Here is a 59,526-nt window from a genome sequence, read left to right on the forward strand (position 1 = left end):
TAGGCAAAGTCGTCTTTGTTGTCAGTTTGGTCGCCGAGATCTCTTTGTTTAGTGCGGCACTCGGCAAACCTTATGCCGAGTGGAAAAGGGGCTTTCTGAGTGTTCATGACACTCGGCAAGTCCGGTATGCTCAGCTCCCAATCCACAGCTATTGTTCATCCTACTCCGCCTTCAATGTCTCGTACTCTTGTGTTTCTTTCTGTTGTTAGTTAAATTTGTGTTAATTCTGAACACGTGCACATGGTATATTTCACTCACAATAGTAATAGAACAATATATTTAATTTTGGAATTAAAATGTGTCCAAAATTATCTAATTATTTAACAGAGTTCCCTATCCACATCTATTGTTCATCCAACTCCACTAGCCATTTCTCGTACTCTCATGTGACATGGTCGAATCATGCTAGTGCTGCAACCTGAAGTGGTCGAGCGGGCGGCCCTCGAGGCCCTTGGTGTAGAAGTGCGCGATGAACTCTCGAGCCGTGACGCTCCTGTAGAGCGGCGGGTCGTCGCTGCCCTCCGTGATGGGGCCGTACAGCCTCGTCGATCTCTTCATGTCCGTGTTGAAGAAGCACGCCACCGAGACCCTCGCCGCGTCCCGGTTCGCCAGCACCCGGTGCTCCACGCTCCTGAACCGGTTGTTGCTGACGAGCTGCATGCGCGGCCCACGGGCATGGCGCAACAGCAAATCAACGATGTATTATTTGTGCATAAAATTCACAGCCAAATCGACTGGTAAAGAAGGCAGCTGAGCTGATGCATGCGTGCCTGGAGAAGGTCGCCGATGTTGACGATGAGGGCGCCGGGCAGGGGAGGGACGTCCACCCAGCCCCGGCCGGCGGCGCCGCCGCGATCGAGGAGCACCTGCAGGCCGCCCATGCCGTCCTGCAGGAGCACGGTGAGGAACTTCGGGTCTGTGTGCCTGCTGGTGCCGAGGGTGAGGTGCGGCTCCGGGCACGGCGGGTAGTAGTGTCCCACCACGGTGTAGCCCTGCGCGCAGCCCATCTCGCGCAGGTGGCCGCCGCCCAGCCCGAGCGACTCCGACAGCAGCTCCAGCACCCGCAGCGCCAGCTCCGCCGCCGCGGCGCCATACTCCAGCAGCACGCCCCTGACGGCCTCGGGCAGCTCCTCCGGCCGCGGCGGGTCCGGCGCCAGGTCGCAGGAGAGGGTGTCGCGCCAGCCGGCCGCCGCGGACTGGAAGAGGTCGAAGTTGGAGCTGAACCTCACCTTGCGGGCGGCGTCCCTGGTGTACACCCGCCGCTTCGCCTCGGGGGAGCCCTCGTGGAACCGCCGCACCGCCGCGAGCACGCCGGCCGTGAGCTCGCCCGGCACGCCGTGGTTGATCACCTGAAAGAACCCCGCCGTCCCGGCCGCGCGCCGCACCCGCGCGACCACCTCCTCCCTCGGCGCGCCCCCCGAGAGGTCCACGACCGGGATGGCGGCGCGCGCGTCGGCCGGGGGCGGGGACGGCGTGGGCGGCAGCTCGCGCAGGGCGTCCGGCGGGTGGCGGAAGATGGCCGGGACCGCCGTGACGCCGGCGTCGACGAGGCCCTTGACGCCCGCCTTGGTGTCGTCGAACGCCTGCAGCTCCTCGCGCCGGCGGTCGTAGCCGTCGCCGCCCGTGGCCGCGCCGGCCTCCGTGGTGGCGGACATCGTTGGCGTGCGCTCCGACCCACGCGCGACAGGCGGGATAAGGTTAGACGGATCAATCAGCTTGCTGCCTGGTGGCCGGCGGTGGTGGCTCGTCCGGCGGATGTAGTAGTGAGATATTTCGGGGCTTGGATGGGCGAAGGGGCGGCGGAAGCGACAATCACCGGTTGTTGCTAGTCTTCAACACGATGGCAACCGGCGCGACGACGACGTCGTCCGAGTAATCATGCACGGCCTCTGGCACTGCAACCGCAATCCATTTCAATCAAACAGATGGGCCTCCTCTTCGTCCTGCACCGCACCTGGGCGCGCCGTGGCACCGTGCCAGTGCCACTGATGTCACGCTCGGAGCGCAGGCTCTGGAAGGCGGCCGATCGGGCGCGTTCAGTGCCGGATCCTCTGGAGGCCGGAGCCGCGGCGCGACAGCGCGTCGCGCGTGCGCCGCGGTGGACACGGCGACGCGTCGCGAGACGCACGAGGAAAAAACAGCGGCCCTTGTCAGTCTCAGCAGCCTCCGCAGCTCGGCACGCCCGGCACGCCGCGCCGCGCTGCGCTCCGCTGCCTCCCCGACTCCCGAGCGAAAGCCTGCGCTGCGCCGCTGCCCGCTCCCCTTCCCCTTCCGCCTCGGTTCTTCCCCCCAATTCCCTCTTCACTTCAGTCCCCTGATCCCCCCCCCCCCCCCCCCCCCCGAAATTCGAATCGCCCGCCTCCCGAGCCCTCGCCCCGCGCCGCCGATGCCCTCCAAGCAGCCGTCCCCGCACGCCATGGACGAGGCCGCCGCCGCCGCCTCCGCCGGGCGCCTCCGCCCCTCCACCCCGCGCTCCAAGAAGCGCTCCTCCCGCTCCAAGTCCCGCGCGCGCTCCCGCGACCGCCGCCGCTCCCCGAACCCTAACCCTAGCTCCCGCCGCGAGCGCGCGGCGGAGCCCGGCTCCGCCGCGCCCGCGCCCTCCCGCAAGAGCGACCGCAGGCCCAAGCCGCGCTACATCCCGGACTCCGCCACGCTCGCGACGGCCATGGCCTCGTCCGCCGCCGCCGGCGGCGGCGGCGGCGCCGGCCGCGGCAGCGCGGGCGCCATCTCCAAGCTCTGGAGCGAGGCCGACGAGGTCGCGCTGCTCACGGGCGCGGCCGCCTTCAAGGACCGCAACGGCATCGCGCCGCGGCTCCCGGACATGCCCCACCTGTTCGAGGTCATCAGGGGCTCCCTCGCCCCGCACCTCGACCATGCCAAGATGTACTACAAGCTCAAGCGCCTCAAGAGCAAGTACCAGCACTCCGTGCCGGGCGACTCCAGCACCGCGCACGAGCACAGGGTGCGCGACCTGTGCGCGGCCCTCTGGGGCTCCGAGCTCGCGCGCCCTGTACAGAACGACGTCGTGGAGGCTGAGGAGGCCGACGAGGAGGACGCCGGCGGGGATGGGGAGGGCGCCGGGAGGCTGCCTATGGTCAGGGAGGTGCTTGGAGAGTACTGGAAGTCGAACGGGCAGGGCCTGTCAAAGGTGTCGCTGGAGAAGGGGTTGGCGTTGCTTGGGTCACAGGAGGCTAGTGTGGCTGAGGGAAAGTGGAGGCGACAGCTCGAGGCCGATATGCGCATGCAGATGCGCCGGCATGATCTGGGAAAAGAGGTCTATGGCCTGCTCATCGATGCCATCAAAGGCCTTGGGCCTTAGCTTGGGTACAGATTTTACCATTCTCTGTCATTTCTGGGAGCGAGCGATTTCCTTCTTGTTTGAATTCCCTGGACTATTAGGTTTCATTTTCTGCTCGTCAACAGTTTACCATTGGACTAAGGTGCAAATTCTGTTAAACTTACACCGTAAGTTGGCATGCTTCTTTAATTAGTGGGATTAAATTTTCCAAATCACCATATTTGTTTGATTCAATGTTCTTACGGCGTTAAGGCGAATTGTGGCGAGTCACCACCGCCTAGCCGCCTAGGCGGGCTAAGGCGACGCCTAGGCGGGCTAAAACGCCTAGGCGGGCCAAAATAGGGGAGCGCCTTGTCGCCTAGGCGACGCCATAAGAACATTGGTTTGATTTACTGAAGTCGTAAAGTATGATTGCATTGACAATTAGTTTCTTTATGTCTAGGTTCAATAGTAGCCCATTTTTCTTTCTGAAGGACACTGAATTTGGCGTGTTCATAATAAGATAGGCTATGCCATTGGATTCATATCGTTTTCCCTGCATTGTTTGTTGATGGATACATGTCTCAAGAAAAATGAATAGTTTACTTACAAAATTTTTCTTGCTTTTGGGTTTGTAGGTTTATTGGCTATATTTTCAATTTTCCATAGGGATAAAGTGCTTATCTTGTCTTTTTCTTTGTGAGGATTATCAATATATATTTTTTGCTTACAAAGTAGAACTGATTGGCTGCCGTCTTCATGCCATTGTAAAAAGGCCATTGATGCGATCATACATATGCCTGATGCTCTAGGGTGGGTGTGTGTTTGTGGAACTAATGAGCTCAAGTTTCTGCATCGCATTTTTGGTGTGTACAATAGGCGTGATTCCTGAGTACAGCTTGCCTTGGATTCAATGGGTTACTTTTTTTTGTTCATTGTAAGTTTAACATTGGTTTAAGTTAGAATGTTATGCTTAAATATAGTCGGTTTGGATGTTCTCTTATACCTTTTGGATTCTTTCTAAAAGATTGATTACTTGCCCGTCTGATTTACTCTTCTTATCAAGTAGAATAATGTTTGTAGTTTGCTTTTTTCACCCTAGTTGTAGCCTCTACTCTAAACTTGCTCACTTTTTTTTCCTGAGTGCCCGCAAGATTGGCACATTCTTACATAGCATTTACGTGATTGCTTTTATGTTTGGATTAGCTACAACATTTATATGTTCCAGTGCAAATTAGTATATTCTTTCATTATTTTTTTGGTTACATGTTGTGATTATTCTACTTGACAAATGACAAGTAGAATTGTCTTTGTAGTATGGTTTATTTCCCATCCTAGCTTTACCCTCAATGGCAAAATAATCCTTATCTGGAAAAGATCATTAACTAGCTATTTTGGCATTGTCTTCGTAGACAGTGTTTCTGGCAGAATATATGATTCTTTTTTACTAATAAAGGTGATGATTCTAGCATGATAAGTGTTTAAAAAATTGCTAGGTGATATGAGGGTAGTTGGGTGGTGCTGCCTAGCCCCCCCTAGGTGTGGGGCTAGGCGGCTGATTTTCTTAGAACATTGAGCATGATATTGTGTTTACAATTGGAGGTTCAACAAGGTAGTCTCCAATCTGCATGAATAACAAAGAATACCATGAGCTAAATTGGCTTAAGTGGCGTAAATAGTTTCAAGTCAAAGAGTGTTTGAAACTTATGTTTTGTGTTTTTCTGTTCAAGCATGAACACAGCCGAAATCAATTGGACTGATGCTGAAAGTTGATTGTTCAATTTGTGCATATGTGGATTGTTCATTTTGTGCATATGTGGTTTTGGTCCAGGCCCATTGGTAAGCATGGTTGTTTTGGTACTCCTTTTTAAAAAATTGAATCACATATTGTTTTTATGTTTGAAACATGCCATATCATTTACAGTTCGGCAAAATAAATCCGCTTCTGATATAGAATATAGATACCTGAAGATACTACCACTATTTGATTTGGATGCAGTGTGTAGGAAGATGTGGTCAAGTATGCATACTTCTTTGGATATTGAATATGTGGTATATATGTTATGTGTGCATATTGGTGAATTTGTCATTGAAAGAAGAGCCACTATAGGTTGAGATTTTGGCATAGGGGTCATACTAATTCACATTCATGCTGTTTGTGTTCTGTGCTGCATATTGTAAGAAGGGGAAGCCACTTAGTTTGGAGTTGGAGTTGCTTTGGATTCTCCCTGATAGACAATCTTGGCTTAGGCAATCGATTTTGAAAGAGTCGTTCTTGTTTGGTAGGATAGGAAAGCTCAACTTGCAGCATTTTCAAGAGATGCAAGTTATTATTGTTTACATATCTTCTTTTATATGGGCACATACAGTGTGATCTCTATCGTATGGCGGTCGACCAGCTAGTCTGTTTCCCGAGAAGAGTCACGACAGACTCATCTCCATTTTTTTGGCTAACCGCTAAACTGCATCTTGCCTGTGTTACCTTATGTTCATCATATGGTCCATCATCTTATTGTCCGAGTTGTCGTGGTGGGAGTTTCATCCTCCATAATATTGAGATAAGCCACATGGCTGCGATTTCTCCCTCTTGGTTGTGTTGCCTTTGATATTGACTCTTAATGTTCTGTTTGTTTGACATGGTGTCAGCCTATGGTGGAGAATGAGATTAGTGCCCAAACTGCCCATTATCCGACAGAGCTCATTTCATTTAATGGGATAATTGTTCATTTATATAGTTTTGTTTTTGTTCTTTGTTTCCAATACATCCAGGCAACTAGTAATATCCACTAATGCTTGCTTTCATCTTGCGTACCAAATTTGCAAAGTACCTATCAATGCACGGTTGCCAAAACATTTTTTTAATCATAATATTGAACCGTAACCCATAAGGGTACATGTTGACATAACAGCTAGGAACCGTCATTCCAAATCCATCTTTCTTTTGTTTTGAAGTGGCAAAACTTTATGGATGTACTCTTTCTTTCCTTTTGTGATGTGTCACCGCATTGTCATGACCTATTCAGCAAATTGTAATTCTGCGGCATTGACAAGGTCTGCACCTTGTAAGTTCCTCTCTATTGCATGGGATATCTATTGATATTTCGACACTTCCCTCTTTATTTAGGATCGATCATATATGACTAAGTCATATGTCCATTTTTGGGGCCAGCATAGTGTACTAGTGTAGATGCAACTCAATCAGCCTAGTAGACTTCCGAGCATCATATCCAAGCTTAGTGTTGTCGTTAAACCAATTTTCATGTCTAGACATCCCATCTGCCCTTCGGACCCTCAATCTCTTTCTTGTACCTGTCAATCACAAATACCTTTTTAGAATTGTATTTGTCTACTCTTCGGTCCATAATAGTGTCTTAGTCCCTGTTTCATGCATCAGCCTGAAACTAGTTGAGGATTAACCGTTTAAGTTACCCACATGAGTTGCTCTCTCTCCTAAAAGAGGCACATGCCATCCATCTGCTGAAAAGATAAAAGCTTTTTTGCACCAGCATCTCTGAGTACCCGAGTTCTTGTGGAACGTAAGCTTTCCCTAACATGCATTTATAACTCTTAGGGCCTAATAGTTTAATTTCCATTCAGGATGGCTTAAGCTTCAAGGTGACTCCAGTCGGTATTCTAATGTGAAATCATACCTTCGAAAAATAGTGCATACACATGCAATGGACCATTCATTCAAAGATTTAGGCTTGATGAAAGGTCGATAATGCATGGAATGCTATAAGGGGTCTATAACGTAAAATCAGCATGCACCCTGCAATGCTTACGCCTATGGTTCTTAAGGTGATAAGGCGTCCTGTAGCACTTCGGATAAGCCTTATCGCCTAGGCAGCACCTAAGGCGACAAGGTTTTTTTTTTTCCATCGAACACATAGGAGAGCTGTGCATCAATATATTAAGTATTAAGAAGGAATAAGGCAACAATGTGTAGTTAGGCCCATGTGGTGCCTTGGGTTACCTCGTTGCTTAGGCCACGCCTTAAGAACACTGCTCACGCCCTTGTTTGTTTAATGTTAATGCACTGCACTACAAATGCCTAGAAAAAAATACGTAATACACACAATGCCATATATACGTACAATACCAAAGTCAAGTGTGTTCATACCATATAGGAACACAAAAATGCAGTAATGGATCATGCACCTGGTTCAATACCTACTTGTTTAGGGTATTTGTCTTGTTCCAGTCTTAGTATTAGGGGAAGATTTGATATTGAAATGTTGTAAGTGTATATCCAATTATATGTACTACATCCATGACTTTTATGATTATTTTTGAAATGTGAATTGTGCCCTTGTGTATTTGAATCGCAACCCCCAAAAGTTATTCATATTAGTTATTGAAGAAAAGCCATGTTGATATTGTGGTTTATGAATTGTATCAAGCTTCCATATGCTACTCCTAGGATTAACTGAATGCTGAAAAGGAAACTAAAGATATTACTTACAGGCTGAGTAACCAAGTAGATCTAAATAATTAATGATATGAGTCATGCATATTGTGCTCGTCCATCATTTGGCCACTTGAACAAAATCAGGTAGAATCTTAGGAGATATCAAGCAATTCGGGAAAATGAGGTATAATTAAATACCCCACATGGTTAGTGACAGGAGATTTAGTGCCATTGTTAAGGTTATTGCACTAGTTTAGGAAGGTCAAATCATCATTTTCACCTGGGAATATTTTTAATACTTTTGGCGCATGAATATTTATTCTTGGATGGGTGACCCTGGGGTCCTAAAAATGCATGAATATGTACTTTTCTACCAAACGAACTTTCTCAGTTCTGTACATGAATACTTCTGGGTCTAAAGCAAGATGTGGTTGTACGGCAATTGTTTTTGTGGTGCATGTTACTGGTCATTCTTTTATTTCTTCTCCATAATCTTGAGCTGTTGCATCATTTTTTTCTTGTTGAATTCCTAATTGTTGCTTGATATTGTTACCCCTTTGGTTAGTAAGCATTTTCGAGCTGAAATTTGCGCTGATTTGAATTCTGATATACAATTTATTGTTAGATACCTTCCTTGGCCAAATTTGTTTCTATAGATCCTCAAACACATATCTGTAGTGATTCTGTGTTTGAGAAAAATACTTTGGTGATTGTTGCATGCCTTTGTAACAGAGAATAGGGCAGTTATTTGTTGTATAACCTTTCTTGGAGTAATTTACTTGTATAGATTTCCCAGAGACCATACCATTAATGACAATCACATGTCAAACAAAGCTTAGTTGAAAGCAAAAGCTGTTTCTTGCCCATGCTACATCATTTAGGCATCGCATATTGCTATTAGTGACGAAGCATAATATATGGAAGTATTGTACCTGAAATGCTCTTAGTTGTGACTTTGTTATATTTCAATAGCCTAATTAAGATATATTCGGATCATTTTATTGTTCGTCCTTTTCTCAATAGTGATATTGTATTTGTTACCTACTGTGGTGAAAACTTCTATTCGGATAACCTTGTTACAACATTGGAATATTTGCATAGTTCTGATTGTAATAAAACTGCCTTTCTGCTACTAAAGCTAAATTTCTTTTGCAGGTGCGGTTGGTGGAGTACATAGCTGCATACATAGGTGTGGTGTTATTTTGTAGGCTGATCAACCCGACCTCTTGGTTGCTGACTGAAAAGATCTAACCTGTGTGAGGTGCTGTAGGGGTTTGCACGAATCAGTTGTCAATTTATGTCTAGTTGTCGAACCATTCAATGATTGTCTAAGTCACTTAGGTCTGGACCCTGGAGATGTTTTTATTTGCTAATCTTCAGCAAAGAAAGCTTGGTCGATGATCAGACAGCTTTCAGACTGATGCTGCATTTCTGTAAATCATTCACTAAGTATTATTGCGATGACACCGTGTTTTAAGTGTAGAATCCAGTAGTTCAGTTTCTCTTCTTGATATGTTGCTTTCTTGACTCGATATTTCGCTCTGTAGATTACTTGATTCTGACTGGCCATAGATGTATGATTTGGTCGATGGCACTGAGCGTGATTGGCAGAATTACACGCCCACATCAGTTGGGGCTGGCATGACAGTCTCATTTGCACAGGGCACATGGTATGGTAGCTTGTGATAGCTTCTAAGTAGCATTTGAGCTTGAAGCGATCCTATCCAAATTAACTTGTCAACACTTCTGAAGCAATAGCAAGTTTCTTCTGCAGTCTGTAGCTTTTACTTCAACGAATCAGATGTATGTTTTTCAATGTAGAAGTTTGGTGATTGTCCTATGCTTTGACAGTTCCCTTCGCTGTCGAACAAAATTGCAATCCCTTGTGTACCATTGATGTGCCAGTGACTGTATGAACAATGTAGAAGCAATAGGTTTGCTTTTGACTGCATCAACTCACCCACCACCATATACTCCTATCTAAATTAGAGGAAAATAGAAATGGGGAGAGGACTTTCTCGTCTTTGATTCATTGTTGTTGCTGCCTTCTCTCTTGCTACCTCTCTTTTTCTTAAAATCTGGGCACGATCACTGTCCTCACATAGGTAGCTCTAGCAGCTTCGGCGACATCAAGTCATCACATGTGACCTTTTTCTAATTCAGTTCTTCACATGATAAATTATAAATATAAAAGCTGCCTAAAATTCTAATTTGTTTTACCTATTTATGGAAGCCCTCAAATGTATTTACCTTTCTTTCATGACTGATCTAGTCCTCGTTATACTGGCCATTTAACTCAGGTCTAAAAAATTTTAGTATGAATGCCGATATCAAGACTTCATCTCGAAAACGTAAATTCTCCCTTCGCTGATCACTTGCCATGTGAATGAATCGTTCGATAAAAGGGCCATCTTATGGCTATCGATGGCTTAGCTTTCACATTTCTTACCTTAGCCGTCAATTAGGGTCCAAATAAGAAAGGGATACTTTCCTCATTTCCGATATTTTCTACCATTGTGTCTATTGTAAAGGTCTGCTTCCTTACTACCTCTCCTTTTCTTGGCTTCAATGCAAGTAGATCTAGTGGCGACTTTTTTTCTCTGAGCCTGCACCACATTTTAAACAAAAAATGTAACCCTTACCACGAAGAAGACTACTGTACCATGAATTGTAATACACGTTATGTGATATAAAACTAATTGTAAAAGTCGCCACAAAGATCATTATCGTACTTTTTTTTAAACAGCCAAGTGTTATCTAGCCTTTTTCTTTAGGGACAATTGCAAAACTACCATTGTTTTGAGCTGTAACTGCACGTTTGCCCCTATTTTTTAACTTTGCATGTTTGCCCCTGTTTTTTGAATCTGAAGGTTCCAGTTGCCCCTGTTCCGTGAAGGAGAGCTAACGGTGTTAAATACAAGCTGAAAAGACAGAAATGCCCTACATGTCAATTGCATAACTGCCCTTATTTTGAGCTATAACTGCACGTTTGCCCTTGTTATAAGCTTCTAAGCTGTAACTACACGTTTGCCCTTATTTTTTAACTTTGCAGATAATATATAATCATAATATTTGCAGATAATATATAAGCATAATATTTTTTAACTTTGCAGACAATACATCAAGAGAGGTCCAGATAATATATAAGCATAATATTTGCATCATAATGCAAGAGTTGACAGTAACCACATTAAGTTTCTCATGTCTCGATCACAACTAAGCACACCAAAATAAAGGCAGCACATGCCAAGAACATGTCCAGGGCATACATGCACAACAAATCAGTGACTAGTTATTACATATTCCAAGCAGTGGTCATTTCTACACATTAAGCAAAGCAGCAAGCCTTGAAGCACCTCTACCTCTGCCTCTACCCCTCCCCCTCCCAGTTGGTGGTCTTCGTCCTCTAACATGAGTGGCACCATCACTTCAAAAAAAATGGAGTGAAAATGCATTAGTAAATATCCAATGTGGAATGTGGGCATGAACCTGTTCAAAGTATACTGAAAAAGTGACCTACTTGGTTGTTTCAGTAGGTGATGAACTTGTACCTCTACCTCTCCCAGTTCGTGATCCTCCTCCAATATTACTTGAATCATCACTTGTTTTGAGATAGAAAAAAATGCATCATCAGGTATGTTCAAAGCATAAGAAATAGAAAAAAAAAGTACACATGGATAACATACTTGGATGACCCAGTAGTTGATGATCGGCTACTTGTACCCCTTCCCCTTGTGGAAGATGTAGGAGGGTCATTGCTCTCCACCTCAGATGCATTCTCATGAGATGCTTTCATCTTTTTCTCCTTAGCAGTCAGCCCCCTTAGAATTTTTTTGCTGTATGGCCTAGTTCATGGCATTCGGAGCACCTCTTTCTTTTTCTAGCACCAGGTTCATCTGATGGCTTAATCCTAGTTTTCCTTGGCCTGCCAGGCTTTTTTCTCAACATAGGCTTCTTTATTTTATATCCAAGATCAACACGTGGCCAGAAATGCTTTGATGTCATTAGATTAAACACACCTGAATATGTCTTTCTCAGCTTCTCAACAGAGAAATAATCATGGATGAAGTCATCCATTTGCACCTCTCTACTAAGCTTTGCTATGAATGCTAAAGCATGTTTACATGGCTTTCCACTCACTTGCCACAACCTACAACTACATGTCTTGAGCTCCAAATTAACCGCATACCTGTAAGATGATCCAGATGATGTAGGTGCAGTAACTTCAGCTGTTTTATTGCCACATCTTAAAACCTCATGGTCCTTGATATCTTTGCTTTGAGCAATTAGAAACTTTGTTATATTAGGGATTATGCTGCCCTCCATTGACATATCAATTTTCCTCCTCTATTCAAATGTAGTTATGATCATCTGTCTTATAACATCATGCATCTCTAGAATCTGCAAGTCTTTACATTTTCTCACCCAGTTGTTGAAAGTCTCAGAGAGGTTATTATTGATATAGTCTACCTTGCATTGCTCAGAGAATTTGCTTCTACTCCACAAGTATGGATGGTTCTCATCCAAGTAAGCAATTGCTTGAAGGAACCTTTCCTGTATTTTCCTCATGTGCCAATTGAACTTCTGAATAGTGCAAGTCTTGGCAGCCAGCCACATGTTATAATTGAACAAATCACCAGAGTAATGCTTCTTGAAATTCTTCAACAAATGCCTCATACATTCTCTATGTTCGACACCAGGATACACATCCTTCACAGCCTCACCTAGTCCTTTGCATGCATCTGTGCTGATAGCCAAACCTGTTGGTGTACCAATAGCTGCCTTTAAGTTCTGGATAAACCATGTCCAGCTCTCTATGGACTCAGTTTCAATTACACCATAGGCAACCGGAAAAAGGCAATTATTTCCATCTACAGAAACAGCAGCTGCCAACTGACCCCTTGATCTTTCTGTCAGGTGGGTAGCATCTATAGCAATGTAGGGCCTGCATCCTTGCAGAAAACCATCAATGCATGGTTTGAGGGCCACAAAGAATCTCCTAAAACAGACATCCCCTTGATGATTTTCAGTATCCAGCTCAACAATACTTCCTGGAGCTGATTTGAGTAGCTCAGCTCTATATGTGGGCAGCAAGTCATAACTGTCATCACATTTACCAAATATCATCTCTAGAGCCTTTTCCTTACCCCTGAAAACCTTGCTGTAAAGAACTTTTAGTGCGTACTTGTTCTTCAGCTTACGTTGTAAGTCTGTAGGTCCCAAAGTTGAGTCCTCCTTCAAGAATTCAACCACCCTTTCAGCAACCCAATTATTTGATGCCATTGTGTCACCACACTGATTCACTGAACTGCATGTGTGCTTCGGACCGTTCGTCTTAACCTGCAAGGGAAATAAGCATCTAATTAAGATGGCAGTGTAACAAAATATCACAATTTATGAAAAACCAGCCCAACAAAAGAAAGGAACTGCTATACCTTTCATCCAACAGATTTCTTGCTAGTAGAGGCAAAAAAGGTCCACTTGCAGCCTTGATCAGCTCTCATACACTTAGCTCGATATTGCTCATTATCTTTCTTCACAGTACGGAAAGCATAATCATTCAAGATTGCATGTTGGGTCAACGCCGATTTGCACAGATTCGCATCACGAAACACACAACCAATATCAACACATGGAGCATTAACATCATAAGAACAATCAGGAACATCATCATTGTCATCTTCATCAACTATCTCAAGATCAGGCTCATACTCAGGGTCAGAGTACTCAGAGTCAGAAAAATCATCTAATTCAGAGTTAGAAGATGCAGCCAATTCAGAGTCATAGCTGCTATCACTCAATACATCATCTGTGACTTTTCTGTGCACCTTGGTAAGCTCATTTGTACACTGAGTAGACTGTGTTGGATCTATGAAAGGATCCAAATCAATAGGTGCAGTACTCGGAAGCTTCCGAACAGTAGGGTGAAGCTTGCGCTTGGTCGGTGAGAATTGCAATGGCCCTTCAAAGTCATTGATTTGACCAACAATATGGACTTCCCCCTTGTCTTTGTTGAGCTCAAACCGCTCGGACAGCTATTCATCAGATGTAATCTCAATACAATCATCCTCCACTGCCCGCCACAAAGAAATGTATTGCTTTGAACCCCATACAAAGTTTTCACCAATGAAATCTATCAACTTTAGCAAGCTATAGTCATGGCGGTCAACAGTTGTAGTCAAGGTTTCCCTCTTTCTATATGTCTTTGGACCCCCATCCGGCAAGCTCCAATGTGCCCGAACCATAACAACAAGTTTTATGTGATTATCATTTGTCCTACAAACCAGAGCTTGTTCTAAGCTGGTTCATCCTAAAGATCTAATTAAACAACCTTATTTGTCTACTGCATAAAGGATGAAGTTGAAGAAACTTACCCAAGTTGTTCCATCGTCGCCGGGTCGCGGCGCCACTCTCCAAGTTGGCTCGCAGCCCCGCAGCCGCCTGCCGCTGAGGCCGCCCCGCGTCGGTCCCCGCTCGCCGCGTCACCGCACCCGCCCGCCCACCCCGTCCCTACAGCCGCACGTCGCTGGGGCCGCCCTGCGCCGGTCCTCGCCCGCCGCGTCCCTGCACCTGCCCGCCCCTGGGGCCGCGGATCCGGGGCCTGCACGCTGCGCCCCCGAACCCGCCAACCGGTCGCCGCCAGCACGTCGCCGCCGCCCCTAACCCTACCGCCGCGTGTGGGAGGGGGAAACAGAGGGGTCACGGGTTCGTGTGGGAGGCAGGGTGTTGTGTGATTTGGATAAGGGGTAGTATAGTCTTTTCCGCTTTTTTCTTTTCTTTGAGAAATTTTTTTGGGACCATTATTGAAGTCCAGCTCACGGTGTTAAGAAACAGGGGCAAACGGCGCCTTCGATTTCGAAAACTAAGGGCAAACATGCAAAGTTAAAAAAATAAAGGCAAATGTACAGTTACAGTTCAAAACAAAGAAAGTTATGCAATTGTTCCTTTTCTTTAAGAACATGTTCTTGATCAATGCAGCTGTTAAACTCACACCAAATATTTAATACAAATACAACCAGACAAATAACCATAAAGTAGCCCCTGTTTCTTTTTGACCGTGTGCAACATCACCGATCCACCTCCCACCCCCACGTCACCTTTTTATTTTATTAAGCCTACCCCCACATTTTAAAGAAAAAACAGTGTAACTCAAAACAAGAACAGTTATGCAATTGTGTTTTTTTTCGAAATACACAAGTGCCATTTATTCTTTTCTTTCGAAACGGGTCCGCCATCAACTAGACTCCACACCAAACCTAAAATTTTGATGTATGATGATGCAAATACAACCGGACAACCGGACAAGTAACGCCAGAGCAGCCCTCTTTTTTGACCGTGTGCGACGTCAGCGATCCCCACCTCCCATAGTCCCATCACGGCGGCACCACCAGCATGAGCCGTCCGATGAAGGGTCACCTGGACCTGGTCGCCATCGGTGGCCTCGCCCGCGCATGTCTCGCTCTCACATCACCCACGCCGCCGCACCGCTCCACCCCCCCCCCCCCCCCCCCCCCCCCATCTCCACCCAGTAGGGATACCCCGGTAGGAAGGGGGGGAAACAGGAGCAGCAGCAGCAGCAACCAGCAAGCGGTGGCAAGGCGGAATGGTGGTCGCCGTCGCGTCGCCCTCGTCGGCGGCGCCCTCTGCCGGCCGCCCCCACCCGACGTACAAGGAGGCAAGCTTCCTTTCCCCCTGCTTCCGTCCTAGCCTCTCCCCCGTCCCCGTTCCTCCGATTGAAAAAAATTCACTTCTTGCTGCTGCATCTCGATCGATGGATTTGGACTGGATGCGCGCGCAGATGGTCGTGCAGGCGCTGACGGAGCTGCGGGACCCGGGCGGCTCGAGCCGCCGCGCCATCGCCAGCTACATCGCCGACCACTTCTCCGGCCTCCACTCTAGCCACGAGGCGCTCCTCTCCGCCCACCTCCGCCGCCTCAGGTCCCAGGGCCAACTTCGCCTCGTCTCCGGCAACTACTTCCTCTCCACCGACGCTCCCCCTCCGCAGCAGCGGCGGGGCCCCGGCCGCCCGCCCAAGCAGAAGCGTGGCCGGGGGCGGCCTCGCAAGAACGCAGATTTAGCTCCTTCCGCTCCGATTCCGAACCTTCAGGGGCCCAAGCGAGGGCCTGGACGCCCGCGGAAGAACGCACTTGTCCCAGTGGCTTCATCATCTGCTTTCTCACTGCTGGGAGCAATTGCTGCGTCATCTCCATCTGGGGTCAAGCGGGGGCGTGGACGCCCACGGAAGAACGCCCTTGGCCCGGTGGCTGAAATCTCTGCTTCGCCGCTGCCGGGAGCGACCGCTTCGCCGCCTCCATCTGGGGTCAAGCGGGGGCGTGGACGCCCACGAAAGAATGCCATTGTCCCGGTGGCTTCCTCTGCTTTGTCGCTACCGGGAGGGGTTGCTCTGCTGCCTCCATCTGGGATCAAGAGGCGGCGTGGACGCCCACGGAAGGAGGCTTTTGTCCTGGTGGCTTCCTCTACTTCGCCGCTGCCAGGAGCAACTGCTGCACCACCCACATCTGGGGTCAAGCGGGGGCGTGGACGCCCACGGAAGAACGCCCTTGCCATGGTAGTTTCCTCTTCTTTGCCGCTGCTGGGAGCGATTGTTCAGCCATCTCCATATGGGGTCAAGCGGGGGCGTGGACGCCCGCGCAAGAATTCCTACCCAGTTGCTTCGCCGCTGCTGGGAGTAGTATCTGTGAGTAGTGACAGTGTAGTTGGTGCAAAGAGGGGACGAGGGCGCCCTCCTAAGGTTGTGGTTGCCGGGAAGAGAAAGCATGGCCGACCTCCTAAGGAGAAGATGCAACCTGAACCTGTGCAATCTGCAGTTGCTCCATTGACTAAGAGGGGGCCTGGAAGACCAAGGAAGGAGAAGACATTGGAAAGTGGGCACTTGAAAGCTGCACAGATGGATGAGGGTCGACATGAAGCACTGCCACTGTTAGCAGAAGCTGCAAGCCAAGCTGAGGCTGTGCCAAATGAAGTTGGAGCTAGGAGTTTGCAACCCTTTGGCAATTCTTTGATGGAGAAGAGAGGTTGCGGGCGACCTAGAAAGAGGCCATTGGAAACTGAAACTGCTGAAACAGGAGTTGCTGCATTGGTGGTCAAGAGGGGGCGGGGGAGGCCAAGAAAGGAGAATCCAACGGCAGGGAGGTCTACAGAAACTGGGCTTACTGCATCGATGGGGATCAAAAGAGGGCCTGGAAGGCCAAGAAAGGAGAATCCATCGGCAGGGAGGTCTACAGAAACCGGGCTTACTGCATCAATGGGGATTAAAAGAGGGCCTGGAAGGCCAAGAAAGGTCAGGCCTTCTGAAACCGTGTCTGTGGAAACTGCAGTTGAGGTATTTACGGACTTGACAGAAGGGAGGCCTGAAAAGGGTGAGGATCTGGCATCAAGGAAGGAAACAGAAACTCAAGGTGTACTTTTGGTTGAGGAGATGGATGCTCAGCCTGCAAATGCTGGAGGTGTGCTAGTGTCTGGAGAAGAGGCAGAAATTGCTCCCATGGATGCTGGAGGTGCAGTGCCTAGGGTAGTGTCAGGAGAGGAGGCAGCAATTGCTCCCAAGGATGCTGGTGGTGCAATGCCAGGAGTTGATCCAATGGACTCTGATGTGGGCACCAAGAGTCATTAGTGGACCGAGGGCAGCAACAGCAAGAATGAGAGAATGATAGTACCTGGAAAACAGAGTAGAACCTGTAGTTGTGGAACTGTGTTCATGTCATAATGGATATAGTTAATCAACATACTGCAAAGATTGCCATATGTTTGCAACCAAGATGATTACTGGTATGATTTGAGTAGTTTAATTGGAGTCTGCACTGGATGAGTTTCTTTGGGGGTTTAGATTTAAATTTGTAATCTACATCTTCTTCCATTGACAAAGACTAGAGCATTTATAGTTTGTTGCTTGTACTGAAACTAGCTCGTTTTCTGGTTTCATCATCTTTTATTGATCTGTTCACATAATGTTTCTGTTTTTGTTTTCTTTAACAAGTCTATGGGGTGTTTGGTTTGAGGAATGGATGTGATGTGGTGCATTACCGCTTCATCCCTCATATTCATGAGCATATAGTACTTAGTATAAAGAATAAGGGTTTGTGTCATGCGAGTAAAATTTATAGGATGAAAAATACCATGATGTACCAAAAAATAATGATTTGTGTCATCTGAGTAAAATTTGTAGGAGGATTATACCATGATGCCAAACCGTCAAGGTTCTCATACCAATAACCCTAATAAATTTCAATTGGTTACCTGGGTTTAGGATATCTAGCATGACATGGCATATTTATTTGACATGACAGTATTGTTGTATCGCATGTTAATATGTGCCCAAATAAAGTTTGATCCAGCATGGTAACAGTTATCAGTTAACCACTAGCACTGGGTTCTCTACTTCTGGCGTTCAATGATGAACTATTCTGACATTGATGTTGGTTCCGTTGGAGTAAATATTTCTGATATCTTCAGCAGCAATATATCTTGCCATGTTTTTCAATGTGCAGCAGCGTCACTTACAAAATGTATTAATCCTACATTATTTCAGGTTATCTCTGTTGTATGTTTGTATTTCTTTTGCTTTGCTTATGAGATGTTTTTTTTAATAAAGCGTGATGAAAATTGTTATCCCCCTCTTTTCAGATAATCCACTGACCACTGCAGGTGAACTGAATCTCTTTCAGGTAACCCACAGCATGTGCCTGTGGAAACTCAGTGCAAGTCTGTAAGTGAATGACAATTGATGAAATGTATGCCCTGATTCTTTTGATGAGATTCTGGGCTTTTTGCAAACTGAATGACTATTCTCTTGCTCTAAAATCTCACCCATGTTGACTGTACAGTGTACAGAACAGCTAAGGGCCTTTCTTCCTACACTGTGTTTTGGTTTAGAAATGTTGGTTACGTTAATTCATACATTTTGATACTGCACACACCGTTCCATTTGTTTTGATATCACACGATATCATGTGTCTAGTTTGACCATTACAGTTTGAAACTAGTAAGAGCGGCTCTCTATATGATCAGTTTTTCCAAATTGTATCGTAAAGCATTGCATATTTTTTGTTTTCAAACATAAATTTCAGGACAAAATCTTAATAACAAGCACAATACATCATAAATAGTTGTAAATTCAAAGTGATTCATGTATGCCGCACAGTGGAGTTTTAGCGAGTTACAAATCAAGGGCCTTTATCAAGTATAAGGTTAACACTATATTCAGTTATCGTCTGGACAGAATCTGATAGGGATCATGCGTATGCACACATGTTCAGTTGGTCGCCGACGCCATCACGCCAAGCAGAGAGGAACTTCTCCAAGCACAGACAGGCTTCCATGACACGAACCTTTGGTTTCATGCATGGCCACAAGAAACCCAGCAATGTTCAGCTTGCAGCTTCACGTCCTCACAAATGTTCGATCGCTATGTGTGACTAGGACAAATGGATTGGGGACACCCTTTGGTCTAGTGGCAGCGGCACAATTGTTCAGTTGGCGAGCTAGCCCACCCGGATTCGAATCCTCGGTCCTTCTCCTCAAGGACACACGAAGGGGACGTCGCTCCCCTCAACCTCATTCTCCATCAGGACCAATGGGGTTTCAGTGGTCTGCACTGTGCACTTCTCCAATCATGGCCAACCTCCCAACCACGCTGCTCGCCATTGGCGTATCCACTTGTCCGAATTGTGAGTGTACTTCTGAGTCATGCATTGTTTGCCATCAGTGTGTCAGCTACACCATTCGTGAGTGTGCCCATCAGCAGTCACCTCTGCACGTTGACAGTAGATGTGCCTGAAAGCACAGCCCTGTCTGAAATCTCTGAGCTGCTATGATTTCTGGTAAAATTTTTGACAAGTCACCTGGATTGATGATCCGGTCCAAAGGGCTGCAGCTAGCATCACTGGCTGGCTCAGTGGACAGTGTGTCCACACTGCCCATGCTTTTTGTTCCCCGGGATGCAGAAGATAGGGGAAAGAAACGTCACGATTGGATCGGCACGTTAGGACCCAATGTTATGGGCTTCGTGGAGCAAAATTGCTAACTATTTTTGGAATGGAAATACATATTTGTAGCTCAATCATCATATCATCAACCACTATTCGGCGCTAAAAAAAGTCAGTATGAATGTCAGGTGATGTAGTTTATCCAGGCCTTATCATCTTTGAGTTTTTTTGTTTTTTGTTTAAATAAAGCCCCGATCCAGCAAGAGTTCGGTAAGCAAGCAGATATTGTACTCAACCGAGCCTCAGGAATTACCGGTGGACAGAGAGGCTGCACAACCTCCCTGCCGTCAGGACACACACTGGATCCTTGTCTGTTCATCTGAATCTGTCCTCCAAGAATGTTTCTTTTGCAAAAAAAAAAAAAACTGGATATATATCATCAATAGAGCAAATCAAAATGGAAAATGAAACTTTCGGAGGCGCCAACAAAACTACTACCACAACAACACACCACCAACAAAAGGAGTAGCAATTGCTCTTCGGTTTGTCACGAGCCATTTGATTTGAGCAGCTGCCAGGATTGTCCTCCACAGGCATAATTTTCCTCCGCAACCGTACTTCATTTTCTAAAGATGTGCAGTGACAGCAAGTATAACAATAAGCTATAAACAGACTAAATGCTAAGGTGGAGGAGAGAGGAGAGGAGAGAAAGGAGAAGCAGATTATAAGTTTACAACCAACTTCGATATAAAAATCAAGAAGTTTTGTGAGAGAGATGAGTAGACTGTGTATTAATAGTAGAAAGCTAACTATAATATGAGTGGGCGGAGAGATAAGATTGCAAAGATCCTTACAGAATCGGCTGCGTAATTAACCTTGCTCCGATGGCGCATATAGTTAATCGCAAGCTTATCAGACGGTTTCCAGCAAAGAAGGTTTGGCCAGTACTGTGGCTGGCCAGTTAACTGCCAACATGTTGATCGAGCTACCTGCAAGAATCACAAAATCCCAAAGCAAAAATCTTACTCCCATCAGCATCAGTTCCTATCCATCATTCTTTTTTCCTGAAAAGAATCAGTTCCTATCTATCATCAACCGCACAGATTCACAGCACGATCAGAGAAGCGTAACTTTTTTTTTCTTCCTGGGGACGAACCAGAGAAGGGCAGCCCAGCACCAATGGACAGCGGCTTGCGAGAACACGCCACGATTCGCCGTTGGTGTCATGCCGGACGACGGCGCCTATCACTCTATCAGCCGCGCCTGGCGAGCATCAGGTCAGAGGATCGAAGCTGCGAGATGGGGATGAACTCAGCGCAGGGCAGGACAGCAGCAGCTCGTCAGAACGTTCTTGCCGCTTCTCGACGGTCAGCTTCCTCTCGTGTTCGATCGTTGCCTACACCTCATCGTCAATCTGTGTCGAGGTCAGGTCGCCTTTTGCCTTCGCCAATCAGGCCCGGATCTTTCTGGAGGTCAACAGTTACAATATTTCACAGCACAGATGCATCACACGCGGAGGTTTCGATCCGAGTCCAGGGCAGCATGCAGGAGGCCCGGCCGGATGAGCAGAAGGGTTCAGGCTCCAGATCATGCAATCCTCGGAGGAGCGCACCATGGCAGCAGGGACTCATCAGCAAGCACTAGACGATGCATAATTGTTAGGTGAAGGGCTTGCTTGCTCGCATTGCCTGCTGGTCTCGTGAAAGGCACGAGCAAACTGCCCGTCTCTTTGGCTGGATGCGTGCTTAAAGCTGGATCAGAAAAAGGAAAAGATGGGGAGATATGCTTCCGTTTTGCTTTGGGCAGAGATGGACGCCTCTGCAGTGCGCCGGGGCCTGCATGCTGGCAAGACTGCAAAGGCTGTGCTATTGTTTTGCGCGTAGTAGGAGAGAAAAGACAAAGACAAATGTGTGTTCACCGTTTCTTGATCTGGAATAAACTGCACTATTCTAAAAGTAGGAGCATTTACCATGCTTTTTTGTCTCTGAATAGCTAGATACTATGTCGGTAATCGTTTTTGGTTTGGTTTGGTTTGGTTTTGCTACTTGGGAGTATATGTAGCTTTTTTCTAAGATTATTGGCATGTTGGTTTTAACCAGAGACTACGAAAAGCAGGTTATGGATTGTGGAATCTAAGATTGTGCAAGCTGAAACAAACTAGACCATTTTTTTTAGATGGACCTAATTAGATTATTCTACGTGAGTAGTATCGTTGTTTTTGGGATAAAAAACTGGAAAAAAAACTGTCAAGAGTTGATTGTTGAATTGTGCAATATGAGATAAAAAGGAACTGTTTGTTTCAGCTAGAGCTTTTAAAATAAACCACATGATCCACATCAGTGTAAAGGTGAAACGAACAGAAATGTATTAGTCGTATTGTAGTTCCTCAAGCAGTAGACATCAGTTTTGCATACTCCACGACTATGGCAAGGCACATTTTAATTGTTAGTCTAGCTCTAGCCCACGTGCCATGTATCATGGACTCAGTTTCCCAAACGACTTTGTCATACTTGTGGTTGCGAACTTTTTTTTTTTTGAAAAATACATACAGTCACAAACACGCACACGCACACTCACCCATATGAACACATGTACGTAACTCTACCCTATGAGCACCTTGCAGAGACTGAGGTAGATTCTCAAGATTGACTAATTAAGTCACCACAGATGTCTCACTGTCGAGGGAAACGTCGCCTACCGTTGAAAGAATAGCGTCGCGCTAGTTAAATCCTAGATTCACTGAAAGAATAGCGCCATGCCGAATCATAGACTCGAAACTGGGTGGGCAGGTTCCACCACAATAAACCTTATCAGCTGAGCTACGCTCAGTTTGCTTGTGGTTACGAACTTGTCACACTTTGATTAACTTGCTCGTCTACTTGTCCATCTTTTCCCTCAGTCTCCTTCCTCATGTTGTTACTTTTCTGTTCCTTGTCATCAACTTTCATCCAGGATTATTCATGTACATTCCAGGTTGCGTTATGAGGCAAGTAACCTAGCCATTGCTCTCCATCTTTGGGAAGGAAGAGTTGAGCAAACTCTCTCTCTCTCTCTCTCTCTTGTTTCCACCTTTGGCAATAAGGAAGAAATGATAGGTGGTGCACAAAAAAGAATGACCTGAATGAAGAATCAAAGTTTGTACCCTCACGCATTGGTGGAGCCAGGGGGTGCTAGGGGTGCTCCAGCCCCCTACTCCCATAGAACCCATGGAGCCCCCCCCCCCCCCCCCCCCAAAGCCCCCCAACATTTTTCAAGCATGAGTGAAGAAGAGGAAGAAGAAAGGAGGAGGAAGAAGAAGAAAAAGGAAGGAGGGAGGAAGAAGAAAAGAAAATGAGCTCCCCCTCAATTTGAATCCCAGCTCTGCCACTGCCCTCACGATGCCGTAATGAATATAGAAGTGGTTCTTGTGCTTAACATAATTCCCATTTGGGTGCATTGTAAAGTTCCCTGAGATGTTGGGATCCCCCCGGCCCATCAGGAAGTACAAATTAAAATAGATACAATAATCTAAGTAATTTGTTTTCTTATTAAAACCATATGCACTTATTATACTCGAGTTATTTAGGACTTGACCTGGTGCTTTGTTCACCCATACCCCATCGCCCCCCACCCAATGATCTAGAGTGGCTTTCTACGAGGCCTTTGGGAGATTGTCCCCCATTGCATTTGCAACTTGTGCTAGCACATAGCTAGATACTCCCTCCGTTCTAAATTATAGTTCATTTGACTTTTTAAACCCTAAATTTGGCCACTCATCTTACTCAAAAATTTGTACAAAATATCACTTCTTTTGTTGTGACTTTCTTTATTATTTTTGTTTCAAGAATAACTTAAATTTAATTTCTTTTGTTGTCAAACTTGAGGTCAAAAAGTAAAATAAATTATAATTTAGAGTGGAGAGAGTATATATGCAAGCATATCGAAGAAAACGGAATGTCATGGCTGGAATAAATCCTCTCATTAATTGAGGGATAGTCATCAAGAGAATCTGCCGTAGATTGACGTCGCTAAAGAAAAAGAAAAGGAGATTCCAATCCAACACATCTCACACTAATCAACCGGACCGTACAAGCAAGCTGAGGCAGTGTGCGACACACGCTCAATGCTCAAGATCCTTTCTGTTTCTGCGGTGCACAGCTTGAAAGACTGACACTACTACCCTTGCACCTCCATTGTTGCCGGCACAGGGAGCAGTAGGTAACGCCCACCAACAAGGACAGCTTTCCCTGGAGCCAGGGGTAGTAGTGGATGCATATGCACACACACCGTGTTATTCCTCGAATATAAAAAAAAACACGTAGAATCTAGCTAGCTATACTGCAATAGAATGTAATTGGATACTTGGGTGCACGAGTGAATCGGATTCATCGACAGCGACGCGCCTCGCACCTATCTGTGTCGATTTCATGATGCACGAGATGAATAGTATAGCCACTCGCGGAGCTGTGTATTGGCCAACGTGGGCTGTGCCCCCCTGGCCCAGACTAAATGCCAAGGATATGTTGCGATTTGGAGATCTGGAGGCTCACAACCCACTGCCATTCAGAGTCTGACGCAAGGCAAGCCATGTCATATGTATAGAATGCCATCTCTATATCCTTGTATAGAATGTTTCCCTCAAAATATATTTGATCTGTCAGATACCACGCACTTGTAAACATGTTGATCTATTTTATTATGCAAAATAGCCCCCCCTATGGTTCGTTTCTAGCTCCGCCACTGAGTATAACATGTATATATGGTGTCTGTTGCAGTGTACGTACATATATATATATATATATATATATATATATATATATATATATATATATATTAAAATTTTAAAATATAAATTTTAAAATTTTGAAGTGAATGTATATCAGCAAAGTTTTCACTATGTTTATGGTTCCCAAACTTGGCTTTCTGGCGAAATGGCACGCTTTGGGGGAGTGCAGGGGTACGCGGCGACTGCACTCTCGATCGTGACGTCACGCGGACCACCCATGCATGCGGCGACGTTGACCAGACGTGTGCTATAAATTGGGCGGCTCCGCGAGCTCTCTCCCTCGCCGCAGAGCAGAGAGCAGAGGAGCACAAGTGAGCGGGAGCTAGCTCTGGTCTAGCCGCCTCCAGGCCAGCCTTGCTGCCTCGAGCAGTGGTACAACCAGCAGGCATCCGCCATGGGCGTGGGCAAGGTCCTGAACGAGGTGAAGCCGTACCTGTACATGGTGCTGCTGCAGGTGGGGTTCTCCGGGATGTACATCGTCTCCGTCGCCTCCCTCCGCCGCGGCATGAGCCACTTCGTCCTCGTCGTCTACCGCAACCTCGTCGCCACCCTCCTCATGGCCCCCTTCGCCCTCCTCTTCGAGAGGTAACGCCATGTACGGTGGCTCCGATCCTTCGTTTCCTCGTAATGTTGCTGTTGCTGATCGATGGTTGTTTATTTCGCCGCTATGCAGGGGAGTGAGGCCCAAGATGACGCCGCTCATCTTCCTCAAGGTCATGGGGCTCGTCCTGCTCGAGTACGTGCCGGCTGCCATGCCATCCATGGTTTTGTTCTTGCAACCTGCATGCTCCAAGTACTGACCTGCATGCATTAACCTGAAATTTTTGTTTCAGGCCTGTGCTGGACCAGAATATGTACTACCTGGGCGCGAAGCTGACCTCGGCGGGCTTCGCCTCCGCGCTCGTCAACATCCTCCCGGCCGTCACCTTCATCATGGCGCTGCTCCTCAGGATGGAGAGGCTCAGGCTGCGGAGCCTCCACAGCCAGGCCAAGATCTTCGGCACGGTCTGCACCGTCGCCGGCGCCGTGCTCATGGTCCTCTACCACGGCCCCGTCGTGCAGTTCCCGTGGACCAGGGGTGGACACCACGCCGCCGCGGCCGCCGCGGCGAGCCAGAGCGGCGCCAGCTGGCTCCACGGCGTCGCCATGGTCATCGGCAGCTGCGTCACCTGGGCCGGCTTCTTCATCCTCCAGGTACGATACGAAAGGGTACGATCACGACAGGGCACGGCGCCATTGCATGGTACCTAAGCCCAGGGCGATCGACACCACGGCTAGTTAATTACTAATACAGCTTTGCGTTGGCCGCCGTTCAGTCGAACACGCTGCAGAGCTACCCGGCGGAGATGTCGCTGGCGGCGCTCATCTGCGGGCTGGGCGCGCTGATGAGCGGCGCGGTGGCGCTCGTGGCGGAGCGCCGCGACATGAGCGTCTGGGCCATCGGCCTCGACACCCGCCTCTTCACCGTCGTCTACTCCGTAATGACCAAACTAACCAAAACCTTCCATCGCCATTGGCACCTTCGATTTCTTTCCTTCAGCTAACTCGCCGGCGTTCCAGGGGATCGTGTGCTCCGCCGTGGCCTTCTACGTGCAGGGGGTCGTGACGCAGGTGCGCGGCCCGGTGTTCGTGACGGCGTTCCAGCCCCTCTGCATGATCATCACCACGTTCCTGGGCTCCACCATTCTCAAAGAAGAAACCACCATGGGAAGGTAACAAATTCTACAAGCAACTAATAATTAATCAGTAGGCATTAATCACCACGCATGAGCACTCAGCTGATCGATTCCTTCTCTCCCGCCCTCGTGGTCTGCAGCGTGATTGGGGCGGCGATCATAGTGGTGGGGCTCTACTCCCTCATCTGGGGCAAGAGCAAGGACCACCTCGGCAAGGCCGGCGCCGCCGCCGTCGCCGAGCTGCCCACGACGGCCCCGGCCGCCCCCGCCGCCAACGGCAAGCACGCGCTCGCCGCCGCCGACGACGTCGAGACGCCGGCCGCCGTGGCCAAGTGCGCCTACTGATCTGACCAGCCGGCCGGCCGGTCGAGCTCGAGCTCCTCCCATTACACTGCACACCAGTAGTGCGTGCATGCACTGTCAGTCAGTCAGTGTCTGTAATTCGCAACGAGTGCGCTGCGTCTGCGTGCCTTTCGATTCCTCTGCTCTCGTAGAGACGGGACTCCAACGGCAACTACCACTCTGCATTAACCGCTTCTGTTTGACCTGATCCGCATCAGCTTTTGCGTTTGATTTGTTGTGCCACCGCCACTAATTAATATAAGCCTGTTTAATTCGTGTTCAAGAAGTGAAAGGCCGGGCGGTTGAGATGGCTAGCCCGACCTGGTAGCGTCGCGCTCCCAGCAGGTCCTGAGTTCGAATCTCGTCAGAAGCGAATTTCAGGCTGCTGGGAAAAAAAATCTCCCTCGCTGTGCTCACCGCAAGGCTTGGCTCTCTCGGGCATGGGCCAGGGTTCGGGGGGTGTGCGTCGCCGTCAGATATGAAGCTTTGCTGCTGCTGCTGCTTTCCGACGCCTTCCCATAATTCATGGCTTTAGCTTAGTGCCGGATGACACTTATCGAACCATCCGGCTTGGCGCTTGTTTAATTACTTACCTCGGTCATGGATGGGACAAAATGCCGTTGCCTGTTGTCTCTCCCTCGCTCTGATGGGAACTGTAGAGCATGTAATAGCTACGATGAACGCATGAAAACCGGTAGCTTTTGTACACCTCTCGCGCTGGATTTGTCGTGTTGATCACTCTCAGCGCAGAATGATTGGGGACAAATAATGGGGCGGTGCAAGGAGCTTTCTGGCTCGAGATTTTTGATGCAACAAGATTTGCATTTCCGTTCCGGACTGGTCGGATGCTTCCTGTATAAGCACGTCAAAATATCTCTAAAGGTAACAAGTTTAATGAATCAGTTTGGTGATCAATATAATAAGTTAACCTGATCATATAGTAATATGAAAATAAGGAGGGTACACTTCTCAATGATTATATGCGATAATTAATTGACTATATATAAGGGAAGGGGACAAGATGTCTTACATGTATAAAATTTACCCACCTCTAAAAATACAAATGTTCCTATATATAGCTTTTGTCATCCTATTAATAATATAATAACTAATGTCCATTTAAGGAATAGAGGAGTTGAAAAAACTACTCAATGTTGTCTTAGTTTTATGCTGAAAATGAATGTGTCAAACATTTTGGTGTTTGAATGTGTGCTTGTGCACATCACGGATTATGGGATACACAGCTATATAATGTTCACAATAGTTCTTGTGTCATCAGGCCTAGTTAACTCCATCGCTTGGTTTAATCCACTCTTAGATTTCTAGTTCATCACACTACTACAGAAACTTTAACCGAGGCGGGCAAAATGGGTTAACCGAGGAGGGCATGGCGACCGTCTCGGACATAAGATCACCGTTAATCATGGTCCCGCCTCGGTTAATCATTTAACCCTCTGGCTGGGTATGTGTCAGCAAGCAAACGTAACAAGTCGTTGAAGCTAGTGTCGGACCACCCATGGCGAGACTTCAGCATCAACAACTAGAGGTTAAAACGCAACACCGTCCAATGTTTCGGACAGTTCTTATACAGCGGATCAGTTGCTACCTACTTTATCTCTTTGAAATTCTCCATCCACTTCGGATCCCCAAATAGAATATCATCTTGGTCCATATGGTTAGCAAGATTTTCAAAAATCTCTGCATCTTCGGGTCCCAAAAAATCACCCTGCTCACCATCCCCACCACCATCATTGCCTCCCATGTCTTTGGGAAGATCATCAATGCTGATGTAATCGCAATTCGCATTATCATAGCCCGTTGTTGCTGTTGATGACGAGGGTTGTTGTCCTCTTTCATTCAACTATGAGGTCGTCGAAGAGGTTCGTTCAGATGCACCGGTGATACTCGGATCTGCTTCGCCGTGAAACTTCCAGACTGTGTAATTCTCGACAAAAACATGGCGAATCAAGTGAGCACCACGTTATCTTCCTTGAGAAGTTTGTTCTTGCAGCTATTGCACGGACAAATGGTGCGTCCTCGACCCAGACTCACACAGTCCTTTTTCACAGCAGCAACAAAATTTCTCACATGATGTAGGAAAGACTGATCGTTGCCAACCAGTAACTTGTACATCCACTCTTCCCTATCCATGAACGCGACCTTGCATACACACCGAGAAAGTAAAGTCATATAAGCTCCAAATCCAGTTCTCTCTCTCTCCTCCATTTAGATCTAGATCTAGAAGAAAAGCATCTAAATCATGTAAAAAGAGAAGATGAGAGTTGGAGAGTAAGAAATCAACCTCATGTGGTGCCCCCCTTCACCAAATTCAAGAGCAAAAACTCCCCCCATCCCCCCGCCCACACACACCTAAAATGACCAATTTTCGTGTTTTGAGCTCAAAACACAAAAAAAATGGAGGAGCTGCGGAGAAGAAGGGGGCTTGGTGCTGGTTATATAGGGCGAACTTAAACGAGGCAGGCAACATAGGGCAACTGCCTCAGTTAATCGTTAATTAACCAAGGCGGTTGTGTTACAGTCTACCGCCTCGGTTAAAACTTAAAGGAGGCAGTCGTCATAAAGCATCTGTCTCGGTTAATGAATGATTAACCAAGGCAGTTTCATTAAGGTGACCGCCTCGGTTAACCTTTTAACCGAGGTGGTTGCAGGGCCGACAGCCCAGCCACCATTAACTAAGGCGGGCCACCGGCCTGCCTGCCTCCGAGGTCATTTTAAAAGGTCGCGGTTAATTCTTTTTTTAGTAGTGTCACAATTCGCTTTAATAATATCCCAAAGTCTAGCTTCTCGAAGAATGCCATGGCGCTTACAAGAAACCCTAACAATATTCAGAATCATAAATAGACACTTCATCGAAAATCACACACAATCATCATTTCCCTTAGCAACAACAATAAGAACATGCTTTAGTTAATCAGCAAAATAATGGACATAATAAGCAGAAGGTGAATCTTCTAAGCTCTGTATTCTCTCCTTTCATATTGCTAACCCCATCATAGCTTTGACAAAAAAAAATTGAGTTATTATGAAGCCATGACTAACAAAGTTTTGATGCAAGAAACTATACAAGTCAATATTGACAATAATATCCTTAGAAGAATTGATCCCAATAATGTTTATTTATGGAAATGGTTACATCTAGTGATCTGGAGGGAAATCAGGAGGGTTGTTTGTGGTATTGACATAAATATGATGGATGTTGATTCTTTCAAAGAAGGGAAATTCATGCTGCAACTTAATCTGCGAGATATGAAATTAAAAAACTATGGTGGAACTTCTTGAATATATATGGAGCAGCTCAGGAGGAACACAAGAATGATTTTTTTTGGCTGAATTAGCATTATTTTGCAACAACATGACTGAACCTTATATTGGGGTGACTTCAATATTGTGAGATATGCTTATGAGAAAAAAGAGAAGGTGGGGGTACATAGGCACATTGCTCTCTTTAACTCTGTTGGCGTTTCTTATGCCCGATTAGAATAGATATTCTGCAAGTGCACAGAATCACTGCTGTAGCACTTCACCTTGGACTATTCCAGAGTATCGTATTTTTCCTCAGAGAAGCATATGGTAAAGAGTATCGTAAATTGATTGACAACCGTACTAGCTTAATCGACCGACTGACTAGACGGGGGTAAGCCAGATAGGTAGTGAGATAAATGGCCAGGCAATGATCGAGTGACACACGGAGATTCTAAACCTTAGAGAGGTAGAGCTGGGAGGACAACGAGCGAGATAAGACACCTGATACACTTCTGAACTATCGAGCTAGCCTCTCTAGATCAGACTAAACACCTAACTAGTTCTCGGGAAAGCAGAGCTTACTTCGGCAGCTGGAAGAGGAAGGACTTCAGAGAGGGATGAGAGGGGAGTCCAACGGCAACCTGTACTACTGCTATGAAAACACCCGAACGTGGTGGACTACAAAGGACGGATAAGGCTGTCACCACCTACCAACTACCACAAAGGTTCTGTGGGGTGGAACACACTTTCTAGCTAACACTAAGATCAGACATCACGTCTGCACTCGGTGTTAGGATTTCTCTCGAGACCTTCGAGAGAAATCCCCCTCAACCTAGAGCACTAACTTGAGATACTCTAGTCTGGGCGAGAAAACCCGTAAGATAAGTTCTCGATTACTAAGAAAGATGACTTAGTCTAAGCTAAAGGAAAACTTCCATGCTCAAGCTGAACCTCAGACTTGAGTAAATAAAAGACTACGGAAAGGAAAGCTGACTCAGAAAAGTAAAGAAGATAACTTATATTAATAAAGTCAAAAGAAAGATACAAGAGCTATACCAGACTTCCGACGACTCCGGAGTCCCGAGCAAGCTCGACTCAACTCTAACTCCCAAGCTACTAACCTACTCTAAAAAGTACAAGTGAAAGAGAAGAGCTCCAATGGTGTGTGTTGAAGTGATGGATGGTGGCTCCTTTTATAGCCCTCCCAGGGTCGGTTCTGGAGGTTATTGCAGGTAGCGTCGGTTGGAAGTAGGTAATCTCGTTGCGCTTAACTTCCACTCCAAACCTCAGCCTGAGAGGCCTCCAAGTGGGGCCAACCGGCCTCCCCTAGGCCGGCCGGCCTGGGGTTGCCGCCACGTGGCCGCTGCCTTTCGGACAACGGCTCTGATCCCTTCCTGGAGTCGGTTAACAGTTGGGTTCGCGCCGGTTTTGTAGTTGCTACGCCGGCCGGCCGGCCTCCCTCTGGCCCATCTCGGCCTCTGACTTGGCCGAGGCTTTGCTCTACTCTTGGACATTCTCCAGGGAAGTGCGCTCTTGAAATACTTGTGCTCTTGGGCTGCTTTGTGGATCTTTGGATGGATATTGAAGCCTTTCGGTTTTTCCATTTGAACCAAGGCCCAACCCTCGATTCTAAGCCCCTTGAATGTGTCACATTGCCACGGGTTCGAAGCCGGGACTATGTCTTTGGAGGTGCCAGGCCGGCCGGCCTAGGAGAGACCGGTCGGCCTGGGTTTTTGCCCATTTTGCCCATTTTTTGTACACCTGTTCCTGGAATCAAAACTCATCCAAAACTCGTGGAACTCATTAGAGTTAAACAAAATATGAAAAGAACATAGTGTAAAACTCTTTTTATTTCCGAGAAGTTGACGGCTTAGAATGTGAAATTATGGACATCAACAAACTCCATCATAAATTCACTTGATTTGGTTTAGCTACATATGTTGGTGGAAGATTTACATGGTCCAATAATTAGAATGATCTGATATTAGAAAAATTGGACGTGATTTTGGTAAGTAAGAGTTGGGAGGATATCTTCCCTAGAGTTGGTATTCAAACTTCCTAGAGAAGTGTCTGACCACAATCCCTTGACCGTAACTGACCACTTTAGTCAACTTTTGAAGAAAGTTTCCTTTAGATTTGAGCTATCTTGGCTGTTGGCTCAAGAATCCAAATTTCATTTCTCTGACTAAAAAGATTTGGGAAACTACATGTCATGTTGCATCTGCTTTTGGCAAGATTTAGAAAAGTTGAAGATGTTTAAACAGTATTTTAAAGGTTGGGGGTTCCATAGCCAAAGGGACTAAAGAAAAAAGAAGCTTCGTATGCAAAATGAATTATTGATGGACCTTGAGATTATTGAAGAGGACAATATTTTAAATTATGAGCAAGCACAAAGGAAAGTACAGCTTCAAGTTGAGATTCTGAAACTCTTAGAAGATGAGGAACTTTACTTGTTTAGAAGATCTCACTCAACCTAGCTCTCTCAGGGGAACAATAACACTGAATATTTTCGCTTGATGGCAAAAGAAAAAATATAATCATATCTTTGTTAGATGGAGATAACATCATTGAGGGTGATGACAAGCTGCTAGAACATGGTACAACTTTTTACAAGGATCTTTTTGGCAATCTTATACCCATTAGTGAAAACTTGTGGGAGGATGGTGAAAAGGTAGACTCTTCTAAAAATAAAACTTACGTAAGCAACAAGTTAAGTATGCCCTTTTCCAAATGGAGCACAATAAAGCTGGTGGACATGATTGTATACCTATTGAGTTTTACCAAATTTGGTGGGATTTTATCAAGGATGATATCATGGAACTTAGGGGTGGGCATAATTTCCTGAATCCGAATCCCGAACCCGAATTACCCAAACCCGATTCCGGATTACCCGAAGATATACCCTATCACTATTTCGGGTAGGAAGTTAAGAAACTCAAATTTAATTTGGGTAATTCGGGTATTGACTCTCAATACCCGAATTACCCCAACGTTATTGAAAACCTGATAGATCATGGCCTAACCCACTCAGTTGACCCCAATAACCCAATAAGAAATTTGTTAGTTTGATTTGTTGATTGCTTGTTTGTTTGATTTGTACAATAATAGTGATATATTGATCTTACTTTTGTATTTGATCCCCCTTTTTACTTGTTGCCTAATGGGAGTGACAAAGACTTAGTAGTTGATGGAGTATTTCGGGAAAACCCGAACCTAAACCCGATATTTTTGGGTACCCGAAGTTTTGGGTATTCCTTTTTCAGGTAGATTTTGGGTAGCATTTCTAATTACCTGAACTTCTCATTACCTGAATTACCTGATCCAAAACACCCAAAATACCCGAACGCCCAAGGCTAATGGAACTGTTTAATGAATTTCATCAAGGAATATTGGAGGTCTCCTTTTTTGTTGCTTAAGTTCCTTTGTAAGACCTTTGTTACTCTACTTTTATTAATATAATCAGTAGGGGATAAACTCCCCTCCTGTTTCATAAAAAAGGAAGATTAGAAGTGAGGAGGCTAAATCATGAAATCATTACCTTGTTACCAAAAAAGTTGATGCTAACAAAATTCATCAATTTAGGCCTATTTGCCTGCTGAATTGCCTCTATAAATGGATTACCAAGACTTTGGTGCTGAGATTAGATCCTTTAGTCAATAAACTAATTTTACGAACACAAACAACTATCATGAAAAATAGAAATATAATATCTGGGGTCATGGCTTTACATGGGATTTTGCATTAAACAAAAAGAAGGGGAAGATTGGAATCATCCTCAAATTTGATTTTGAGAAAGCATATGAGAAGGTCAACTAGGATTTCCTCTTCTAGTGCCTCAAGTTAAGGGGCTTCTATGCTAAGTGGTATAGTTGGATTAAGCAAGTTGTGGCTAGTGGTACGGTCAGTGTCAAACTAAATGACAAAGTGGGGGCATACTTTGTTAGTTACAAGGGGTGAGACAAGGGGGCCCACTATCCCCTATTTTGTATAACTTTATAAGGTGATTGTTTGGCTAGATTGGTTCGACAAGCACAGAAGGATGACATGATTATCGGTCTAGCTGGCAATTTGATGCCTAAAGGGGTTGCAGTCTTACAATATGCGGACGATACAATCATGTGTTTGAAAACTAATATGAGGTTGCAAGGAATGTGAAGTTGCTCATTCATATGTACAAACTTATGACAGATCTCAAGATTACCTTCTCGAAAAGTGAGGTCATTCTTGTGAATAATGGTGATAATGATTTGGCCTTGGGTAATCAACCTTTATTTGAACAGTGGATGTTTGTGGTAGAAAAGATGTACAAATACAACTTTGAGAATTCAGATGATATAGTGAGGTGGAAGTGGTCAAAAGTCGGCCATTTCACAACTAGATTTGTGTATGACCACTTATTAACTAGAAGTGACTCTAGGGAATCTTTCAAACAGATTTGGAAATCAAAATCCCAAATAAGATCAAAGTCTTTGTGTGGTTGTTGGAGTAGAATGCTATCCTAACTAAAGATAGCATGATCAGGAGGAAGTAGGTAGCTGACCCCAATTGTTACTTCTGCTCACAAAATGAATCAGTAGAACATATTTATTTTTCCAATACCCTATGGCAAAAGTTGTTTGGAACGTTATTGCTCAGTGTTTTGGTGCAAATAACATCCCACAAACACTGCAGCAATACAAAATTTGGATAGCCCATTGGCTACGTGCTGGGGAGTAGATCTATAATTTTGGCTTTGCTACAATCTGCTGGGTGATCTGGAAGTGCAAAATAAGGCCTGCTTTGAGAAAAAAACTACTTAAAATCCGATTGATATTGTAATGCACGCTTGTTCTTTTATGTCTTACTGTGCATGTCTCTATAGCTCGGAGTTACAAAGCAAGCTGCTTGAAGGGATCGGGTTCATGATGGGGTGGCGTGCAACATACTGACTCAGCAACCAGCTCCAAGAGCCCTCGCATTGCGAGTGCCAGGCTCTGACCAGGATGAAGATAGGGAGGAAATTGATTGAAGGAGGCTTCACATATATGAAAATACATTGTCGTAGATTTTGTCTGTTATCCGTTGCTGTTTCGGTGGGTGGCTGCATGTTTGGTAGTTAATCTTATCTTAGCTTGGTTGAATTTGTTGTTGACCTAGGAATCCTAGGTGTTCATCAAGACCAAGTGGGTGTCTGACTTGAATAAGATCAGGTGCGCTCTTTTGGGCGCTCTTCTTTTCTTTTTCTTTTAGCCTCCAGACCGAACCTATCTGTATTATTTCTGTTTTAAGTAATAGAAATGAGGCTTGCCTCACGTCGAAAAAAAATAAGATCTGCATTTCCATTCCGGACAGGTCGGATGCTTATAAGCACTTCAAAATATCTCTAGAGGCAGCTGATCAATATAATAAGGAACCTGATTATGAAATAAGGAGGGTACTTCTCAATCATTGTGTATATGCGATAATTAATCAACTATATATAGGTAATTCATCCACCGATTTTCTATCACTAGAAAGACTCACTAGCTCTCCCAAACTTCACTAGCGAAAGAAAACTTGAGAAATAAGCATCATCTTGGCCCCAAGGGTACGCCTCATCATTCTTTAGCTGCTGGATCACACGACCTAAAATAATAAACCTGATTAATCCTAGCTTACGTGTCACGTGTGGCCTTGCTACGTTCGCCAGGTATCGCCGACGGAAAGGCGCCACTCATTCGATCTGGGCATCCGGCGTGTCGCCGCGTCCGCATGGACATGCATGGGTCGGCGAGTCGAGGGCGTCACTCGCGACACGTACTCCCCTGGCTCGCCCGCGCCGCCGCATCGCCTTCGGCGTCTTTGGGCGTCACTACGTGTGCACAGCCTTTTCATTTCGTTTTCCGGGCTTTTCTTTTTGGTTTATTTATTTGGCTCTTCGTTTTCTGAGGAGGAACCGAGCGAGCGAGGGGCCAATACCTCTTCTCGTGAGAACGACGATGGACACCTGACGAGGGTCGTCGGATGGCGGCCGTTGGTTGTCCAGTTCTCTCCTCTGACCTCTGGTATCTTGACGATGGTTTTTTTTTTTGTGCATTTGTGGAAAAAAATCGAGAGGATGGGCTTGAAGCACGAAAGCCCCATAAAGGCCCATATCATACAACTTCGGTCTTCTTCACAAACCTCTCTTCCGGCCCAACACAGCCCAGATCCGTTACGCGTAATCTGGCCCAAAGCCGTGACCTCCGGGGGCCCACCGCCAGGGTCACGCGGCGTGCGGAGGGAATTTCTTCGGCTGCACGGTGCGCCCCCACCGATAAGCACAAAATTAATTTCCCGAAAACCTCGCCCCTCCCCAATCTACCCCCCGCCCCGCACGCCATTGCTCGTGCCCGCGGCGCGCAAGTCCAAGCTCCCACGACTCCACCGCGACCGCGGAGACGCCCGCGGCCCAGATCGGCCGGGGCGGATGGCGGCGCCGACCTTCCCGGCGCTGCTGCTATCGGCGGTGCTGCTGCTGCTGCTGCTGCCGCCGCCTCCCGGGGCGGAGGCGGTGTGGCTCGAGCTGCCGCCGTCGGGGACCAAGTGCGTCTCCGAGGAGATCCAGCCCAACGTCGTCGTGCTCGCGGACTACGCCATCATGTACGAGTCCCACCCCACCTCGCACCCCACCGTCGCGGTCAAGGTACGCGCGCGCTCTTCCTCGTCTCCTTCCCGGAGGAGCCTAATGTGCGGTTTCGTCGTGTTGGTTCTCGTGTTCGATCTCGATCTGGGCCGGTGAACTGGGATCTCCGCATAGGCAAATTGGGACGCAGCTGAGCTGCCAACGTGCCAGATTGTGCTAATTTTTCGTGCGAATTAAGTCGTGGAATCGTATTGCTAAGGGTGGACCTCTGCGAGTCAAAAACTGGAACTTGTGAGGGATGGACGGAGGGTGGGGAATTAGACATATTCTAGCGTGGGGACATTTTTCAAAGCCTGAGATGCTGACAAATTCATGCTTAAGTAGATGTTCAGCGCGTATTGGGTTTGTGAATCCATCGTTAAGGGGAAATCTGCAGCTCGGCCGTTCATCATGAATCTGATCTTAGTACCTAGTTCCAGGTTTGTACACATGACCCAAATTAACTTAAGAGTCAAAACTGCACCTGGTCTTTGCTTCAGATGGGGACACTCTTTCATCAATTTGGGGATTCCAATGCTGGATGCCCCAATACCAAGTAACATGCTGTGAAGGGTTTCAACTTTCTATTGGGGACCGCATTCTTAAAATACCGTTCTTGTAGTTAGTACTAGCCCTATTGAACTTGGGGGATCATAATTCATAGCACCAAGGTACAACAGATGTTGGATCATATTCGTTATCGTGGTTGTAACCTACCTATTTGTTATGCACATTAGTAGATTCTTCTATTACCTTGAAATAATGTGGGTGTTATCAGCAGACAAATTCAACATATATATGAATATAATGTTACTAGTGTTCAACCCTTAACCCAGCTCGGTCGCAGATTTCTCAGAACTTGAGACCCATATTGTATTTCCAATTCCAGAGTCCAGACAACATAAAATTTTATCATTAAGGTGCACTATAGCTAGTAGCTACTTCCATTGTCAATCTGCCATACCTGCTAACTTAGAAAGGATTAATCACAACTCTAATATTCATATGTCTTGTCTTATGCTAGACCTGTATTTTTATCGGACTTTTGTAGTGTTCAATTTTTCCTTATTCCACAATGAAAAAGGAAGGTATCTGTGTCAATGTATTTTTTGTTTGATCTATTTCTGGGCTTAGAGAAACGGTCATCTTCCCACTAACTCTGGTTTGGTTGGAATCATGTTGGAATCTCAACCTGCAAATGCGTTGATGTAATTCATGGTGGTGCCTTAATTTCACAAAGCAACATCAGCATGTTGAACTTGAATTGAATTAGTGGGTTCTCTGTTTTACTTTATGTTTGTATATGTTATCTTGTGATGATGACCTTACAAGTCATGTCCATCACTCTTGTACAACGTATCTTAGTGCTGCTGCTTGTTGAATGTGTTATTGTTTAATTTTCTTAGGTTTCCCTACCCTTAACTCTTTTTTTTGTTTAGGTTACCTCACCTTATGGCAATACAGTACATCACAATGAGAATGCCACAACGGGTCAGTTTGCATTCACTACCTCAGAAGCTGGAAACTACCTTGCATGCTTCTGGATAGACAGTGCAGAGAAAGGATCAGGAACATCTCTAAATCTTGATTGGAAGATAGGGATTGCAGCGAAGGACTGGGATACAATTGCTAAGAAGGAGAAAATTGAGGTATGGCCTATACAGTCTGGTCCAAGTTCAACCACATTCCAAATTTACTGCATTGCTTTTGGTTTCTAACTATTTGCAATCTGGATTTTTCACCTTTTCTTATCAGGGTGTCGAGCTAGAGCTTAGGAAACTTGAAGCTGCCGTCGAATCCATCCATCATAACTTGCTGTACCTCAAAGCAAGGCAAGTTATCTATTCCTTTTTTTTCCGTTTGAACTGGTATCTATTGTCTTTTCTTCAAAAACATAATAACTACATTGAACTCTTGGGGTAGTATTACCAGTCCCATTGCAACCAGAATTGGCTATAACAATGAAGAACAATACTGGCAGTAATAAATTACCTCATGGATGTTGTTTCGAGTCAGTGACAATATAAATGCGATGATGAGAATGCAAAATGACTGCCACTGTATGTTAAGGGTATTTGCAAAAGTTGGTGCATTGCATGATTGAATGTTATCTCATTATCTGTGCTGTGCTGTGCTGTGCAGGGAAGCGGATATGCGGACGGTGAGCGAGAAAACAAATTCTAGAGTTGCCTGGTTCAGCATCTTGTCACTTGGAGTCTGCATTGTGGTCTCTGTGCTGCAGCTGTGGCATCTTCAAGGTTTCTTCCGGAAGAAGAAGCTCATATAGATTCACGCTCAGCCGTTTGATGTGTGTACTCCGTTGTTAACTACCTTAGGAAAAGGACATTTTTGCCATATTTATTTCGAGGAACTCATATGGTGGACAAAACAGCTGGTTGATACATGATACATGGTTTCAATAGCTAGCAACTAATATTATACGCAATCATGCGCATCATTGGATTTTGATTACTTTGCCGTTGCTGATGCAAACATGGTACTTGTGGAAATATCTGGCATGTATTTTTTTTTTTTGAAAAAGCATGCATGGACAATATGGGCTGTTAAGTTTTGAAGTGATACTTTGGAGCACTTTAGGAGGGTTTATCCCAAAATAACTTCATTAACCAGTAAAACTGAAAAAACTGACTTTTGCACAAAACTGGCCCTTAATCGTGGTAATATATATGGAGGTGACCTTGGGCCTTTTGTGCCGGGCTGGGCCGTTACCGGACCGGACGGACTAGATTTTGTTCTGTGGGGGCAAACCGTGCCACGTCAGACTTCACCTGCCGCCGCCGATGCTCCGGTGGGAGTCAACGGAACACACAAGCTCAGCACGCAGCGCAGCGCAGCCATCGCACATTCGCACCATGGCGCCTCTCCGCCACCGCCGCCTCCTGCTCGCCGTCCTCCTCCTCTGCGGTCTCCCCCGCCCCGCCCACCCCTTCACCGAGCTCGAGTCCGACCAGGTCGCCCGCTTCCAGGAGTACCTCCGCATCCGCACGGCGCACCCGTCCCCCGACTACGCCGGCGCCGCCGCCTTCCTCCTCCCCTACGCCGCGTCCCTGGGCCTCCGCACCACCACGCTCCACTTCACCCCGTGCAAGACCAAGCCCCTGCTCCTCCTCACCTGGCCGGGCTCCGACCCGTCCCTCCCCTCGGTGCTCCTCAACTCCCACATCGACTCCGTCCCCGCGGAGGCCGAGCGGTGGTCGCACCCGCCCTTCGCCGCGCACCGCGACCCCGCCACCGGCCGCGTCTACGCGCGCGGCGCGCAGGACGACAAGTGCCTCCCCGTCCAGTACCTCGAGGCGATCCGGGGCCTCCGGGCCGCGGGGTTCGCGCCCGCCCGCACCGTCCACATCTCGCTCGTCCCCGACGAGGAGATCGGCGGCATGGACGGGTTCGAGAAGTTCGCGCAGTCGGAGGAGTTCCGCGCCCTCAACATCGGGTTCATGCTCGACGAGGGGCAGGCGTCGCCGACGGATGTGTTCAGGGTCTTCTACGCGGACAGGCTGGTGTGGAGGCTCATCGTGAAGGCAGCGGGGGCGCCCGGGCACGGGTCGAGGATGTTCGACGGCGCCGCCGTGGACAATTTGATGGATTGCCTGGAGACCGTGTCCGGGTTCAGGGAGGCGCAGTTCGGGATGGTGAAGGCCGGGGAGAGGGGTCCCGGGGAGGTGGTTTCAGTGAACCCTGTGTACATGAAGGCCGGCATACCAAGCCCCACGGTAAGGGTTGTGCACTTGTGCTGCTACTATCTAGTTACTGTAACTAGCTTAGTGCAAGAGTCATAAACAAACAGATTTTAACATAGGTAACTAGAGATGGTCTGCAAGAATCATTGGTATCACTAGACTCCACATATTTGCTTGTTTTCACTTTCCACATTGCGGTGTGGTGCTGAACTTTATAGGCTTGATTCAATGACCAGCTACTAATTTGCATACTTACTTTTCTGGTACACAAATACTCTGTCCAAAAATTTCACAATATTTTATCTGATTAAATTATTAAACAGATCTAGTAAACTAAGGATCATGTAATACTCTGTCCCTATGGCATTTCTATCAGAGACAATTTGTAAGAGTGCATCAATTGGGAAGGCAATATCTTCCTTTTTGAATTCACAAGTTTACGCCATTGAAATTAGTCCACAAAGTGTAGATTCGCTCTTGATGATAATGTCGTATTTGGTCCTACTTTTGTTGTTATCAGTCCCTCAGCTTTATAATCCTGTTCACCTGCATTCCTTTATTGTCTTCTTTACGAGACCAAAGAATATTATGCGGTTGGAATTTTACATTTCGAATCATTCTAGTATTGTAGGACCTGCGCATAAGTTTCATGCAAAAATAAGGTGCACTGCACAGATGTTTACAGAAACTTATTTTAATGACAAAGGATGTTCAAAATTCATGTATCTTTCATCAACATTTAGTCGTTAAGTCAACCTTGATTTTTTTTGAATAATTCAACCTTGATTGACAGTGCAAAGAGTCCCATATGCTGCTTTCCATGTCATCTAATGATAGAGGGATCAATTTGTGATGCATATGAGTCTACCAAACAAGTTTGAGGGAGACAAACCCAATTGAATAAAATCACTAAATTGTATCTTTCTGCATATCAGAACCAGCAGAGTAGAGTTCAAGGGGCAGACTGAACCATGTATTCTGTAGATACAGGTTGAAGATTTTCCTAAAGCTAGGAGTTGCTTCATAATTATGAATATGATATTTTAATTAAGACTCTATTTTTCATAAGCATATAGAGAAATGAATGTTCTTGTCTCAGTCTGCACTGAGACTTTCAGTCTCATTAAATAATATAGGCCCTTGTCCCCTTGATTTCACCGAATGTTATTTTAGTACATTTGCTGCAGATTTTCTGCAACATTAATTTTTGTATACTTACAAATATAATTTGCTTCAAAGCTCCGAACTAGAACTTTCAGCAGTGAATAGGTTTGTTACCTGTGTTACAGGTAAGATTGTAAAATTCCTGTAATGATAGTGGCATGCTCCAAATTCAACTTTACCATACAATATATTCATTTCTTTAGTGGCTTCTGTAGTCGCTAAAGACAGATTGATGCAGGGTTTTGTGATGAATATGCAACCTTCAGAAGCAGAGGTTGGCTTTGATCTTCGGCTTCCCCCAACCGCAGACATTGAACAGATAAAACGAAGAGTCAAAGAGGAATGGGCACCAGCTCATAAAAACTTGACCTATGAGGTGAAAATTAGTTTCGCTGTCATTTGGATAACTGAAATAAACCAACTTCTTTATTTCCTGAAATCCATTATTGTTCATACAGCTGACACAGAAAGGACCAGTAACGGATGGGGCAGGACATCCCATATTTACAGCAACCGATGAGTCAAACCCATGGTGGTCTGTATTTGAGCAGGCTATCACCTCTGCAGGTGGAAAGCTATCCAAGCCTGAGATCTTATCTTCAACCACAGATTCACGGTTTGTGAGGCAGTTGGGCATTCCCGCCCTTGGGTTTTCTCTGATGAGCAATACTCCGATACTACTTCACGACAATGATGAGGTAAGTGATCCTGGCTTGATACCATTTTCCTTGTCCAGAATGTGATGCTCAAAATCGATGTTATCTCAATGTTTCAGTTTCTGGAGGATAAAGTATTCCTGAGGGGCATCAAAGTGTACGAACATGTTATTAGAGCACTGAGCTCCTTCCAGGGCTGATTCGGAAAAGGATACTTTTGTACATAGAGTATGCATCGTTGAGTTCCCATCTCATTCAGTGGAGGCAGGAGGCAGAGCTCTGACCTCCAGGTTTCTCATTATTGCAGTCTCAAACATACCAAAGGAAACACACTGAAGCAATCAAATCTGCCTAAGATGCTGATTTGAATGACAATCAAGCATATTGATTCATGCATACACAGGGTATGGAGTTATGACATGAATGTAACATGATAACATAGAAGCCATGTGTGGCTAGATATTTCTCCCATTTGGAGGTTCCATTGGTTGTACCCGTGTGCTGGAGGAAACCGGTGTTGTGGAATAAGTTCTCTCCACTTGGACATTTGAATGAGTAGAGAGACAAGGCATGCATGGCTACTGTAGATGGAGCCCTGAAATTTTGATCTTTAGTTGTACGAGGGTATGAAATAAAGAGGCAGATATGCCCAAAACTGTATCTCATGTCCAAACATATATTGCAAAAAGGATATGGCTGTCACTGTCACTCTGTCAGGACTATCTCTCTGTTCCATCTGCTTTGATCTGTGTGGTTGATCTGCCCGTGTCGGCAGCTTACTGTTGAGTGGTGTTGAATACTGGCAACCAATTGCTGTGCCGTGGTTTTCTGCTGATCCTTTCTTTCCTCCTTTGCACCTCCTTATTCAAAGCAAATGCATAGGCACTAAATAAATCACTTAGCGTTCCAATTAAAAATGGAATGCAATTATTAGCGAACATGCTCGATGACGAAACTGTGGAGTCCCACTGCAGCGTTGAAAGCTGCAATTATCAGAATTCAGCAGCATCGAAAAAGGAAAAAAAAAGGGTAAGAATGTACAGCAAAGGTCCAAAGGCACGTTGCTGAACAGTGAGTTGGAACCGTGGTTTGAACCGGATAGTACTACCGGCTGTTTCATCAGGGTTCACACTTGACGCACAGCTTGTCTTCACTCCTGAGCGCGTCAGGCCAACGTGACGCTCCGGCTCAAAGTGAGACAAGGCTCGTGCTCTTTTTTGGGCGAATCAAAAGCTCTTTTTCCCCTCTTTTTCCGAGAACCAAAACCCTTCAATGTTTAGTACAAAATCTTGGTCCTTTGTGAGAAAAGAAATCCTGAGAGAACTTCAGCCTTTGTTTTTTCTCCCTTTTGAGAGCCTGAAGAACAGTGGCCATGCTCGTGGGAAGAAGCTTCCGGCCATCTTCCTGCCCATCCCCCGCCTCAGCTTCATGTCCGCTGCGCGGGCGGCGCAATGCCTTCCAGCTCCACGCTGACGCCGGGCGCGAAAGATACCCGTGGACAAGATGAACTGTTTGCTCGGTCCTCTTTGACGAAACGGGCGCGAACAACAGCAGATGGAGTGAGAGAAAAGAAAGGAAAAAAGAAAACAGGTTTTGAGAGACAAAGGGATCATGCATGTTCATCCATCATTGGTCTGTCTGTCACTCTCGCATCATGAGATCATCTGCAGGGGGGCTGGCCTGTCTCTGCGAGCTAGGCTGTTAAACCGCGTGAGCAGTGGGCCTAGGAGTGGTAAAGGGCCCAACATTTTGAACTAGAAAATCTAAGGATCGGGCACTAAAAGGGTCGGGCTCTAAACATATGTATTTTTGAACTAAAAATTTTAAGGGTTTTATTGGGCTGTGAAGAGGCCATTAGGGCCATGGCCCATTACCACCCCTAAGTGGGCCACGCCGAGACGCTACCCCAGTCCCCAGCCGGCTGCTAGCTGCTGATCTGATCATCTGATGACGCTAGTGTGACTAGTTTGTCGAGGGTTCCTGTTGCTGACGCTCTGAAGAAGTAGACATGCATGTGTTACTTGCGAACGGTCTATCAGTGTCAGGTGAAACATGGAAGCTACCCGTAGTTATGAAGTGAAATTCTCAAAAGAGCTAGTAGAGCACAGATGTATCGGGAACTGCGGAAGCAACGCAATTTTCAGGAACAAAATCGGCTTCGTCGTTGTGAGACATGAAGCTGGACGAGTAGCAAGGGAAATGGTAAATTGTAAACTCCATTTTACCCTGAACTTTGTCCTTGGCTCGCTTCAATCCATGTTTGCGTGTGGTAGTTTTTGGAGAGCTTCCAATATCGTCGACGCAAAGATTGTAATATGGTTTTTGTTTTCACTGCATCTCTCTCTTCAAGATAAACCATGCATACATAGGAGCGCTACCATGCGTGTGAACACGGCTTACAGAGGATGAAACAGAGGACCACTAGGGCTGTGCAACGCATATTTTTTATGAGGATATGCAAGCCATTTTTAGAATCAGTTCACTTGGTCCGGCCATCTGCCGTATCTGCGTTCAGATTCATGGATCGATGGTTTACTGTCTGAACTCTGAAGGAGCTGTAACTGTTTTTCTTTCAAAAAAAAAGAGCTGTAACTGTCGTCGGCAGGTGCATCATACACGTCTGGACGTTTGGCTTGAGAACAAAACTCACAATAGCAACCATCGGCCACCAATGGCCACGCTCAGTAGCTGCGGAGAGGAGCAACGCGGTTTGTGCCGGAGGCGTCCTACACCCAACCACCCTCCCGTCCTCGGCAGGCAGGCAGCGGCTGCAAGTTGCCCCGGGCCAGCGCGCAGCTAAGCTCCAGCTGCCTCTGCTGGCGACCGCGACCGGAGCACACGGCTTTCCTACGCACGCGCCCCTGTGTCCGGCGTAGCCGAGCGGTCGCCGCCGTGCTGACGCTGTACGCCGCCGCCGCCGCAAGCCCTAGGCTAGGCCCCAACCGATCTCCTGTCGCCGTCCCCATCTCATCGCCTACGCCCCCGGAAGGAATCCGCGAAGCTGCCGGGCCGAATAAACAAAGCAGCCCCACCTCGCATGTTACCCCTTGTCTAACTTCTCTTAGCAATGTGGTAATCTACTACTTAGTACTAATCCTGCTGCAACGTACTAATGCGGCTGTTGGAAGGTGTGTGGGCGAGGTGTGAGTTCCTACTGCTGTTCATGGCCGGCCGGACACGAACGAACCGAGAACAGCGGCGGCGGCCTCGTCGATCGCGTGCCGAGGTGGGGAAAAGTTGCCGCGCGCGGCCATGTGGCCGCCATGTACTCTACTGCACCAACTTGTCAAGATCTAGTGCGCAGTGCAGTCAACCCCGGGGCGCGTCGGCAGGTTAAACTCTCAGCTGGAAAAACGACCAGGTTACGCATCACACATGCAGCCATCAGGCATGCAGAGGTTAGGTTCAGTCGCAACCGCAACCACCACTGCGTTTTTTTCTATCACACAACAGAAAACAGAAAACAATCACCATTCTGTCGATTTTTTCCAAGTACTAGATCAGTTCCTAGTAGTAGACTACTAATGGTTAAGGCGTCCAGTTGGTTGAATTCGCCTGTCGACTCACATGCCACTGAGAGAGAGAGTGAGAGACCCAAGCTTTGCAGCAGCAACAAGTAGATAGTCCACTGGCCTATCCAGTGGTCCTGTTTGGTTGCATTCTAGAATTCCTAGAATGTGTTTTCTAGACTCTGCATGAAGTACTACTAGCTGTGCTGCGGGCGCGGTTGACGCGGCCCCGAACTTGGTTTTTCCAGTTCGTCTCGGATCACAGCTGTGCTGCGCGCGCAGGTCGTACGGCGGCATCACCACCAACGCTCTCGATTCAGCAGCAGGAATGCAGGACGGATGCTTCCTCGTTGGCTTTAAAAATCCCCTCCGCTGCATCACTGGCAGCTGTACGGCTGACCAGGGACGGCATGGCATGGTGTGTGTGCTCGATCAGGATCGCCCTGATGTGAACGGGAAAGGTTTTTCAAATGCTCAACCACTAGGCAATGCTTAAACTAATGCGCGAGACGCTCGCATTGACATTGCCACAGTCGTGACGTGCCGTCCTATAAATCTGGCCGTCGATCGCCAAGGTTTCTCCAAGCAGACCAACAAGCAGCAGCAGTAGCACTGATCGAGCTGGCAGCACACACAGCGGCACATCCCACCGAGGAAGAAACCATCGCCGTCGCGTCAGCGCAACCCCAAGAAACCAAAGCAAGCGAGGCGGCAGCTAGCCATGGTGAAGACGGCGGCGGCGAAGCACGGCGCGAAGAGGACGTACAAGGGCGTGCGGATGCGGAGCTGGGGGTCGTGGGTGTCGGAGGTGCGGGCGCCGGGGCAGAAGACGCGGATATGGTTGGGGTCCCACTCCACCGCCGAGGCCGCGGCGCGGGCCTACGACGCCGCGCTGCTCTGCCTCAAGGGCTCCGCGGCCGCGGCGGACCTCAACTTCCCGCTCCGCCTCCCGTTCGACCTGCCGCCCGCCGCCATGTCGCCCAAGGCCATCCAGCGCGTCGCCGCCGCCGCCGCGGCCGGGGGCGGCGCGGGCTTCGCGGCGTGCGCCGCCGACAATGCCGATAGCGCGTGCAGCGGCACCACCCCGGCGTGGAGCGGCGGCTCGCCCAGCCGCAGCGACGACGCCTCCGCGGTCAGCTCCCTGGAGTCCACGGTGAGCAGCGAGAGCGAGCTGCCGGCGGCCCACCACTACGGCGACGCCGACGCCGACGCCGACGCGGACTACTACAGCTCGCTCGCCGACATCGACGCCTTCTTCCAGTCGCCCAAGTGCATGGAGTACGCCATGATGGACCCCTGCAGCGCCTTCTTCGCGCCGGCGCCGGTGGCGGCCGACGACGCCTGCTGGGAGGAGGAAGGCGACCTCGCGCTCTGGAGCTTCTCCACTCTCGACTGCTGAAGCGGCGTCAGAGAAATGGGAGCCATAATTCAGTTACTGACCAATCGCCGATCAGGTGACCAAGAAGAACACCGGTCATCGTTGGCACGAAAAAGTATAGTTAAATTCCATTATATATATATATATACTATTTGATCATTCAAATTCAATGTAAACAATTGTAATAAGCTAATTATAGTAATTATGCATTGTAGGGGGAGCTCTCATGGAGCTCCATGTTTTAAGGTAGCTTCCATGGAGTTAACCTCCCTACAGTTGCTTGTTATCAGTATTCAGTAAAGGGCAAAAGGCAGCTTTATTGGAAGTACAATTGACTGTTATGAGTAATTCTTTTTAGAGCACAAAGTACTTGTATATTTTAGCAGTGGTGATTACACTTTCATGACTGGGGAACTAAATAGTAGAAAATGCATTATCAGACGTTTTCTGTTTTTAAAATTTTTCTCGATTTATTTGGTGAAAACAAATGTGCATACATGGGTATCTACAAAGAAGAACACAAGAAAAGAACTGAGCTAACAATAAGAACCAAACCATCATACATGTTAGTGCCTCAACCCAGTTCATCTGGTAAGGTTGACGTCCGCATTACGGCCCATATACGATTTTTCAAATGGACCGGAATAAATAAATGTCCAAGGCAATGTGGGCCGTCAACCCCAGCCTCTACATGCTGGTCTACCAGCGGGCTTCTTTCAGCTCATTCCCTCTCACAGAATATTATTGAATCAGTTGAAACCATCTGAAACTAGCCAGCTTCTAAACAAGCTGAAACTAGCCGAACGGAGTAATGTGAGAATGGTAGCCCAAGTCGCCACCACCCCAGCAGTGGAATTGGGAGGGGGATGCCCCCCCCCCCAACAACAACAACAAATTGTGCAATGTGGAATGTGGAAGTAGATGACAAATTATGTCTGCCCCACTTGGAACCATGCTTGTAACAGTCTCACGGAGCAGGGTTATATTCTATTTAGTTGGTTCTTTGTAGCAGTAGATTCAGCTATGTGGGCAATGTGGAGTTGTTTCAGATTCAACCTTGGTTGTAGCAGCTGCAATTTGATTAGAGTGACTGAAATATTAAAAATAAAATAAATTCAGAAAGTATCTTGTTTCTAGAATTAAGTTTGCTCCATGCATTTTCCTTCTTTGGTGAAATTGGTGGACCATTTACATTGTATTAGATGGATGGTGGAATTGCCTGCAAGAGTACTAAATTCTTTTCACAGGTACACAATTAAGTTGATAGCCTGTAAGGCTGTTCTACATATCGATGAAATGACAAATTTTACATACAGATGTATTCCTGAAATATCATTCATCATGGTTGAGTAGCGGCATCATTCTCTGTCAGCGGGTTTGGTGATAATGCACAACTAAATTGGTGGCTTTAAGACTGCAGCTGTACAAATTGAATCACTTCAACTCTTGTAGATCGTTCACAATTGCTCCTTCCGTTCCAAATTATAAGTCATTCCAAGAATTTTGGAGAGTCAAAATTTTTCAAGTTTGACCAAATTTATATAATAAAGTAATAACATTTATGATACCAATTAAGTATCATTAGATTCTTTGTTAGTTATATTTTCATAGTATGTCTATTTGATGTTATAAATTTTTGTGTTTATCTCTATAATTTTGGTTAAATTTTGAGATAGTTTAACTCTCCAAGATTCTTGGAATGACTTATAATTTGGAACAGAGGGAGTAGAATCTTGGATACTCTATAGTAGCAGCTGCGGCAGCAGACTTTCCATTTAGTTAGATCAGAATATGTTAAACACCTACAAGTAAAACACTGTGATAAGTTATTTCACAATTAGAATAGCACCAAAAAATGAGGGAGAGTTGAGTGGCGGTCCTCAGTATCGAAACAGAATAATCTGAAATTGTAATTACTATCGCTACATAAATGTTTCAGGTTTATTAAAAAAATATATATGAAAGATTCCAACCATTGCAGATTCCGTTTAACTTTGCATTGTTCCTAACATTCTCATATGCTTTTTTATATGCAATATACAAACCAATAATTAATAACTGAGATAGCGCAACTGAGAGTAATTGTTTACTTGATTTCGGGGCAGACCTTTGAAACCACAACTTCTAATAGACTGCTCATGTGAAAAATAAAAAATGAATAGCATATTGTATTTTGTTACTTAAGTGAATGGCAGCTTGGTGGAATTTCGAGTAACAAATATAAGCCTGTATCTGAAATATCACCTTTCAAGCCAACACCTCTACAACAAAAAATTGGTGTCTTCAACACAGACATAAGCTTTACCTGATGTTCAGAGGACCTTGGCAAATGCAAAACGTGGTACGGTAGGCACAACATGTGCAATAATCTTCACCTTCCTCCAAGCTACTGAAGATCATGCTAATCCGACTTCAGACTAATGTCAGAAGTCAGAGCAAAGGGACATAAATTGCACCGTGTGAGAATTCAATCAACTTCAAAATAACAAGGACCAACTTCACCAACTGTACAGAATAGGGCCACAACTCCAACATCAAGCATCATCACAAAGGAGGCACCGAGAACTTACAAAAATGCCAGAGTGGTGTGGCCTGCCGCCACAAAACATCGCAAGCTCCAGGATGGGTCATCGGAATCCAAATGAGATGGTGGAGTTAGATAGAGGTCCAGCAACTGAAAGAATCTCGATCTGGCCTACGGATCGATTCACATAGTGGTACAGATGCAATTGGACTTAGCGGACAGGGGTCTAATTATAAAAAAAACAATGTCGGTGCTAGAAATGGCAAACAGCGTGCCGTGCATACGATTAGATGTGGCTTAGCACATGATGACTCAAGATTTATACTGGTTCAGACTTCAGACAACATGCCCTACGTCTAGTCGGAGGATAGGTTTGTTTGTATTGTTTGAGTCCTGGTGCTCGGTGGTGCTCGGGAGTTACAACTTACAAGCTTACGAGTGAGCTGAGATTACGAGTGAGCTGAGATGTGAATGGGATGATGAATTTCTTTCCTATACGACTGGCTCTCCCTTTTATAAGTTTCAAAGGGGTAGCCTTACAGTGGAGACTAAAAAAAGGGATGAGGCCAAAAGAGAATGGCACTAGAAGGGAGCCACCCCCTCCTTCAGTCGGGGCTATCCATCTTGTTAGAAAGTGTCCTGTGTTTGTACGGTCAAGAGCCTGGCTTCCATCCGGCCGGCCCATGTATAGTATATTCGGTTAGAGAAGGGTACGGGAAGGAGTCCATATCCTATAGGTTTCCTTTAGCCTCACGATCCTCCTCTCCTATATATATAAATGTATTGTCTCTCAATTAATCAATCTACTATTCCTCACAATCTCTATTGCTTTCATGGTATCACGAGTTTAGGTTTCCTGAACACGCTTCCGCACCAGCGCGCCTCCTCTTTCCGGCGCTGCTTCATGGCTAGCGCTACGCCGCCGCCCGGCGCCACCTCCGGCGCCACGGTCGTCGACCCCGACGCCGATGCCAACGCTGCTGCTGCCCTCAAGCGCGCTGAAGAACTTCGAGACGCTGAGGAGGAACGCGATAGCGTGGCCAAGGCTGCTCGCGATGCTGCTCTTGCCCGCGCGGCAGATGCAGATCGCGAAGCTGCCATCGCGCAACAAGAGCGCGACGCGGCTGATGCCCGTGTCCGCGCTGCTCAAGAACCTACGGCTCCCTCACCAAGTTTTCCCTGGAGTCCCACGTCCTCTCCGACGTGGTTCGCACCTGGATCCTCGGCACCATGACCGACGACCTTGCCGACACGGTGTCCCAGCACGGTTCCACAGCTCGCGTCCTGTGGCTCTCCATCGAGTCACAGTTCCTTGGGAACCGTACGACCTGCGCCCTCTACACCGACCAAGAATTCCGCTCCTTCTCTCAAGATGACCTCCCTGTTGCCGAGTACTGCCGCCGCTACAAGAAGCTCGATGAGGATCTTCGCGATCTTGGCGAGCCCGTCTCTGACAGGACTCTCGTCCTCAACATCGTCAGGGGCCACAACGAGCGATTCCTCGCGCTCGGTCTTCATCTCCGCCGCACCAATCCTCTTCCCAGCTTCCTGCAGGTCCGCGATGACCTGGCTCTCGAGGAACTCACCATGGCGAAGGCTGCCCCGGCTGCAGCTCTCACTGCCCTCTCCGGGACTGGCGGCCCTGGCGGCTCCAAGCCGCCTACTCCTTCCACAGCCGCCCCGCGCCCTCCACAGCAGCCGTCCCAGCGCCCCCCACAGCAGCAGTCTGGGGGCGGCTCGGGTGGCGGGTCCAGCTCCAGCCAGCCGCAGCAGCGCTAGAAGCGGGGCAAGCGGGGAGGCCGCAACATGTGGCGGCGGCGGACAGGGGCGATCTACATGTGGCCCGGGCAGCGCCCCCTTCTATCCCTCGTCCACCTGCCGGGCCGGCCCAGCAACCTTAGGCTCTTCTTGCTGGACCGCCTGGGCAGTGGGCGGGCCAGTGGGGTGTTCCTCCTCTAGCGGCCTATGGGCCAGCTCCTGGTTATGTTGGCCCACCTTCGTCTGCTCCAAGCTGGGATCTGCAAGCCCTCACTGCCAACTTTCAGACCATGGCTCTTCAGCAACCGCAACAACAAGAGTGGTATTTTGATACTGGTGCTTCTAGTCATATGACCTCCGATGCCGGTATAATCTCTCACACACCCTCTTCACGTCATCTTCCATCTAACATTGTTGCTGTAGGGAAACGGGTAGGCTACGCTAGCATCACTACCGCATAAACCCAAGATACTTGCGAGTAGAAGATCATAGATCGTTACCACTAGACGCGCAGCGCAGCGGAAGAAGTCGCGCGTCGATGTAGAGGAAGTAGTCGATCACGTCCCACGAACCGAGCTCCTCGTACTTGATCCCAGCAGCCGATCAGCGCAGCAGTCGCAGCAGCACCTCCACGGAGTCCACACGTACGGGGATGAAACGCCGGGCGTCGGTGTGCTAGCACCGCACGCACGGCAAGGGCGGCGGCCGAGAGAGAGGGAGGGGCGGCGGCTAGGGAGGTGGCGCGGCTCAGGTCATCGCCCCCCCTAGCCCCTCCCTCATATATATAGGGCGTACTAATGGGCTTCTATCTCATAGGCCCATTAGTAACCCTAATCCCTCTTGGATCAATATCCACTTGGGCCTTTAAACCGTATTGTGATGATGGGCTCTTGGGCATATCACCAACAATCTCCCACTTGCACTAGAGACAATCATACATGCAAGCTTTCCAACATTCCAAACCCCTTAAGTGTGTGACCCGTTAGGTTCATGTGTAGGTGGTCGTGATCGGAAATCATTTCTGAATCACAAGTCAATAGCGGCACCTAGCAGGGCATAGTGACTCACAAATACACATAAAGATCATATCGGCCGAACCATAGATATACTCATACACCGATCCCTTTGCCACACGATACCAGTCAAGCTCAAAGCGAGATGCGTGCCACCTTTGTGATAGCTCGACCATTCTCTCGATCTAATAGTGGATTCTATTCATAACTAACCTTTAGTCATCATGATTAACTCTTTAATCACTTTGGCATGGCCATGCACTTTCAAATCCAATTATCTCGAGGGGCCTAGAGATATCTCTCCCGTTATCTAGGAGGGGCAAATTCCATCTTGATCCGCTCACATCCCATTCCATGTTTCATGACATACCTGTAAGCTGCTTTTGTAACTACCCAGTCACGGAGTAGCGTTTAGCAGCCCCAAGATGCACCACTACACACAGTGAGAAACAATGGCGATCTCAGGTCTAAGGATTCAGTAGGTATAACACTCAAGAACAACTGATGGCACATACAAAATAACAATCCCAACATTGTCTTGGAGTGGGTCAATCCAACACCATGTTCACCAACATGTGTCCACATCATTAATCTGATATCTCCATATCCATGATCCGTGAAACATGATCATCAATTAATGCATGTGCTAGTCTCAACGTCGTTGTTGTCCCACACAACGACATAAACTAGGGATAATTTAGAATCATATCATTTTCAACAAAGAGTTTCACGAACAAGTAACATACTTGATAATCAATGTAAAATAATCATCCATGGAACAAATAACAATTATTTATCATTACATAAACATACTCATGACACAAAATCTCCCACGCACACTAGAATCACTGATGTAAGTATCTAATACCCATAGATCTCATGTGCGCCTCATGCTTTGGTTGTGGGAGAGGCTTCGTCAACGGATCAGCAACGTTTGAATCCGTGTGCACCTTGCAAACCTTCACATCACCTCTCTCAACAAAGTTACGGATGAGGTGATACTTTCGCAGTATATGTCTGGACTTCTTAGTTGTTCTAGGCTCCTTTGCTAGTGCAACGGCACCACTATTATCACAATAGAGGTCCACTGGACTGGACGCACTAGGAACAACACCCAAGTCAGAAACAAACTTTCTGATCCAAACAGCTTCTTTTGCAGCTTCGGAAGCTGCAATATACTCGGCCTCTGTCGTCGAATCAGCCACCGTATCTTGCTTGGAACTCTTCCAGCTCACTGCCCCACCATTGAGGCAGAAAACAAAACCGGATTGCGATTTGGAGTCATCTTTGTCTGTTTGAAAACTAGCATCGGTGTAACCCTTTACAAGGAGCTCATCTTCGCCTCCAAATATTAGGAACATATCCTTAGTTCTTCTCAAGTACTTAAGGATACTCTTTACAATTGTCCAGTGAGGTTCACCGAAATCTGACTGATACCTGCTCGTAACACTTAGAGCAAAGGAAACATCTGGGCGCGTGCAAAGCATAGCATACATGATCGACCCTATGGCTGAAGCATAAGGAATCGTACTCATCCTCTTTTGCTCATCAGGTGTCGTAGCACACTGACTCTTGCTTAGAGTAATGCCATGTGACATTGGCAAGAAACCTTTCTTGGAATCTTGCATATTGAACCGATTCAATATCTTGTCAGTGTACATGTCTTGGCTCAATCCAATTAGCCTTTTTGATCTATCTCTATAGATCCTAATACCCAGAATATAAGCCGCCTCTCCTAAATCCTTCATCGAAAAACTCTTTTTCAATGAGGTTTTAACGGCTTCAAGCATTGGAATATCATTTCCGATCAGTAATATGTCATCCACATATAGGACCAGAAACACAAGTGCGCTCCCACTAGCCTTTTTGTAAACACAAGGCTCATCTTCATTTTTGATGAAGCCAAACCCTTCGACTACTTCATCAAAACGAATATTCCAACTCCGAGATGCTTGCTTCAATCCATAGATGGACCTCTGAAGCTTACATATTTTCCCAGCATTTTTAGGATCGACAAAACCTTCAGGCTGTGTCATATACACATCCTCACTTAGATGTCCATTAAGAAAAGCGGTTTTGACATCCATTTGCCATATCTCATAGTCATAATATGCGGCAATTGCTATGAGAATCCGAACAGACTTTAGCATTGCGACGGGCGAAAAGGTTTCCTCATAGTCAACACCTTGAATTTGTCGGAAACCTTTCGCCACCAATCGTGCCTTATAGATGTGAACATTTCCATCCATGTCTAATTTTTTCTTAAAAATCCACTTACAGTCGACAGGTCTTACACTGTCAATCTGATCGACCAAGTTCCAAACTTGATTATCATGCATGGATTTTAACTCGGATTCCATGGCTTCAAGCCATTTGTCGGAGTCGGGTCCCATCATTGCTTCTTTGTAGGTCAAGGGCTCATCATTTTCCATCAATAATACATGGTGCTCCTCCGTAATAAGGAGGTTGAGCTTGTCAGTAGCGCGACGTGCCCTTATAGACCTTCGTGGGGCTGGTGCCTCAACTACGGGTTGTGCAACATCTTGCACATCCCGTGGATCTTTAGTGGGTGCTGAAATAGTTTTGGGTGTTTCCTGAATTTCTTCAAGTTGCACCTTGCTCCCACTAAATCCTTTTGAGAGAAACTCCTTTTCTAAGAAAACACCATTGCGAGCGACAAACACTTTGCCTTCCGCCTTATTGTAAAAATAATATCCTTTGGTTTCCCTAGGATACCCCACAAGGAAACATTTGTCTAACTTTGGAGTGAGCTTATCTGACATCAAACGTTTGACATAAGCCTCACATCCCCAAACTTTGAGAAAAGATAATCCGGGACGCTTCCCAGTCCATATCTCATATGGTGTCTTCTCAACAGACTTACTTGGAACCCTATTCAGTGTGAACGCAGCAGTTTCAAGAGCATAACCCCAAAATGACAATGGAAGATCAGCTTGGCTCATCATGGACCTAACCATGTCCAACAAGGTTCGGTTCCTCCGTTCGGATACCCCATTCCATTGAGGCGTTCCGGGCGGAGTTAGCTGCGGAATAATTCCACATTGCTTCAAATGATCACCAAATTCAAGGCTCAAATATTCTCCTCCACGATCAGATCGCAGAAATTTAATTGTCTTGCCTAATTGATTTTGTACTTCATTCTGAAATTCTTTGAACTTTTCAAACGATTTAGACTTGTGCCTCATTAAGTAGATATAGCCATATCTACTAAAGTCATCAGTGAAAGTAATGAAGTACTGAAAACCACCTCTGGCTATTGAGCTCATTGGTCCACATACATCGGTATGTACAAGTCCCAACAAGTCACTCGCCCTCTCACTCTGACCAGTGAAAGGCGCTTTGGTCATCTTTCCAAACAAACAAGACTCACATGTGTCAAATGATTCAAAATCAAATGAGCTTAACAATCCATCTTTATGGAGTTGTTCAATACGCTTCTCATTTATATGACCTAAGCGACAATGCCAAATAAAAGTGGGATTCAAATCATTTGGTCTAAGCCTCTTAGTATTAATGTTACAGACAGATTTATCCTCAAGATCAAGAACATATAATCCATTCACCAATGGACAATGAGCATAAAAAATACCATTGCAAAAGATAGAACAACGTTTGTTCTCAATTACAATCTTAAAATCACCAACTTCTTCCAAACATGAAGAAGAAATAATGTTCTTGCTCAAAGCAGGAATGCAATAACAATTATTTAATTCCAAAACTAATCCGGAGGGTAGAGACAAGTGGTAGGTGCCGACCGCCAACACCGCAACCTTTGCGCCATTGCCGACCCGAACGTCCAACTCGCCTCTTGCAAATCTTCTAGTCTCACTTAGACCCTGCAACGATTTGCAAGTGTGAATCATCGATCCAGTATCAAATACCCATGATTCACTAGAAGATAATGCAATATTTATTTCTATAACATTTATACCTGAAGTGGAAGTCTCGCTTCCCTTCTTCTTCTTCTTTTCTTCCAAGTACTTCTTGCAGTTCCTAGACTAATGTCCCTTTTCATGACAGTGGAAGCATTCATCTTCAGAAGTAGGGCCAGATTTGGCCTTAGGTGCTGGCTTTAGCTTTGAGCCTGAGGACTCACCACCGGAACTCTTTTCCTTGCCTTTACCTTTGGGATTAGGAGGCGTCCAACGCTTCCTCTTTTTGTTCCCCTTCTGAATCATCATCACATGATTGGGATTCTTCTTAATGCTCTCCTCTGCTGTTTTTAGCATCCCATGCAACTCACTCAATGTTTTATCCAAGCCATTCATCTGAAAGTTCATGATAAAAGGCTCATAGCTCGCCGGGAGCGACTGGAGAATAACATCAGTAGCCAAGTCTTGGTGAAGTTCAGAACCAAGTCTATCCAAAGTCTCAATGTAACCAATCATTTTGATCACATGAGGACTGACTGGGCTACCTTCTGCCAGCTTGCACGCAAACAAGGATTTTGAGATATTGAACCTCTCAGTCCTGGCTTGGTTCTGAAACATCCCACGCAGCCCCTCGATCATGGTATGAGCATCCGCATGCTCATACTGCTTCTGCAGATCAGGGGACATGGTGGCGAGCATCAGACAGCTGACATCAAGTGAGTCATTGCAGTGCTTCTCATAAGCTCTGCGATCAGCAGCAGTTGCATTGTCAGGGAGATCATCAGGATATGGCTGCTCAAGAACATACTCCTTTTTCTCTTGCCTGAGAACAATTCTCAGGTTGCGGTACCAATCAATAAAGTTTGTTCCATTTAACTTTTCTTTCTCAAGAACAGAACGCAAATTGAAAGCGGAATTGTTACTGGCAGACATGATCTACAACATTAAAGTAAAGCAAGATTTCAGCACTAAGTTTATGTAAAGACTTTCATTAACTGATTTAACAAAAGACAACCTACTATATCAAAGTCATCTTCCCTCTAATGACATATAGTGGTTCAAGATCCATAATCACTAAAATTCTAGTGAGCTTTAGCATCACGGCTAGAAAAGTAGTGATACAGGTAAGTAACAAATTACTAATCACATCTCTATGCGACTCTTGTTTGTTGGGTGGCATCCAATGCCCCGGCCCCAACCCTATGCCTTAAAGCCCAAAACTGTTTTGATAGCTTTGCTGAGTAAACCAATACTATGCTTGTGAATGTCCGACATCCACCCTATAAAAAAGTGATAGCTGAGGGTACTCTACTTTGGTCAATCACCTTGACCGTGCAAACTTTGCACTTGAGAAGACTGCATCTACACATGACCTTGATCTGTTGGTTCAATCTGCTGACTATGCACACAGTTAGTCCCGATGGTGATTCCAGCCGGTAGGGACATGTCGTATGCATAACAGAGAAAGAACACAAACTAATCTTTTGTCATATGCCGCGCAATCAACTCGCTCCAGTTTTAACCCCTTATGACCAATTGATCTAATCAAACCGTGCAAAAGTAATAGATCCAATCTACAACAACAACATATCGCCTATATGCAAAAGATCCAGACCAAAAACTACGCAAGATGGCTCTGGTACCACTGTAGGGAAACGGGTAGGCTACGCTAGCATCACTACCGCATAAACCCAAGATACTTGCGAGTAGAAGATCATAGATCGTTACCACTAGACGCGCAGCGCAGCGGAAGAAGTCGCGCGTCGATGTAGAGGAAGTAGTCGATCACATCCCACGAACCGAGCTCCTCGTACTTGATCCCAGCAGCCGATCAGCGCAGCAGTCGCAGCAGCGCCTCCACGGAGTCCACACATACGGGGATGAAACGCCGGGCGTCGGTGTGCTAGCACCGCACGCACGGCAAGGGCGGCGGCCGAGAGAGAGGGAGGGGCGGCGGCTAGGGAGGTGGCGCGGCTCAGGTCATCGCCCCCCTAGCCCCTCCCTCATATATATAGGGCGTACTAATGGGCTTCTATCTCATAGGCCCATTAGTAACCCTAATCCCTCTTGGATCAATATCCACTTGGGCCTTTAAACCGTATTGTGATGATGGGCTCTTGGGCATATCACCAACAGTTGTCGGTAACGGGAATCTCATCCCAGCTACTTCTACTGGCACCGCTCACCTATCCCATAATTTTTGCCTTAATAATGTTCTGGTTTCTCCATCCCTTATTAAGGATTTGATTTCTGTTCGACAGTTTACCATTGACAATAACTGTTCTGTGGAATTTGATCCCTTTGGCTGTTCTGTGAAGGATCTTCCCACTCGAAGCGTGATCATCAGATGTGACAGCTCAGGACCACTCTACCCCTTGCGTCTACCTGCCTCTGCTCTTCATGCGTCCACAGCTTCACCTTGGCACCAGCGGCTTGGGCATCCTGGTCACGAGGCCTTCTCCAAACTAGCACAGTGGTCTGTTATTTCTTGTACCAAAAGTGCTAGTGACACTCTTTGCCATGCTTGTCAGTTAGGTCGTCATATTCGTCTTCCGTTTCATGTGTCTTCCTCTCACGCCACTCGCAACTTTCATTTAATTCATTGTGACCTTTGGACATCTCCTGTTACCAGTGTCTCTGGTCATAAATATTATCTGGCTATTTTGGATGAATGCTCTCATTATTTATGGAGGTTTCCTTTACGACTGAAATCTGACACCTTCTCCACACTCACCAATTTTATTGCCTATGTACGTACACAGTTTGGAGTCACCATCCAAGGAGTTCAGTGCGACAACGGCCGCGAGTTTGATAACTTCAGCGCCCGCACGTTCTTCCTGTCGCATGGGATCCACCTGCGCATGTCATGTTCGTACACCTCCGCCCAGAATGGTAAAGCTGAGCGCATTATTCATTCCATAAATAATGTCATTTGCTCCCTGCTGTTTCAAGCTAGCATTCCTCCTACCTTTTGGGCTGCAGCTCTCGGCACAGCCACGTATCTTCTTAACATTTTACCAACCAAAACACTAGATTTTGCCACGCCACTTTTTGCTCTACTAGGAAAACCACCCTCGTACGAGAACCTTCGTATTTTTGGTTGCAAATGTTATCTTAATCTCGCCGCCACAACTCCTCATAAACTTTTGCCTCGTTCCTCCTTGTGTGTTTTCCTTGGCTATTCCCCACACCACAAGGGTTATGTTTGCCTCGATCGTCACACAAATCGTACCATCATCTCGCGCCACGTGGTCTTCGAAGAAACCTCTTTTCCTTCTTCCGAGGATTCTTCTCCACCCACGCGTGCGGCCTTTGATTTTTTGGATGATTTACCTAACCCGGTTTCAGTTCCTTTTGAGCTGTCATCGGTTCTTTCTTCTACAGGACCCTCAGGAGCGACATCACCAGGACAGTCGCCTGGTCAGGACCTGGCAGCACTTGTGCCGGTCTTGTCCCCTCTCCCTGTGCTCCGTCCTACACTATCGGGAGGACAGTCTGCGCCCTTGTCGGGCGCCATTGCCGGATCTCCACGCGCGGGGTCTCCTGCGCCTCCCGCTGGCTCTTCGTCGCCACCAGCCAGTGGGGATTGCTCTCCGGCTGCTCCAGCCGCTTCACCCGGCGCCGTCACCGG

At 46.7% G+C, this 59,526-nt stretch overlaps 9 protein-coding genes across 10 annotated transcripts; 7 read left to right on the plus strand and 2 right to left on the minus strand.

Annotated features, from left to right (window-relative positions):
• Positions 1-248: 248 nt before the first annotated feature.
• Positions 249-1,839, minus strand: LOC120669653 (DIBOA-glucoside dioxygenase BX6-like). Its single transcript, XM_039949463.1, has 2 exons — positions 771-1,839; positions 249-654 (listed from the first exon to the last, which is right to left on the minus strand). The coding sequence occupies exons 1-2, from the start codon at positions 1,653-1,655 to the stop codon at positions 406-408; spliced, it is 1,134 nt and encodes a 377-aa protein (XP_039805397.1). The 5' UTR covers positions 1,656-1,839; the 3' UTR covers positions 249-405.
• Positions 1,840-2,183: 344 nt separating this feature from the next.
• On the plus strand, positions 2,184-9,198 carry LOC120669654 (transcription factor STKL2-like). Its single transcript, XM_039949464.1, has 2 exons — positions 2,184-3,324; positions 8,841-9,198. Exon 1 carries the CDS (start codon positions 2,387-2,389, stop codon positions 3,317-3,319), a length of 933 nt encoding a protein of 310 aa, XP_039805398.1. The 5' UTR covers positions 2,184-2,386; the 3' UTR covers positions 3,320-3,324; positions 8,841-9,198.
• Positions 9,199-12,032: 2,834 nt separating this feature from the next.
• LOC120669086 lies at positions 12,033-13,902 on the minus strand. The gene is made up of 3 exons (XM_039948906.1): positions 13,897-13,902; positions 13,331-13,720; positions 12,033-13,025 (listed from the first exon to the last, which is right to left on the minus strand). The coding sequence occupies exons 1-3, from the start codon at positions 13,900-13,902 to the stop codon at positions 12,033-12,035; spliced, it is 1,389 nt and encodes a 462-aa protein (XP_039804840.1).
• Positions 13,903-15,136: 1,234 nt separating this feature from the next.
• Positions 15,137-17,666, plus strand: LOC120669820 (origin recognition complex subunit 4-like). The gene is made up of 2 exons (XM_039949658.1): positions 15,137-15,360; positions 15,484-17,666. Exons 1-2 carry the CDS (start codon positions 15,289-15,291, stop codon positions 17,317-17,319), a joined length of 1,908 nt encoding a protein of 635 aa, XP_039805592.1. The 5' UTR covers positions 15,137-15,288; the 3' UTR covers positions 17,320-17,666.
• Positions 17,667-24,673: 7,007 nt separating this feature from the next.
• Positions 24,674-26,696, plus strand: LOC120670751 (WAT1-related protein At1g44800-like). Its single transcript, XM_039950898.1, has 6 exons — positions 24,674-24,980; positions 25,069-25,131; positions 25,229-25,589; positions 25,712-25,873; positions 25,956-26,107; positions 26,212-26,696. Exons 1-6 carry the CDS (start codon positions 24,790-24,792, stop codon positions 26,414-26,416), a joined length of 1,134 nt encoding a protein of 377 aa, XP_039806832.1. The 5' UTR covers positions 24,674-24,789; the 3' UTR covers positions 26,417-26,696.
• A 9,263-nt stretch (positions 26,697-35,959) lies between these two features.
• Positions 35,960-38,768, plus strand: LOC120669766 (transmembrane emp24 domain-containing protein p24delta3-like). Its single transcript, XM_039949613.1, has 4 exons — positions 35,960-36,320; positions 37,739-37,948; positions 38,055-38,131; positions 38,442-38,768. Exons 1-4 carry the CDS (start codon positions 36,105-36,107, stop codon positions 38,584-38,586), a joined length of 648 nt encoding a protein of 215 aa, XP_039805547.1. The 5' UTR covers positions 35,960-36,104; the 3' UTR covers positions 38,587-38,768.
• A 316-nt stretch (positions 38,769-39,084) lies between these two features.
• Positions 39,085-42,542, plus strand: LOC120669764 (aminoacylase-1-like). 2 transcript variants are annotated; one of them, XM_039949610.1, is made up of 5 exons: positions 39,117-40,033; positions 41,403-41,540; positions 41,623-41,862; positions 41,940-42,048; positions 42,128-42,542. In XM_039949610.1, the coding sequence occupies exons 1-4, from the start codon at positions 39,173-39,175 to the stop codon at positions 42,018-42,020; spliced, it is 1,320 nt and encodes a 439-aa protein (XP_039805544.1). In that variant the 5' UTR covers positions 39,117-39,172; the 3' UTR covers positions 42,021-42,048; positions 42,128-42,542. The 2 variants fall into 2 exon arrangements, with proteins under 2 accessions (XP_039805543.1, XP_039805544.1); XM_039949609.1 differs by having other exon boundaries at positions 39,085-40,033; positions 41,940-42,542.
• Positions 42,543-45,734: 3,192 nt separating this feature from the next.
• On the plus strand, positions 45,735-47,084 carry LOC120669765 (ethylene-responsive transcription factor ERF014-like). The gene has a single exon (XM_039949611.1). It carries the CDS (start codon positions 46,051-46,053, stop codon positions 46,726-46,728), a length of 678 nt encoding a protein of 225 aa, XP_039805545.1. The 5' UTR covers positions 45,735-46,050; the 3' UTR covers positions 46,729-47,084.
• A 3,377-nt stretch (positions 47,085-50,461) lies between these two features.
• Positions 50,462-51,010, plus strand: LOC120669087. Its single transcript, XM_039948907.1, has one exon. It carries the CDS (start codon positions 50,462-50,464, stop codon positions 51,008-51,010), a length of 549 nt encoding a protein of 182 aa, XP_039804841.1.
• The last annotated feature ends 8,516 nt before the right edge of the window (positions 51,011-59,526 follow it).

The sequence above is a fragment of the Panicum virgatum genome, chromosome 4N (genome assembly GCF_016808335.1).
Source record: "Panicum virgatum strain AP13 chromosome 4N, P.virgatum_v5, whole genome shotgun sequence".
NCBI lineage: Eukaryota > Viridiplantae > Streptophyta > Magnoliopsida > Poales > Poaceae > Panicum > Panicum virgatum.

Coding starts and splice junctions, on each gene's coding strand:
- LOC120669765 (XM_039949611.1), top strand. CDS start 46,051: ATGGTGAAGACGGCGGCGGCGAAGCACGGCGCGAAGAGGACGTACAAG.
- LOC120669653 (XM_039949463.1), bottom strand. CDS start 1,655: ATGTCCGCCACCACGGAGGCCGGCGCGGCCACGGGCGGCGACGGCTAC. Junction 655..770: donor ACATCGGCGACCTTCTCCAG/GCACGCATGCAT, acceptor CCGCGCATGCAG/CTCGTCAGCAACAACCGGTT.
- LOC120669764 (XM_039949609.1), top strand. CDS start 39,101: ATGCTCCGGTGGGAGTCAACGGAACACACAAGCTCAGCACGCAGCGCA. Junction 41,541..41,622: donor ATAAAAACTTGACCTATGAG/GTGAAAATTAGT, acceptor TTGTTCATACAG/CTGACACAGAAAGGACCAGT. Junction 41,863..41,939: donor TACTTCACGACAATGATGAG/GTAAGTGATCCT, acceptor TCAATGTTTCAG/TTTCTGGAGGATAAAGTATT.
- LOC120669654 (XM_039949464.1), top strand. CDS start 2,387: ATGCCCTCCAAGCAGCCGTCCCCGCACGCCATGGACGAGGCCGCCGCC.
- LOC120669820 (XM_039949658.1), top strand. CDS start 15,289: ATGGTGGTCGCCGTCGCGTCGCCCTCGTCGGCGGCGCCCTCTGCCGGC. Junction 15,361..15,483: donor CCCACCCGACGTACAAGGAG/GCAAGCTTCCTT, acceptor ATGCGCGCGCAG/ATGGTCGTGCAGGCGCTGAC.
- LOC120669087 (XM_039948907.1), top strand. CDS start 50,462: ATGACCGACGACCTTGCCGACACGGTGTCCCAGCACGGTTCCACAGCT.
- LOC120669086 (XM_039948906.1), bottom strand. Junction 13,026..13,330: donor TTCCTGATTGTTCTTATGAT/GTTAATGCTCCA, acceptor TTTCCCTTGCAG/GTTAAGACGAACGGTCCGAA.
- LOC120670751 (XM_039950898.1), top strand. CDS start 24,790: ATGGGCGTGGGCAAGGTCCTGAACGAGGTGAAGCCGTACCTGTACATG. Junction 25,132..25,228: donor ATGGGGCTCGTCCTGCTCGA/GTACGTGCCGGC, acceptor TTTTTGTTTCAG/GCCTGTGCTGGACCAGAATA. Junction 26,108..26,211: donor GAAGAAACCACCATGGGAAG/GTAACAAATTCT, acceptor CGTGGTCTGCAG/CGTGATTGGGGCGGCGATCA.
- LOC120669766 (XM_039949613.1), top strand. CDS start 36,105: ATGGCGGCGCCGACCTTCCCGGCGCTGCTGCTATCGGCGGTGCTGCTG. Junction 36,321..37,738: donor ACCCCACCGTCGCGGTCAAG/GTACGCGCGCGC, acceptor TTTTTTGTTTAG/GTTACCTCACCTTATGGCAA. Junction 37,949..38,054: donor CTAAGAAGGAGAAAATTGAG/GTATGGCCTATA, acceptor TTTTCTTATCAG/GGTGTCGAGCTAGAGCTTAG.